Source organism: Lotus japonicus, chromosome 1 (assembly GCF_012489685.1).
Source record: "Lotus japonicus ecotype B-129 chromosome 1, LjGifu_v1.2".
NCBI lineage: Eukaryota > Viridiplantae > Streptophyta > Magnoliopsida > Fabales > Fabaceae > Lotus > Lotus japonicus.
In genome coordinates, this window is record NC_080041.1 from 1,515,177 (window position 1) to 1,585,941 (window position 70,765).

Sequence of the window (70,765 nt, forward strand, 5' to 3'; positions counted from 1 at the left end):
TAACATCATCTGCATAGTATCTATCTTACCCGCTGAATTCGACAGGATCTCGGAGGTCACCGAGAATGAAGAAGACTACTACGACGAGGAGGAGCCAGATGACAATCCCTTGTGCTACTACGTGATGCAAAAAGGATCCGTCGAAGACGAAAGAGCTATTTTCCAGAGGCCAACAGAGCAGATGAAAAGCCACTTGAAGCCGTTATTCGTTTGGGCCAAAGTCGATGAAAAAGGAGTCAACAAAGTTCTTGTCGACGGAGGGGCCACAATTAATTTAATGCCTAAGTTTATGCTCAAGAAGTTAGGCAAAACTGAAGCAGACTTAATCCCTCACGACATGGTCCTTTCTGACTACGAAGGGAAGACAGGTTCTTCTTTAGGAGCAATTATGATGAACATAACCGTAGGAACGGTGGCCCGTTCCACATTGTTCATCGTGGTGCCCTCAAAAGCCAACTACAACCTGCTATTGGGGAGAGAATGGATCCACGGCGTGGGGGCAGTGCCCTCAACCCTGCACCAACGTATTTCCATTTGGAAAGCAGATGGAGTCGTCGAGAACGTGCAAGCAGATCAGAGCTACTACTTAGCGGAGACAGGTTACGTCAGCAAGAAGAATTTCAAAAAGAGTTTAGCCACAATTGCTCCTCTAGACACAGTGGCCTCTCAATATTTCAACCCGTATTCGGAGTACTCGGTGACGTTGGATCCCATCAGGGGTTTAAACCTTAATGAAGCATACAAACCTGATGCCATGAGTGGATGGCACAGCGATGAAGAAAAGGATGCCACAACTGAGTGGCAAAACGAGGTTAAAGATGATTAATTCGAGCCTAGCTCGAATTTCGGCTTACGCAGCCGAAAACAGAATAAGGACGGCCCTGGAGGCCGCAAGGATAGCCAAAGAAATGGCTACTGACGAAGCCAATGCCTCAATTCTGCCTGTCGAAATGACATCTCAGGAGGAGGCGAAAACACATAAGGATAACACGTGCATAAAGAAAAACGAGCAGAGCGTCGATGAATGCGAATTCGAGGACCTTTGCAATTTGAGGCTAGATTGCATCTACGATGACGGCCCATTAGGCTTCGAAAAGCCAGTGGTCGACGTGTCCAAGAAAATGGAAGCACAAGACCCTTTGGAAGAAGTGGACCTGGGTGATGGCTCAGATAAGAGGCCCACATACATCAGTGCTCTTATTGACCCAGAATTAAAGGATAAGATGGTGAAATTACTCAAGGAATTCAAAGACTGTTTCGCTTGGGATTACGATGAAATGCCTGGCCTCAGTCGCGAATTGGTGGAATTGAAGTTACCCATCAAAGAAGACAAGAAACCAGTCAAGCAATTACCCAGGAGGTTCCATCCAGATGTGTTGGTAAAAATCAAGGAAGAAATCGAAAGACTCCTTAGGTGTAAATTTATCAGAACGGCTCGATACGTGGACTGGTTAGCCAACGTGGTTCCAGTGATCAAAAAGAACGGCAAGATGAGAGTTTGCATTGATTTTCGAGATCTTAACGCTGCCACTCCAAAAGACGAGTATCACATGCCTATTGCTGAAATGATGGTGGATTCAGCTGCTGGTCATGAATACTTAAGCTTGTTGGATGGTTACTCAGGCTACAATCAAATCTTCATAGCAGAAGAGGATGTGTCGAAAACAGCTTTTCGATGTCCTGGTGCCTTGGGAACATACGAGTGGGTGGTCATGCCATTTGGGTTGAAAAACGCTGGCGCGACCTACCAAAGGGTAATGAATACCATTTTTCATGATTTTATTGAAACTTTCATGCAGGTTTACATTGATGACATTGTGGTGAAATCCCCATCAAGGGATGACCATTTGTTGCATCTAAGGAAATCCTTTGAGAGGATGAGAAAATATGGCTTGAAGATGAATCCCCTTAAATGTGCCTTTGGTGTTATTGCAGGTGACTTTTTGGGTTTTGTGGTGCATAAAAAGGGCATCGAGGTCAACAAGAACAAAGCCAAAGCCATTCTCGACACAAGTCCACCAACCAGCAAAAAACAGCTGCAATCATTGTTAGGAAAGATTAACTTCCTAAGGAGATTTATTGCCAACCTCAGCGAGAAGACCAAATCATTTTCCCCACTTCTTCGACTCAAGAAAGAAGACACGTTTCGTTGGGAAGCAGAGCACCAGAAAGCATTCGATGAACTCAAAGCGTACTTGTCCAGTCCACCTGTAATGGCACCACCTATAGGGGGAAAGCCAATGAAGCTGTATATCTCTGCCACAGATGGAACCATTGGAAGCATGTTGGCTCAAGAAGATGAAGATAGCAAGGAGAGAGCCATATTTTACTTAAGTAGGGTGTTGAATGATGCAGAAACTCGATACACCACGATCGAGAAATTGTGCTTATGCTTGTACTTCTCTTGTGTAAAGCTGAAATATTATATAAAGCCAATTGATGTAATGGTTTTTTCTCACTATGATATAATAAAGCACATGTTATCTAAACCTATCTTGCATAGTCGAGTTGGTAAATGGGCTCTGGCCCTAACCGAATATTCACTCACTTACGCCCCACTAAAGGCAGTTAAGGGGCAGGCAATTGCTGATTTCCTAGTAGATCACACTTTGCCTAAAGAAATTGTAACTTATGTGGGCATCCAACCTTGGAAGCTGTTTTTCGACGGTTCCAGCCATAAAAATGGCACTGGAATTGGGATGTTCATAGTATCCCCAGGGGGCATCCCCACAAAATTCAAGTTTAGGATTAAGAAGAATTGCTCGAACTATGAGGCCGAGTATGAGGCATTGATATCAGGCCTCGAAATCCTGATAGCTCTTGGGGCAAAGAATGTTATCGTAAAAGGAGACTCTGAGTTGGTAATAAAGCAACTCACCAAGGAATACAAATGCATCAGTGAAAATCTAGCTAAGTACTACACGAAAGCTAATAATCTGTTGGCCAAATTCGACGACGCTAGGCTAGGCCATGTTTCCAGAGTAGACAATCAAGAGGCCAATGAATTGGCACAAATCGCGTCAGGATATATGGTCGATAAATATAGGCTAAAAGAGCTTATCGAAGTCAAAGAAAAACTAAACCCCTCTGACCTCAACGTCCTAGTCATTAACAACATGGCACCTAATGATTGGAGAAAGCCAATTGTCGATTACTTGCAAAATCCTGTGAGTACCACAGACAGAAAGACGAAATACAGGGCAATGAGCTATGTCATCATGGGAAACGAGCTATTCAAGAAAAACGTCGACGGAACACTACTGAAGTGTTTAAGTGAAGACGACGCGTTCGTAGCAGTCTCGGCCGTTCACGATGGGTTATGTGGTGCCCACCAGGCAGGAATCAAGATGAAATGGATTCTATTTCGACAAGGGATGTATTGGCCTACTATTATGAAAGATTGTCTGGAGTATGCCAAGGGGTGCCAAGATTGCCAGAGACACGCAGGGATACAACATGTGCCGGCAAGTGAATTACACTCAATCATTAAACCTTGGCCATTTAGGGGATGGGCTTTAGACCTAATTGGCGAAATTAACCCATGTTCTTCTAGGCAACACAAGTACATAATAGTGGCTATAGATTACTTTACCAAGTGGGTAGAGGCAATTCCTCTACAAAATGTTACCCAGGACACGGTGATCGATTTCATTCAGAATCACATCGTGTATCGTTTTGGGTTACCTGAGTCACTCACTACAGACCAAGGCACAGTATTTGTAGGCCAAAAAGTGGCATCATTCGCGGAATCTTGGGGCATAAAACTCCTAACCTCAACTCCCTATTACGCTCAAGCGAATGGTCAAGTAGAAGCGGCCAACAAAACATTGATCTCCTTGATTAAAAAACATGTTGGTCGAAAACCTAGAAGATGGCATCAAACATTGGACCAAGTGCTTTGGGCTTACAGGAATTCACCTAAAGAAGCTACCGGGGCAACACCATTTCGACTAGCGTACGGCCAAGAAGCGGTATTACCAGCAGAGATGTATTTGCAGTCATGTAGAATCCAAAGGCAAGAGGAAATTCCAAGTGAAGATTATTGGAATATGATGCTTGATGAATTAGTCAATCTCGATGAGGAAATACTATTGGCGTTGGATATCTTAACCAGGCAAAAGGATCGCGTTGCTAAAGCTTACAATAAAAAGGTTAGAGCTAAATCTTTTATGCCCGGTGATTACGTATGGAAGGTTGTCTTACCAGTCGATAAAAGGGATAAACGCTACGGAAAGTGGGCCCCAAACTGGGAAGGCCCTTTCACAGTCGAGAAAGTACTTTTAAACAACGCTTATTCGATTAAAGAATTAGGAGGTCGAAATCGACAAATAACGGTAAATGGCAAATACTTAAAAATGTATAAGCCAACGTTGCATGAAATAAACATCGAATAAAGAAGCAAGAATAAGAAAATAAATAAAGTAAATTGCCAAACTCGAATGTTTAATTAATTGGAATAGAGCATTTACAACTATGGCAAAGAAACTTTAAAAAGGGGGATTGGCCCTATAACTATCGTATTTAGCCCTAAGAGGCTCCATGCGCCTCAAGACATCCTCTTGTTGGGATTCTAGTCTCGATTTCTCCTGTCGAAGATCCAGCTCCTCACGGGCAGCGGAAGAGAGCTTGTCCACCAAGGCTTTCAGAGCTCCCACACTCCCCTCAGGGTCCGCTTGGTTCAGAGCAGCCTTCAACTCTTCAAATTCTTCCATCTTCTCCTCAATTTGGTGTTCAGCAAAGAACACTCTTGCAGTAAGCTCCCGGTGTTCTTCATACAGGGGTACAGCTTCATGCAGGAGGCCCAGGAACTCCAGGATAGGGGTTTTTACAGAGGCAATAATATTCCTCTGTAAAAGCTGGTTAATGAGCCTGGTAAGCTCTTCAGCCAGAGAAAGGGAGGAATGCAATTCCCAAAACAGGTCTTCGTCAAAGGCCAAGCTCCGGATCTGGTTAAGAACACGACGGCTAGCCATGGTTGAAAGGGTGTGTAAAGGCAGGAAAAGAATTCTGGAAAAAAGGCAAGGAAGAGCTTGAAGAAGTTGCTAAAGAGAAGTAACCAAGAATGCTCTATTTATAGTATAACAACAAAGGAATGCATTAATTAATGGCAATCAGTTGCCAACTCTTCATCTTATGGTCATAAACCATGTAGATTACCACTACCATCGTGAATAGCTTTGGCCTTTAATGAACAAAGACTTACATTGAATCAAGAAAACGTGGTATAAGATTGCAATAAATGGGTTCATTCCCCAGAAACCAAGCAACGACTACGTAAGGGGATGCAAGGGAGTTTGAACGGTGCAACAATGAGTGAATAGCCGTCAGAATAAATGCGTAGTGGAAACTGAAAAGACTTGGCAAATTAAACGTCAAATTATATGGCCTACGTGCCAAAACCATTGTCGAAATATTACATACAAATTGGCATCGAAAGCCATGGTTAAAATAACGCCATCATTACATACTGATAAGAGAGAATCCTAAAGCAGGGATTTAAAAGAGTTCAAACGATCAGCGAAGGTAGCAATCTTGGCATCAAGATCCTTCTTCACGGCCTGGTCAACCTCCAACTCCTTGATAACATCTTTTGTCGAGATGATAAGAGCCTTGGAGTCCTTAGTAAGCACATCCAACTGAGCCTTCACAGCAGGGCCTTCCTCGACCAAATCAGCTCGCTTTTTCTCCAACTTGGCAACCTCTCGATGCAGCTCCTCAAGTTTAGTGTCGACTTCAGAGATTTCATCTGCAATTAAAACCTTCCTAGCAGTGAATTTCTTGAAGTCCTCTTTCATTGCTGCAACTTGAGCTTTACCAGAAGAGACTTTTGCTTCCTTAAGGCTGACAGCTTGACCAACGTCCTTAACTTGATGAAACGTGGCTGAAGCATCCGCTAAGAAGGATTGAAGGTTGGCCAAAGCAGCAGCCTGATGAGAATCAAGTCTTTGGCCAAGAAGGAAGACGAGCAGTTCCTTAGCAGTATGGCCCGCTTGAGGATCAACTTGGATCTGGTCGAGAAACCCACTGGCGAAAACAATAGCCTTCAGCCGACCCATACTCTCCTTGATTTGCTGAAAATTGGCCACCCCACTAGATTGAGCAGTCTCAGCAGTGGCATCAGCTTGATGGGGTGGAGAATCCCATTCCAAGGTGCCATCGAGAAAGCCATCCAAAGCTGCCAGCGGGTCCTCCTCAAATAAAGTGTCGAGCTTTTCACTAGACACATGAGATGAAGAGCCACCCTTGGCTTGAGGCGAAGGTTGCACAGTGGCAGTCGATTTTGGAGGAGGCATAGGGTTATCATCCTTGCCTGGAAGAGGTTCTGCTTCGTGAATGGGAGAGGTTGCACCTTGAGTTTCCTACAAGGAAAACCTCTTTAATGCCCTTTTCGATAAAGTAAAATGCATATTAGAGGAGCCAACAAAACATGAAAAATATAAAGATACCTGGCAAGCAGATTCCTTAGAAGGGCTCGAGTTGGTAGAGCTTCTGGAACGACGGGGAGACTTATGACCAGATTTGCTCCTGACCTTCCTCCTTCCCTCGGATGTTGAAGTCTTTTTAGCCGAGGATGCGGCTTTGGGAGGTTTCTCGACACCTTCAGCTTTGGATTTTGCAGGATTGGGAGCTGGAGAAGTCTCACGGGATGGAGAATTGGAAGTGGAATGCTCATGGACGCTAGCCTAAAAGAAACAAAACAAACAAGAAATGACTCAGATTAGGAAACCACAGGTTAAAAATGTCACAAGGTACCCTCGAGAATGGAAAACATACCTGAATGGCGGCGTCGCCACCACCCTCTTTGTCATCGACTTCTGGTTGAGCATCAGATGCCAACTTAGAAACCCCACTAGGGGTGGAAACACCAGCCCCCTTGGCCCTCTTCTGACTGACCGAAGCAACAGGCTTGGGTTTCCTTTTTCGACTCTGTCGAAGAATATGTTAGTTCATAATCCAAAGAAATCGAAAAGAAAAAGGGAAAAGCATGAGGAAAGTACCTTGAGCTTGTCAGCAAGACTGACATCATCATCCTCATCATCATCATCATCATCCTCAATCACGACTGGCTTGTCCTTGGAAGAATGAGCCACCGGGGAAATAACTTGAGGAGCCGGTCGAGTAATGACTTCGGCTGTAAACAAAAGAGAAATTAAGAAGTAAAACAAGGAAAACCAAGGCCAAGTCGAAGTATTACCTTGACCAATACGCATGTTCAGCGATATGTGGTTGAAGATTTCGACGGGCACATGATACGGAAAGTTCCATAGGTGGTACTTAGTCCAAGTCACTCGCTTTCGAGGAGGTAGAGCTTGATTGGCCAACACATTTATGTTTACATGGTCAACCCATTTAGGCAAGACCGGTGGAAAGGCCAATGCAAACCTACTCGTAGGCAAAGATGGGAACCTAAAGCCAGTTTTTCGAATAACAAAAGATAGACCCTCCTCACCAGGAGGAACAACTAACTTAGATTTCTTGGCTTTAATTTCCCATTTTTGCCTTAATACTTGAGCTGCTTTCGCAACCGTATCTCGAAGGCGAAGAGTTGGGTAATATACCACACCAAAGAATTCTTGAAAAGATCGAATTTCTGCCAGGTGCATACCTTTGGTCTTCTTCGGATCCTGCTTCTGCAAAAGAAAAGCATCTATCATGCATTGCAGACAATCGACGAGGGGCTTCAAAATTTGAGCCCAATACTCAGACCACCGGGCTTTGAAAGCATTAGTAGCATAATATGAAGGAGCGTAAGTGAAGGGGCTTAAGTTGAGGAGTTTCTTGTTATAAAACTGAACAGTCGTGTCGAAAGCAGAAGCCCTTTTAATAGCTCCGGGGTACAGGACTAGACTCTTGTCAAATAAAGTGTTGGGTAGAACTTGGCTAAGCCCAAACTGTCGAGAAACCAATTGAGGGTTGTAGCCACACAGAGTATAGTGACTGCTAGCAAAGCCCACAGTTAAAACCCTAGGAGATAAGAGGGTCCTCCAGAGTGTGATGTGGTGCTCCTTGGGCAATGCAGAATCAGAAGCATTAGGATAAGAATTCCTTAGCCAGAAAGGGCCACGAACAGCCTTGCTGTAAGGAGAGAAACTGGAACGATAGTGCTTCAGCTTGAGAAACATGGTAAAGTACTTTCTGAAATCAGCTTCAAAACTCGACGCATCATAAGCAGGGGTCAGGGTCTCGAGTCTGTGGGCATTAATCCTGGTGTTAGAAACAGTTGGAGGATTATCTTGTGCCGGCAGAAGAGATTCGAAAACTGCATTCAACCAAAGTTGAAACAACCAAAGAGGTCCAGCTGCATTCAGAGAGACGGTCTTGGTATTCCGGATATCCTCGACAGCTTCATTCAGCATCTGATAAAGGTTGCCAAGGACAAGCCTAGCCATAGCGAGTTGTCGACCCTCGTGAAGTAGATTGGCTAAGGGCAAAAGCTTGGCAGGAATGCGCAAAGACTTGGTGCAAAAAACATAAGCAGACAGCCAATACAGCAAGAAAGCGACATGTTCAGCATCAGACACCTCACCACTCTCGACATAATGGTCCTTAATGAATCGACTAAAAGAAATGTTGTCAGTAGGAATCGAGATGGGTTTGACAGTGGCAGGTGCAGAGTGATAATCATCACCAATGGGCCATAATCCGGTGATAGCAGCAACATCCAAGAGGGTGGGGGTGATCATGCCAAAGGGAACATGAAGGCAGTTGGTGGACCTCTCCCAGAAATAAAGTGCACTCAACAACATAGCAGGGTTATACGAGATTGGAGATCTCGACAGCTGAATCAAGTCGAGAATCCCGACATCCTTCCAGTGTTGCCTCTTATCTTCCTCAACCCTATCTAACCATTTCAGGTAGGCTTTGTCGTTAGCAGAGGGGTTAGGAGGAGCTGAACGAAAGGCTCGTTTTGGGTAGAAAGAAATGGCATACGGTAAGAAGGTTGAAATGCCAAAATAAGCTTCTCTCCCCTAACGCTAGGGTGAAATGATTCATGGTCTTCAGGGAGACTATTGGGCCTATCATGCTTTACTACTTTCAAAGGACCCAAAATGGCGCGTAAAGTACCATTAACAGAGAAAGGAATGAGTACCTGGGATTTCCAGATAGCTCTCTTCTCTGCTTCGTTGGGGGGTTCCGGGATTGCCACGCGCTTGGATTCATCCAGCTTAAGCTCAGTGGCCAGCGGAATGGTCTGCTCAGGATTGGAAGCCATCGAAGAAAACGGTAGATATTCCAGAGAGAACGGAAGAAGATGAAGTGAGAACGCTGGGGGAAGAAGCTGAAGGTTTGAGAAAAGTGTAAAGCTTGAACGAGGAATACCAAGAGGGTATTTATAAACAGAAGGGCAAACGGAACCCAGGCCGCATTGAGCGGTAATTTATAAAAATTTGGGGTCCAAGCGATTATTTTATTAGTTAACTCATGTCACTTCTCAGCTTTTTGGCATAGGCGAAATCATGGCCCTAAAAAGGCTATAACTGTCAGCTAGTGGAGAAGTCATCAGACGTTATGGCTGCTGATTGGACTTGAAGATCGAATGGTCAAGAGCACAAAGTATTTGAATCGTTGGAATCGAACGGCTGCGATCAAAAATGCTTGGTGTCTTCAAGCCAGAGCAGTCGACAACCAACATTCTTGGGGGGCAACTGTTAAGCTAAAATTACGAGCACCACGACTCTCGACACCATGGTGCAAAGGTGAGTTCTCGACAACAAGGGTTATGGCGAAACCGGCAACTCAGCATACGGTGTCCCTCAAAGTCAAGTTAGTGAGAGCTATATCTCGACAAACTCAACAGATGAAGAAATCTCGACCATCTTAATGGAAGAGGCAGTTACCGAGTAACAAGCAACTACAAGCACGTGCATATACCCACGATGCCACGAATAGCAACGGTTGCCCACGACTCAGAACCATCCACGCGGTAATAAAGTCACGTGCGCGAAGACCACCGGCTAAACGTGGGGCATGGCGCCAAAATTCAAAACCCACGAAGCCATCATGCATCCAAGAGAAACCGCCAAGAACGTGGGCAGGAACAACACTATAAATAGAAGAAGCAGCAGCAGAAAGAAAGGTTCCCAACTCAAAACTCTGAAAGTTCACCAAAAGCTCTAAACGTCCGCATCAATGAGACTCAGAGAGCAAAACGTGATGATGGAGGAGTATGTTGCAGAACCAACACTTTAGTTTTCTTGCATTTAAGCTTGTTAATTCCCCAGTTCTTTTATGCATTTCCCTGTCGAGATCCTTATCTCTTGTAGTTTTTATGTTATTTTGATATATGTGATTCCTTTGTAATTGACCCGTGTTTAATGAAATTCAGTTCTGTTTAAACCAACTTGGTGTTGTCGAAAAAGCATTTACACACACATTACTTTGGCAAAGCGTTTTCTCAAAAGGACCCCGAATCTAAACTTCCTTTAGTCGAACTAAGAGGATATTTGTTTACCAAAAAACAACGTAAACAGTGCCTAAAGTGAGGGAAGAACGTAATTTCTATATGGGTATAATCCTTGCTTCATTCATTTGTTTACAAGCTTCACCTACTCCCTCCTTGTGTCCACTAGCGCTCCTTGAAACACACGATCTAATAATAAGGAAAAGTGATTCATCTTACTAATTAACTCAATATATGCTGATATGCTCCCTTTTTTTTTTTAATTTCGGGTGATACACCTCGAACAAATATGAGTATATTTTTCCTTTCATTTGATTGGTGATATTGTTTGTGCGTAATTTTCTAATTGAAATTGGAGGATATCGGATCTTTATTATCTCAAATTGTATTTTATTTTCTATTTCAATCAATTTTATTAGTGATGAATAATTATTTGAAGATGAAAGATAATGATCCGAATTTGGAATGTACTCATTTATATATACACATCCATTGACGTGTTAGAAAAGTATATATCAATATATGACATATGTTGACAAGTATTTCTGGCTTAATTGTGCACCAAGTCCAAATAACAAAGGCCACATTGTTGGCTCCAATTTTCCAAAATTTGTTCACACTCACAGCTGGTGTTTTATGACAACAAGGAGTTTCCAGTCTTGTGACAGACTTTTTAGCAAAAAGTGATTTTAATCATCATACGGGCCTGAAAGAAAGGCTTCATGAGATTCATTGGTTTTGCTTTTATACGGGAAGTTGTAAAATTGGTTCATCAAGCAGGACTTTAATATTTTAATTCACGTGATTAAATAGATCTAATTGAATATTTGTATAAAACTTATGAATTTTTTTTGAAAGTAACTTATGAATGTTATTTGAGTAAATAAGACTTTGCATTACTTGTCAAAAAAAAAAAAAAAACTTCTGCATTTGATCCGAAAGTCACTCTAACTTAAGTTAATGCTAAATAGGTCGAAATATTTTGTATACAAAACGTAAGAATGACATGGCATATGATGTGTTTGTACCCACCTTCAATTTCTGAAAAGAACAATGGCGCAGTGTTTTACCAGTTGCTCGTAGATCTGGTCTTTCTCCGCTCTCCGCTTCTCTTCGTTCTCTATCATTTTATCGCTAGCTCATATATTAGTACCAGTTCTAGATCTCCGATTTAGTGGCGGAGGAACCTGCCATAGAAAACTATACCAGTTCTCATAGATCACTACTGGTTCTCCGATTTAGTTCCACTAACTATATCTCGTAAGATATAGCACTTCTCATAAAATGACATAAGAGATTATTTATGGAGGTGTGAGTTCTATTTTGTATCGTAGTACGATTTCTTCAAATAAATGGAAAAACTGAACATATGTATTTTCTCATAAATAAAGATAATAATATCTCCAAATAAGAGAAAAAAGGTGGCGTTGTCGAAGGTAATTGTTTTCAATAAATAAGTACAAAATATAATTGAAAATAAAATTACTAGCAAAGATCAAGAAGAATCCTTCAATAAAGGATCATTTGCAATTTACTCTAGAAAACACATTGAGCTAGAAGTATCAACTGATGTGAATTTATCAGTATTGTTTTCAAGATCTTGAATACTTTCAGTTGGGTATAGAGAAGGTTTTGGAGGCATTATAATGCTTTCAACTTCTCCTTCGAGCATCTCCAATACTTTGTTCATTGATGGACGATCATTGGGCCTTAGTTGTATACACCATAGAGCAACTATGAACATCTTTTTCACATTATCCTTTTCCTCATAGGTAACTTCTCCAATTTCTATCTCTCTTTCCTCAATCAATTGATTATAAATCCAAAGAGGAAGGAAAATTTGGCTTGAGTTATCTGCATATGGATTCAAATTTCTTCTCCTGTTTGCCATTTCCATCAAAAGCATTCCAAAACTATAGACATCAGCCTTATATGACACTCCTCCAACATTTTGATAAAATAATTCTGGAGCCATATAGCCAATTGTTCCTCTTGCTGCAGCCAAAGTGACAATGCTATTGTCAATTGGGTAGAGTCTTGCCAGACCAAAGTCTGAAACCTTAGGAATAAAGTTCTCATCAAGAAGGATGTTGTGAGGCTTGATATCAAAATGTAAAATTTGCATGTCACAACCTTGATGTAAATATGCAATACCTCGAGCAACTCCAAGAGATATTTTGTACATTTGACTACAAGTTAGAGAAATTTCATCTTCTTTGGAGGAAATATATCTATCAAGAGAACCTTTGGGCATGAATTCATAAACAAGAGCACGTTTGGATGCCTCAACGCAAAATCCAATAAGGTGAACCACATTGCCATGATGTATTCTTCCTATGGTTGCGACTTCACTAATGAATTCTTGCCCATTAGCCTTAGGTTTTCCCAGCATCTTTACCGCTACAAAAAGTCCGCTACGGAGCTTTCCTTTATAAACCAATCCATAGCCTCCTTCACCCAACTTGTCTTTAAAACCTCTAGTCATCTGCTTTATATCTTTGTATGAATACCTTATTGGCATGAGGGAGCTCCCTTGAAGAAAATCTTCAAGATTTTCATAAACTGATGTATGACTCCTCCGATATATATGTATTAATTTTCCAAAGAAAATTACAAGACCAAATATAAATTTCATTACAATATATGATGCCAAGACATATCCTGTGACTTTTCCCATCTTAAAATCGAGTTTAGAAGCTGTATAATCCCCATCGTAGTTATCATATATACTTATCTCTTCACCCGTTATCATATATATATATATATATAGTGTTAAATAAAATTGTGAAAAATAGAATGCACAATGAATTGAAGTAAAATATTACCTTGTCCAATCCCGACTATAATTTCTGCAAATAAAAATAGTTTACACATTATACACAACAAATGGAAGCAATAGCATACAAAAGACTACAATATTTAACCAGAAAGAATAAGTAGTAACCATTGGTACTTATGTTGACCAAATGAAAATAAATTTATGCCACTATGCGACGGATATAATATAACAGGACAAAGCCAGCTGCCAAAATATTTGTAGCATACATGGGGAAAGAAAAGAAGAGACAGTTGCTCCTTACCTTCGAGAAATATTCGCCCCTTGGAGAAAATTCCTAATTTATGTAGTCGTCCTGTGTATATGTCACAATTTAGTTGCTTCAGAAAATTTGTTGAATAAATACTGTATCATATGCATGCAATTTATATATCCATCCTATATCTCATTGAAATTTAAGACATGGGTTTCTTGTTTGTAAAAAACTTCTTTGACTTTTCTATATATATTTTTTTTAATATTCATGAATTTCTCTTTTTAAGTTAACAACTTTTTAAAATTACACTATCTATTTCATATGCTTATCAAAAAAAAAAAAACTATCTATTTCATATTAAATGAGAGTAAACATGAAAAAAATTAATTAATATTTCATAGATATTAAAAACTGAATTATATTTTGAGAAAATGTGATTTGTAATATGGAATGAGGGAGTATTGAATTTTTAAAACAATAAATTTTGTAAGAAAAAAGGCAAAAACAAACAGAATTTTATCTAAATGACCCATGAGAAAAATTTCAATTTTGTCTAAAAAGTGACTTATATTTTAAGAAAATATAATTTATAGAAGTTGTCTAAATGACCCATAAGAAAATTTAGGTTAAATAACCAACCCATCATTTTGAATTTTTAAATCAAAAATATTTGTATGAAAAAGGGTAAAACTAAACAAACAGTAATTTCAACTTCAAGTGTTTCTTAGTTCTTACCAGTACCACAAGTGATTGGAAATCCCAGTGGACTTCTACAGTAATCAACGAACTTCTTGCATTGAAGACTCTGGGTGTTTACAATCAAAAAGCAATCAGGCTTTCCACAAAGATGTTGACAAGGATGTCCCATCCATGAAACCTCAAATCCAGAGACCAGCATCCTATGAATTTCATCGTATGAAAATGTTTGGTCGGGTATCACCCAATTCTCTTCACTGTAATTGTAACCAAAAACGGACATGAGTGTAACAAGCTTCACGTTGCAGCCAACTTTGAAATTCCCAACCAACAAGTCCCCAACGATGGCATAAACATGGCCTTGTGAATCATGGGAATTGACGCTGCTGCTGCTGCATGGAGCTGAATCCACGTACAGTGGATCATCCCTCACTGGATTGCTGCAGTTCATGAAAACCACGTGCTGGAACATTCGTGTGTTAACTAATCTAGATTGACTGACATATCCAGTGCCTTCATCATCAACTAATCTATATTGACTGGCATCATAAGGACCTGCGTTGTAGTTGTTTTCATCTAACAACAGAGAAGAAGGAGGGAAATTGCGTGCCGATAAAAAATAGCGAGGAAAGGAGGAGCAATCTTCTTCACCCTCTTGAATGGCGGGATCGACGAGCCGGATGGTGAAGTTGTTGTAATTGATTGCCTTCACATGGTAGTTTTGGCCAGGAAACAAAGGTAACAACAGTGTGCTGTTGTTTACACAAGCTAACTCGTACTTCGGATCCCCGCAATTTGCAGGGTCACCCTTCAGCCGAAATGGGTACATAATGTTTGTGAATTTGCCGCAATGAGAAGGAGGACACGTTGTCTTTTTAGCTGTTGCAGTTTCTTGATGCAGCTGCAGGAGTAGCAGCACAAGTATAATTTGGAGGAGGAAGCATGAGGGTGAGGAGAAGAAGGATTTCAATTTCATGATTTATTGTTAATTTCACTTCAAGTTCTAGTTCTAGCGGGGATCGATAGAACAAACATGTTTCATTCATTCATTCATATACTGATATACTCAGCTTTCTAAGGACATACTCAATTGATTGTCTTTCTCTAAGTCAAAGTCTTTCTTTCAGCCAGCCAGCCCTATCAAATCATGATGGACTTGGAAGTCTTTGTGTGCCACTTACGCGCATTCTTCCATTAATTGGTTTGTGGTTTGCATTATCACATTCAGATTTCTTCAATGTTGCATTTTTCTCTCAATCAAAATCATGACATTATTACATTGACTTGGAAGTCTTGTGTGGGACTGTACTGGGACGACTTACGCGCATGGGTTTGTTTGAATTTTCACATTCCACACAATTTCTTCTTTACCTTATTTCTTCAAGAAAAACAATTACTCTATGCTATAGTTAGAGAGGTTAACAGATCAGACATGAAAACTAGCATGATGTCAATGCTAGCGCTGCTAATAATTCTGCAGCTGCTCTTCATGACTAGTGTTGGAAATGCTCACAATAATCAATCCTGTCCCTTCCATCTATCTTATGCAGATAACAGCAATGATCAGCAGATGATGATTGAATTTCCAGCACTTCCAGTTCCAGTGAGACTCCTCGTCAACTACATAGACTGCGAAAGACGAGAAATACTTCTATCTGATCCCGACCACTGTCTTCCTAGACTCTTTCTAAGACACAACTTCTCATTGTTTTACCCTTTAAGACCCTCCTCGTCGCAGTCAAGCTACAATACTAGTTTCTTCGATTGTTCTTCAGTTGGACAACACCATCTGAGAAGCTGGGTTCAAAATTCCTCCAATGCCCAAGATATGCTGTCTTGCCCAATTTATGTCGCTGACCCCGGAGAAAGTGTCGTTGATTTGGACCTTTTTCAGTGCACCAAAATGTTTGATCAAGTTTTGCCATTATTTTCAGATGATGTACGGCAGAACTCACTCCAATTGGAATGGCCGGAAACAAATTTTGATAGAGGGTGCTTAAGATGTGAACACAAATTAAAGAACAAATCAAAGAGGAGGATGAAGATGAGTGAGCACAAATCAAAGCACAAAATTCATCAATCCGCAATTTTTATCGCTGCAGGTAATTTGATCAAACAAAATCTTCTGTCTCATCCTATTTATTTGACCAATTGAATTATATGATTCCATTAAGAAAACGATATGAGTGAGTCCATTACAAACATTCATGTGTCTTTTTAACTGATATAACAAAACAGAAAAATGATACACCATTTGGGGCACATAAAAGCTTATTCCTCTTTGCTCACGTTTGTTTGATCCATTTTGTTTTCATTTGAACATGCTTTTGTTTCAAGTTTATATTTTTGAAATTTGCAGGTGTAGTTATTGGTTTACCTTTCCTGGTGTTTTTGCTCAGTGTCACCTTTCGAATATATCGCAATTATAGGATGAAAGGGGAGGATCATGCAAGAGTTGAGAAATTTTTGAAGGATTACAGGGCTCTGAAGCCAACCAGATTCTCTTATGCTGATATCAAGAGAATCACAAACAAACTCAAAGAGAAGCTAGGTGAAGGAGCTCATGGAGCAGTCTACAAAGGTAAATTATCCACACAAATTCTGGTTGCTGTGAAGATCCTCAACAACTCAGAGGGAGATGATGGGACAAAGTTCATCAATGAGGTGGGAACCATGGGCAAAATACACCATGTCAATGTCGTTCGCTTGCTTGGCTATTGTGCTGATGGGTTTCATAGAGCTCTAGTTTATGACTATTTCCCAAACGGGTCACTACAGAATTTCATCGTCTCTTCACCCAACAACAAGGATAAGAAAACCTTCCTTGGATGGGAAAAGTTGCAAGAGATTGCTCTTGGCATAGCCAAAGGAATTGATTATCTTCACCAAGGTTGTGATCAGAGGATTCTTCACTTTGACATCAATCCTCATAACGTCTTGCTTGATGACACCTTCACTCCAAAGATTACTGACTTTGGTTTGGCTAAGCTGTGTTCCAAGAATCGAAGCACGGTGTCCATGACTGCAGCCAGAGGAACACTAGGCTACATGGCACCTGAAGTTTTTTCTAGAAACTTCGGCAATGTGTCTTACAAGTCTGATATCTACAGTTATGGGATGCTATTGCTAGAGATGGTTGGAGGGAGAAAGAATATTGTAAACAACACTACAGGTCAAGAAAATAATAATGTTCAAGTTCTGTATCCAGATTGGATACATGGTTTGGTTGAAGGAAGAGACATGCATGTCCGTATTGATGATGATGAAGAGGGAGATTTTGAAATTGCAAAGAAACTAGCTATTGTGGGACTTTGGTGCATTCAGTGGCATCCTATGCATCGTCCATCCATGAAGACTGTGATGCAGATGCTCCATGGAGAGGGAGACAAGTTAAAAGTTCCCACCAACCCTTTCCAGCCAAAAACTTCAGCTAGTACAAGCAGTACTAGTGGTACTATTGTTGCAAAACGTCTGAATTTGGAGCTGGAAGTGATTCAAGAGTTAGATTAGCTTAACTATAGATTTCTATTAATTAGTTGGTTGTTCATTGTCGATGACTTATTACTTCTTAGCAATGTACTTAGTGTGTGAGTTTATCGACATATATAATATTTAAACTTATAATGTAACCTGAAAACTTCTGCATGAGAGTTACTCTTTCACAATGGAGATTGATCGAATCTCTTTGTTTTTGATGATGGTGTGCGGTCTTGAAAAGCTTCTCGGGCTCAAAGGAGCTGCATTGACACGATGAGGGTGTACTGTATTTTTAAAATGCACTTCGATGCTCAAGTTAATGAGAGCAAAGAGAGAGCCTCACTGTCTTAAGAAGAACTCAAAGTTTGCATAATAATTAATGAGTAATATTTAAGTTAATGAACAACTAAGTCTGCATTCATAGGTTTGCAGATTGTCGTATTAGTGACTTGGATTCTTTAGGAAGTTTCATAGAAGGCCCTTTTACTACCTCTGAACAACATGTCCGGCCGTCACTAGGTTAAGATATTCCTTAACTATATCACCTCGTCCTCCTCTATATACTTGCTTGGTTGCAAGACTTCTGGTTGACTGAGAAGCTATGGGCTTCATGGCCTTTTGGGCTTTTTTTTCTAGTCGAATTTGATCTTTATCTCCTTACAACATGCTTTAATTGTGGTTTTACAATGACGTATCATTTATCCGTAATTGAGGTTATATAGTTGAATATCATAACTCCATTTATTTTTACAGTTTTTTCTAGTAGGCTTATCAAATTTTTCAATAATATAGTGTCTTTTTTATGGAAGTAGGAACACACACTAGACGTGTATTTTTATAATCCACTAGAACTAGAAGAAGTTTTTAAATAAACACGCATTCTCCGCATTGGAATGCTCACCCAAATAGGCTAGTAATCTTGTAGATAAAAGTGAGGGGTTTTTCCTCTGTGGTTTTCAAAGAAAACATATTTCAAGGTAAAAAAAAAATACCAGTCAAAATATAATTTAACGAATCATGCTATTATTGATTAAATGGAATGGGATATTTGGTGTTTAAATATATGTTTTTTGACGTTAGGTATTTAAATTTTAAATGTGGCTTTTTCATAAACAAGTAACTTTTTTTAATGACAAAGCCACATATAAAATAGATGTGCTCGGCCAAAAAATTCCTCTATACATGACTTTTTCTCCACTATAATGTGGCTTTTTCTCAAGTTTTTGTTATGTCATATTGACTTTTGATGTCTCATAATTGCTTTCGATTTCATAAGGCCCGGTGGGCCTGCCTCAGTCTCACTATACAAGACTTTGGCTTCCTTGGTTTTAATTCTTGACTTGATAGGCTATCATTGGATGACAAGCTCGAATTGCTACTTTTGTTTAGAGAATAATTATATCTTCACACCTAAAAAATGAGGTGTGGAGAGGTGGAGGAAGGGAGAGATAGAAAGAAATGAGAGAGAAAGTAAAAATATGATAGGTGATTTGATTGATAGAGAAAAAAGAAATTGATAGAAATAAAGATGGAAAAGAAGTGGAGAGGTGTGTATATATCATGACTCTTTAAAATAATGACAATTGTACTTGCTATTGAATGAGTCTGAGCCAGTCAACTAAATGCACCAAGACTTCAAACAAATGATATGGTTCAGACTTCAGAGTTCACCCATGAAATGAAATAACCGGAAAAAGTGGCTTTAAATTTTCATTCAGTCACGTTCATACATTGATGATATTTGGAATTTGAAAATTTCCTTTTATATCTATTTAGGAAGGAATGATATAAGATTGGTTCACGCGCGCACAAACGAGCACTAACCGCCTAGAAGATAATATATTTTTTTTAAGATAATCTCTTTATCTCTTTCCTTTCCCTAAGGTAAACCGAGTCATCAAAGCCTTTCTGACTAGGCCTAGCCCGACCGCTCTACGGAGTGACACTGTTGGGTGTTTTTGTTATTTGATCGGGAGGTGGGAGGATTGGGTGGTGTTTCACGACATCGGCCCGCGCGTGACCAGTTCTTTCATTAAGAGGTACTTGGGTCCAATTACAAGTCTGAAGTGGAGAGTGCCTAAAGTGAAGGTATAAGTTCATTACTATCCGGGTACGATCATAACTTCATTCATTTGTTGACACACTTCGTCTGCTCCCTCCCTGTGTCCACTAACACTCCTTTGAACACACAAATCTTATAATAAGAAAAAGTGATTAATTCTTACTAACTAAGTCAGCATATGCTGATATTTTCCCTCCCATTTTTTGGTAATACACCCCGAGAAAATGAGTATATTTTTCCTTTTATTTGATTGGTGATATTGTTTGTGTGTTTAATTTTTTTGGTGAATTCTGTGGTGCCTCTGGGGAAATGTGGGTGTGGTGCCTCCATGTGGTATGTCAAATAACAAAGAGACATTTGGCAATTATTATACCTGATTTTTTATTTTCCATCAATTTCCGTTTTTTCTATAATATCAAAATAATTTGTGATATTTATTTTGGGAAGGGTTTTTTAGCAATTTGTTAGAAAGTTGCCTCTGGTGAATATGAGTTTTTACCATGAGTGAGATTTAGTTTGAAGATTGAAACAGACATTGCTGGTTCATATTCTATTGATGTTGGTTTATCCTCAACACACCAGTAAACCCTAATCTCATACTTCTTCATCTTTGATTCTTCAGTTTGTTGTTTCTGCCTCTGTCTCTGCTAGCTACCAGAACCAAACCACCATGCAATAACTTAATGCGAGGAGGAAGTTGCAGAAATCCTCGTTGATCTGCCAGATTTGATTTTGAAATTCAAGATTCTCTTTCACCTGGCTACAAGAGGAGGAGATCTGCGATTGTCGTCTCTCCATATCCTCCTCGTCATCAACGTCACCCTCTTCCTCCGCCGCCGCCGTGCAAAGGAGAGGTTTCAAACCCTGCAACCCCTTTATCCTTCTCGCCGTGAATCTGACGACAACATCAACAACAACAACCCCTCATTAGAGGAGACCCATAATCGCACAACACATGATATGAAGATGAACGAAACTAGATCAAAAATGCGTTAAAAAATCAAAATTTATGAACATAAACCCAGTAATTTCTGAACATTGTTCGAGAAATTCAATCAAAACTCAAAACTTCAAGATCATGATGCCATAACAAAAGGGGAAATTCTGTTGTTTCTGCCTCTGTCCTCCAATGGCGATTTTCACAAACCCTAATCCCATTCTAAGACATAAATTGTGGGCAACCAAGAGCAAAGAGCAACAATTGACTCATGAACATGATTCTCTCCCTCAGCAACAGCCCCATGGCATCGGTTTCCGCGCCTCTCATGGTCGTGGTCATCGTCTGGGTGAAGACATCTGAAAAGTGCATCTGGGTTTCTGAGATTCTGACTCAAAGTCTGCGTTTCTAGAGTGTTTTGGTGACGCGGTGAGGAGAGTGAGGTTGTTCGATGACATGGTGAAGGGGAAGGGGGTTTAGGGTTGAATCAGGAAGTGGGAAAAGGGTGCGAATGCGTGAGGGAGGGGGAGAAGGAGAGAAGGTAAGCGAAGATGAAAGGTGTGAAGGAGAGGTTGTGAGCAACCATGGTTGTGGTTCTCGAAGTGCAGGCGTTGAAGCTGGTGAGGGAGAAGAGGAAGATGCAGAGACGAGAGAGGAGAAGATCATCCACGAGAGAGGAGAGAAGAGAACTGAAGATGAAAGGTGTAAAAAATTACTTTGACTGTGGTAACTGATTTATTTAGGGACAAGTTAGCAAATATATAAACTTTTTTTTCTAAAACAATATTATTTAAAAATCATTTCAGGATAAATGGAAAAGACGTCTCATTTAATACATGTTTTGTTGCTACTGGTCTAACTAGGCAGAAGTACCATACCTGCATCTGGGAAGAGGAACCACAACAGACACCAATTTTTTTATTGAATTTGGAGGATATCGTACCTCTGTCTCAAATTGTATTTTATTTTCTATTTCAATCAATTATATATTATATAATGTTAATTAAAAACATATAGATATAATACTAACATGTTTACATGAGTGATATAATACAATTTTATTGGTGAAGAAGCATTATTTGAAGATGGAAGATAATGATCCGAATTTGGAATGTAATCATTTATACATGCATTGACGTGTTGGAAAAGTATATGTTGACAAGTATTTCTAGCTCTTTTTTATTTTTTTTTTTTAAAAAACTTAGGTATATCTAGCATAATTGTGCACCACGTCCACATAACAAGGCCCCCATTGTTGGCTCCAATTTTCCAATATTTGTTCACTTTCACATCTGGTTTTTATTTTGTTGTTACATCAGAAAAATAAATTCACCCTTTAGGAATCAATTCTTAACATCCCAACTTACATGTTCTTTAACTCTTGAATTGTGTGATAGCTGGTTTTTGTTTGGTACACAGTTTGCATCAAATCAGCTAATAAAATAGTAAAAAAACGGAAAGAACCATGATATTATTTTGCTGAGGCCCCTACAAGTTTTTATGAGAAACCACATACCCCCAATAATTTTCCACAGCATCAGCATCAGCATCGTAAGCTAACTGCTACTTTCACTGTCAATTTTGGTGCCATATCAATTTCCAAAGACTTGTGTAAGACTATCAGCAATGGTGTTTAAATGTGTATGTTGAATGTTGAAATTGGTATGTAATGGTGTTTAATGGGTATGTTGAAAGTTGAAAAGAGGAGAGAGGTGTTGAAAAAATTCAACACTTGTTAAACCTGCCCTCGGTGACACGTGGCACGGCCTGGTTGGTGAATGCCAGGCGCGTGCCACACACGCGCAGACAAGGCGCGTTAGAAGCAGAATTGGCAGGCTGTGGGTCCCAGGGCGTCCGGTGGTGGGACGCGTGGCACGCGTCGGTTGGGCACCGACAGGCGCGTGCGTGCCACGCGTCAGAGGAGAGAGATGGCTGCAGCTGGGACGCGTGTCAGGCGTTGATTGGTCCGGGCGATTTTATTTTATCCTAATCTTTTAAAAAAAAAATTTAAAAAATTTAAAAAATTTACCAAAATTCATGATTTTTTTCTCTATAAATAGAGACTTGGTTCGTTTGATTTGGACACAGAAAAAAAAATCAAGTTTTCCATCATCTTATTATCTTTCTACTATCCCCTTAGTTTTGAAATGGATCCCAACAAGTACCATTTCAACACCCAGAATTCTTCTAACCAAATTCCCAACAATTATCAACATCCAAATCAGTTTCCCAACAACCAAATTCCCAACAATTATCAACATCCAAATCAGTTTCCCAACTACCAAAATCCCAACATTTATCAACATCCAAATCAAATTTCCAACTACCAAAATTCCAACAATTATCAAGATTCAAATCAATCCAACTACCAAAATCACAACAATTATCAAGATCCAAATCAATCCAACTACCAAAATCACAATAATTTTCAAGATCCAAATCAATTTCTCAACCAACGTCCTCATCCCCATCATGGATCTATGTTCAGATATCCATCTCCAACACCGCCGTTTAATGATGGTGCACCTGAATTTCTCGAATTTTCAACACAAATGACTCTTGGTGGCATGACAGCTGGTAATGAAGCCACTCCAAATGAAGAGGATTCAACTCCTACGAGCAGGAGAAGTCACTTACCAGCATGGAACACTGATCAAAATAAGGTGTTAATTAGTGGGTGGCTTAAATATGGAACAAACAGTGTTGTCGGGAGACACAAAAAGGAGAAACATTTTGGGGTCAAATTGCTGAGTATTGTAATTAGCATTGCTCATTCGATCCTCCGCGAGATGGAAATGCATGCCGAAACCGTTATAATTATATGAGCAAGCAAATAAATAAATGGATTGGCGCTTATGAAGGCGCTAAGCGTATGCAACGAAGCGGTTGGTCGGAGAATGATATTTTGACCCAAGCGCAAGAATTATACGCAGATGGGAAGAAGGGTCAATTTAATTTGATGGCAGAATGGCAGGCTCTCCGTGATCAACCACGTTACTGTAGTCAAGCAGGAGGAAGTGTTGGCTCAGGAAGTAGTGGATCTAAGAGATCTCGCGAGAGTGATGCATGTGGCTCAAACTCTATAAGATCGATTCCCCGTCCAATGGGTAGGGATTGTTGAAAGATTTTTTACCACTCTACGTTTGAATCTCTCAAGACTCAATTGTAGTATAGTAAAGGGTTTTGTCGTATCCACAGGGAGGTGTAACACTATGCCGTTCAATAGTTGACAAACTTAAATGATGGATTCATAAGAGATTGATTGGTTATACATGAGACTAAATGAAAAGAAAATAAACTAATTGAGAAACAACAGGTATGAGGAATTGTTGGGATTAGATTTCATTGAATGACCTTTGTGCGTTCTAGTGATTCAAATACAAACCAAGCCTAAGAATATGATTCATCTACACCAGTTCAACCTACTTCATCGATGTCTCGCATGAGTGGATAACAATAACTATCTAATCCTAAACATTGATGTCTCACATGATTAGGAAAGATAGTTATCATGAAGTTTAGGTGTTTAAGTGACTAACAAACCTAACTCTATGTTTAGCAATTAGGATTATTAGGTGATTAACACTAGTTCGGACTCGAAATGTTGTAGCTTTCGCTCACAAGTCGAATCAAACAAAATACCCTAGGTGATCAATCTAAGATATAGCATGAAGATCAAGAGAAAATCACTAAATCAACAACTAAAAACATGCTTTATATTGAAAAGAATCACATAGAGAGCATAAGTATCATACAACTACATCAAATCCCAACAAAAGAGAGATTAACTATCCATTTTCATGGATAGCTTTACAAATAGAGAAGAAGAATGAGAAGAACCGAAACCGTCGCGATGTCTCGCCGCCGAATCCGATACCAAAGCCTCTTCTCTAGCCTCCTAAGCCTCTCTCCTTGTCTCTCAAGTGTTTCCCTCTGTTAGGGTTCTATTCTCCTCAAGTTCTCTATCAAAAATCTGAAAATGACATTTTTATAGTGTAAAACGCAGTACAGGGCGCTGAGCGGCCTGTTTTGGGCGCTGGGCGGCCAGATTCCTTCAAGGTTGGGTTTCTGGAATCGCCATGGGCGCTGGGCAGCCTCTGCAGGCCGCTGGACGCCCAGTACATCTTCAAAATTCATTTTTCTTGCCAAAACATGCCCTCTTCCTTGAATCTTCAATCCTACAATACAAGTTGAGATTAAAATCATACTTAAGCACATCTTAGCCTAAAGTTCACCTATCAATAAGTTCTAATCAAAAGAAGTAGGATTTGATCAAGATTTATCATGAATTCATAAGGATAAATGCCTAAGTTACTCATCGAAATTAGGTAAAATTGGCACTTATCAACTCCCCCCAACTTAGCACTTTGTTTGTCCTCAAACAAAAGGTAAAGATCGTAATCAAACAAGCATGACTGAAACTTTTTTCTAAGCTCAATTTGCAAGATCTCACAGAGGTTTAGTCAATGATCCAAAACATAAACATGATGCCCACAAGAGAATGCATGACTATGATACAACTACTTATTCAACCAGAAACTCAATAGACATACAAGCAATTACTCTTGATCAAGGAACCACTCAATCAAGCCAAGATATAACATGTAAATCAGGAAAGGTCAGTGTTTCACTCATATGCATCACTAAATCACAGAAGTCAAGATTGTTACCTGTCTCCACAATCATTAAAGCTACATGTTCAATCAAGGATCACTAAGGTCTTTATAGGGTTGTAATGAGGCTAGGCTTCAAAGAGTTTGGTTTTTCAGGATATGCAAAGAAACTCAACAAGGCAAGAGAGCAATCACACATTACTTTCCTGATATTCACTCCCCTTAACTTGTTTTAAAGCAACTCTCATTCACCATTTTCAATTTAACTCAACCCTTTGTTTTTCATCAATATCATCTTTATTCCTTTTTTGTCCTTTTTTTCTTTTTTTCTTTTTTCTTTTCCTTTTTGATTTTGAAGCATATTCACATTTGACAATATTTACAAAGAGATTGGATTCACATCACATAGAAACTTTAGCACAAAAGCCTTCTCCCCCCAACTTGCAAACAACCCACACTAAGAATGCTCTCTTTGCCTATTAAGCTTAGGAGAAGTCATTGTTTTTCTTTTAGGCTTAGGGTCATAATCAAGAAAAAAACAAAAAAATTAACTTTCAGGCTCAAAGGGGTAGCAAATGGATTTTAATTGGCATAAGTAGGTTATTTGGCTAAGTAGCTATATATACATAACAAAATATGCCTTGATCCTTTCCTATCAATTCCATGCAACCAATGATATCAGAGACTCAAACAAAATCAACCATGTATAGTAGTGATGTTCTCTCAACTCACAGTGTATAGGAACACTCCCTCACAGGCTAAAAAGTTTCAAATTTCCCTGATTTTCGAGTAATTTTCATGTATGCTTCAAGAATTCCAATTAAATCATGCAATCATATCAAGTCATGGAATCCATGAGTGCAAGCACAATTTCAATCATGGAATCATTCATTTTTATAGCAGATATCAAGCAATTCTCACAATAGTCATGCAAGTATTGAAACAGTCAGAGAATCATGGAAATCGGGACACAAGTGCTATATATAAACTATACTATCAAAAAGAAACTAAAAACAAAGTGAAAATGACTCCCTCATGATGTGAATGCTTTGAACCCAAGCTCTTTACTAAGATCTTTGATCTCTCTCCCCCTTCATGAGAATTGGACTGTCCTCAAGCCAAATTGTATGACTCTCTTGTCAATCTGCCTTACAGTCACTAACAAACTTGTTAGATTACAAGGGGTAAAGGAGAATATAAAATTACTGAAGCTATATAAAATCTATTCCATATGAAAATTCACTTCAAGAGCTTTCCATAGAGTGGTCATTTGCTCAAATCCGAGAGAAAATGAAGAAGTTACGCTCATTTGAATAAAAGAGTGGATTGCTGAGAAGGGGGTGGCGCTGAGCGGCCTCTGCATAGCGCTGAGCGGTCAACATCAGAGTTTGAGGCCACTGAGCCCTATCAGATGAGCGCTGGGCGCCCTGTGCAGTGTAAAAACTTAAGAAAACTCAAAAAACCACAACTCGATCGATCCAATTTTGAGCTTTACACTTCCCGATCATGCCAATTGATTTATTCATTCATATATCATTTAAAACTTGTTCAAGCCCTAAAATTTAACAATCAAGCATAATTCATCAAAGATTCACAATCCAAGTTTTCCAAAGACAAGTTTCATGAATTTTCACAACTCAATAGACCAAATTTTGATATTATCACTTCTAGCACATACAATTTGGTCCATACACATTCAAATACCCTATGAAACTTGTGCATACCTAAAAGTTAGCAATTGAAGCACATTTAGCACAAAAGTCATTCTAGGTTCCATTAAGGGTCAAATTTCATGATTTCTCAACTAAACACCTTATATTTTTCATTTCTCAAATTTCATGCATTTTAGGCCTCATAATCACTCATTCATGTCATTTAAAACTTGTGGAGAGCCTTAGAGCACACAATTGAAGCACATCTTCTCATGACACACTCTATAAACCATACAAGAGCAAATTCACCTTCATTTTTGAAATTTCATCACATCATCAAAGGGTTCACTACAAAACTATTTTTAAACTTAAAAAAAACAACATTGATTCACACATGAGATAGTTCATAAGCATTTGGAAGCACGTTTTCACAGTTTATGCAGAAAATGGCTAGGAGAGACTAATTTTTCATCCGAAACTCACAACCACGTACCCCAAATTTTGAAAAACACTCAAGCCATACACACCAACCGGATATAGGCATACTAAATCAAAATTTGGACTTGTTACAAGTCTCAATTGCAGATTTTGAAAAGAAATTTCACATGATCCAAATTTCAGGTAGTTTTCATGCATTTTCACAAGTCAATCCCTTAAATTCCAAATTCATCACTTTCATTGCTTCCAAAACCTTTAAACTCACTCAATATATCTATCAAAACTTGTGAAACACCTTAAAGCACAAATTTAATCAAAGCTTCACAAAATCACTAACCTACTTCTAAAAACACACAAAACACATAAGTATAACAAAAACAATAAAAACACTGGGTTGCCTCCCAGAAAGCGCTCGTTTAACGTCATTAGCTTGACTCAAACACAATCAAGGTGACCACAAATAAGGGTTATAATATAACCCCTTCCGCTTCTTAGGTCGTTTGACTTGGACTTCATCTAATTTTGTACCAAAAGCCTTCCAAGCCATCAAAAATTCATTCTTTTTCTTTCTTTTCACGGTCCAACTCAAATCACATGCCAAGCTATTTACATGCATATGAATGACTGCAAATTTACAATTCTTTAATGAATTTGATGCAATATGCTCATCAAACCTATCACCGAACACAAAGCCTATATGCTCAACATTAAGGATTTCATCATTGCATTGGTGATGTGATACACTATCAAAATCTTCAAAGCTTACCTCATCCACTTCATGTTTTACCTTTGGAGGGCTTGAAGAAGTCGGTAAGTGGTGAAGGGTCGGACCATTTTCTTCCTTTTTTGATTTTTTCTCTTCTTCCTCACTTTCTTCCTCATTTTCTTTTGTTTCCACAACCACCTTATCATATTCAGCTAGTTGTGTTGCAAGCTGCCCCACTTGTTTTTCTAGGTTCTTGATGGAAGCCTCGGTATTCTTTTGGTTAACTATTGAAATCTGCATGAATTGGACCAAGGTATCCTCAAGCTTAGCAATCCTATCCTGTTCTGGGGAACAATATGATTGATATGGTGGTGGTGATACCTGTACTTCCTGAAAAGGACAATAACCCACACAGTGAGTGTTAAAACAAATATCACACCATATTACCTGATCTCTTATAGATGGTTGCTGCATTTTTGGAAGTTAGCGACTCAGAAGCTTCTTGTTGCTCTTTTCTCTTTGACCAGCCGATTGAATGAAAACGAAAGCACAAGCTAACACAAGAGATTAGTAACAATAAGAAAAATTAAACTGAAAACAAAAACTATACACTATATTCACAATCATTCAAGAATGAAAACTATCGCAATGCAATTAGTATTGGCACACCTCCCCGGCAACGACGCCAATTTTGTTGAAAGATTTTTTACCACTCTACGTTTGAATCTCTCAAGACTCAATTGTAGTATAGTAAAGGGTTTTGTCGTATCCACAGGGAGGTGTAACACTATGCCGTTCAATAGTTGACAAACTTAAATGATGGATTCATAAGAGATTGATTGGTTATACATGAGACTAAATGAAAAGAAAATAAACTAATTGAGAAACAACAGGTATGCGGAATTGTTGGGATTAGATTTCATTGAATGACCTTTGTGCGTTCTAGTGATTCAAATACAAACCAAGCCTAAGTATATGATTCATCTACACCAGTTCAACCTACTTCATCGATGTCTCGCATGAGTGGATAACAATAACTATCTAATCCTAAACATTGATGTCTCACATGATTAGGAAAGATAGTTATCATGAAGTTTAGGTGTTTAAGTGACTAACAAACCTAACTCTATGTTTAGCAATTAGGATTATTAGGTGATTAACACTAGTTCGGACTCGAAATGTTGTAGCTTTCGCTCACAAGTCGAATCAAACAAAATACCCTAGGTGATCAATCTAAGATATAGCATGAAGATCAAGAGAAAATCACTAAATCAACAACTAAAAACATGCTTTATATTGAAAAGAATCACATAGAGAGCATAAGTATCATACAACTACATCAAATCCCAACAAAAGAGAGATTAACTATCCATTTTCATGGATAGCTTTACAAATAGAGAAGAAGAATGAGAAGAACCGAAACCGTCGCGATGTCTCGCCGCCGAATCCGATACCAAAGCCTCTTCTCTAGCCTCCTAAGCCTCTCTCCTTGTCTCTCAAGTGTTTCCCTCTGTTAGGGTTCTATTCTCCTCAAGTTCTCTATCAAAAATCTGAAAATGACATTTTTATAGTGTAAAACGCAGTACAGGGCGCTGAGCGGCCTGTTTTGGGCGCTGGGCGGCCAGATTCCTTCAAGGTTGGGTTTCTGGAACCGCCACGGGCGCTGGGCGGCCTCTGCAGGCCGCTGGGCGCCCAGTACATCTTCAAAATTCATTTTTCTTGCCAAAACATGCCCTCTTCCTTGAATCTTCAATCCTACAATACAAGTTGAGATTAAAATCAAACTTAAGCACATCTTAGCCTAAAGTTCACCTATCAATAAGTTCTAATCAAAAGAAGTAGGATTTGATCAAGATTTATCATGAATTCATAAGGATAAATGCCTAAGTTACTCATCGAAATTAGGTAAAATTGGCACTTATCAGGGATGCAGCTAAAAAAAAGGGTAAAAAGAAGAGCACAACAGCTGCCTTGGAGGCGATGGAGAAAGATTGGGCTGAATACAAACAAGTCAAGGAGATATAGGTTGAACAATTGAAGCAGATGGCGGCGATGCAACAAGAGACTAATAAATTGAGGAAAGAGGAGACTGAAGCTAAGAAAATGGAATTATTTCTAAAGTTAAGTGAAGAGGAGCATCTCAGTGACCACAAGAAAGAGCTGTTGAAACGGTTGTCCCAAGAGCTCTTTGGAAATTAATTGTCTGTAGTGTTTGCTTTATTAATTTTCAAGTGGTGTCAAGTCTGTAGTGTTTGCTTTATTAATTTTCAAGTGGTGTCAAGTCTGTAGTGTTTGCTTTAATAATTTGTCAGTGTTGTCAAGTCTGTAGTGTTTGCTTTAATAATTTGTCAGTGTTGTCAAGTCTGTAGTGTTTGCTTTAATAATTTGTCAGTGTTTTGTCAAGTCTGTACTGTTTACTTTAATAATTTGTCAGTGTTGTCAGTGGCTTTAATGTATGGGTTACCGAGTTTGAATATGCATCACTCAATTCGAATCTAGTCCCTATCCGATAATTAACTATAGTTCATATTATTTCGAATCCGTCAATGTCCATCATTCAATTTATCTATATATATGGACTCATAGAGCCACCATTGAATGTATCTCTTCCCATCTACTTCAAATTTCACAAAAAATGGATCCACCAGAGTTTGATCTCGAAGCTTACCTTGAAAAAAGTAAGAGAGAAGACACTTATATACTCAACCACTTTAGGGAGCGTCGAAATCTAATATTGGAGGATAGCGTACCTCGTGGTAGAAAACATCTCAGTAGAGATCATGCAGGGGCAAACCAAAGGCTAATTGCCGACTACTTTGCCAATGAGCCTACATACGACGATGGAATATTCCGTCGCCGGTACCGGATGCGAAAACATGTTTTCCTTCGAATCGTTGCGGACCTTTCAAGTAGTGATAACTACTTCACCCAGCGAGTTGATGCAGCGAAGAAAGAAGGTATATCGCCCTTAGCAAAATGCACCACAGCAATGCGAATGTTAGCATATGGTGTGTCAGCAGATGCAGTCGATGAGTACATCAAAATAGGAGAGACTACAACATTGGAGTGTTTACGTAGATTCTGTAAAGGAATCATACGATTGTATGAGCAAGAGTACCTGAGAGCACCAACCCAAGAGGACCTGCAAAGAATACTACAGGTTAGTGAAATGCGGGGGTTCCCAGGCATGATCGGGAGTATTGACTGCATGCACTGGGAGTGGAAAAATTGTCCTAAAGCATGGGAAGGTCAATTTGCTAGAGGGGATAAGGGAACCACCACAGTTATTCTTGAAGCAGTTGCATCTCCTGATCTTTGGATCTGGCATGCCTTTTTTGGATGTCTGGGAACGTTTAACGATATAAACGTTCTAGACCGGTCACCAATGTTTGATGAATTGGAACAGGGAAACGCTCTAAGTGTGAATTTCATCGTGAACCAACGTCCCTATAATATGACATACTATCTAGCTGATGGTATCTACCCTTCTTATCCAACTTTCGTCAAATCTATTAGACTTCCTCAAACTGAACCCGATAAGTGCTTTGCAAAACATCAGGAGGGATGTCGGAAGGACATCGAACGTGCATTTGGAGTGCTTCAAGCTCGTTTTAAAATCATTCGTGAACCAGCTCGCTTCTGGGACATAACTGATTTGGGTATCATCATGAGGTCATGCATCATATTACATAATATGATTGTTGAGGATGAACGAGATTCATATGCCCAACGCTGGACCGATTTTGAGCAAGCTGAGGGAAGTGGATCTAGTACACCGCAACCATACTCGACCGAGGTGTTACCCACTTTTGCGGATCATGTGCGTGCTAGATCCGAGTTCCGTGATCCAAATGTCCATCACCAACTGCAAGCAGATCTAGTGAAGCACATATGGGCAAAGTTTGGAATGTATCATGATTAAATATGCTTTGTATCGTACTAATTACGTTATTTGTGTGTTGTGTGTTTAGTTTGTTGTCTTGCATTTTAAGTTAAGCAAATAAAATGTATTATTGTGTGCTTAGTTTCTTTTCTTCCATTTGAAGTTAATAAAATAAAATAAATTATTGTGTATATTTTTTTAAAAAAATATTAAATCGTTAAGTGTTTTAATTTAATTTACGTTAAAAAAATATTACGTTAATTTAATTTAATTTAAATAAATAAAAAAACATTAAATTAAATTAAATCGATAATAGTTTATTTAATTTAATTTTTATCGAAAATTTTAATTTTATGAAATCATAAAAAGAAAAACATAAAATTAAATCAAAATTTGAAATAAAAGTGGTGGGGTAGGGGGTAGGGTGTTGAATGGAAAACCATTGGAGTGGGTAAAAGTTGAATGAAGTGTTGAACTGGAGAGAGAAGGTGATGTGAAATGTTGGGAAGAGAAAAAGTGGAGTGTTGAGGGTGTTGAATGTTGAAACCATTGGAGATAGTCTAAGTCTTCAAGGAAAATTTTACAAATATAGACATAGACTATTCAATGTGACATGTTAACACATTTCAAGGAAAATTACACCATTCTTTTTTGAAATTTTACACCGATTAGTTTAACATGTTATAACAGGTTAACACATTTTTAAAAAGAAAATTAACATATAACAAAATTTTAATGATATTTTTTTTCAAAAAAATGTGTTAACCTACTATAACTGGTTTAAATAAGTGGTGTAAAATTGCACCACTTTAAAAGTGGTGAATGTTAGGGAGAACCTTCAATTAAAGCTTAATTACACTTTAGGGTTTTAGTAGTTTTAAGGCTAAAAAGCACTTTTGGCCCCTGATGTTTCAAGTTTGTGCAAATTCTGCCCCTACTCTATTTTTGTCGATGTTTCTACCCCTCATGTTTTCAAACAGTGCATCGTCTACCCCTCATGTTTTCAAACAGTGCACCGTCTACCCCTCACGGGGTAGACGGTGCACTGTTTGAAAACATGAGGGGTAGAAACATCGACAAAATAGATAGGGGCAGAATTTGCACAAACTTAAAACATCAGGGGCCAAAAATGCTTTTTAGCCTAGTTTTAAATATGTGTCGTTTTAGTCTCTCAACAATTTTTTAAGCAAATTTAGTACTTGTCTTTATTAAGTATTACAATCAACTCCTCCAATAGCTATAATTCATTTATTCAAATTATTCTACTCTAGACTTTCAAATTCTAATTTTATTTTAAATCTTCACAATTTCAATAAATTTAATCATTATCGACATTCTTTCCACTAAAACTCACTAACCACTTTAGACCCTAATTTTTCATATCCTACAAAATCCTTTAAAGTTTATCAAAACTTCACTATTTTTTTACTTTTAAACTTTAAATTGTATCACATATGCGGATTTTTTAGCTAATATGGGAGCTAGGCAGGAGTTAAATTTCCTTGTTCAGGGTTTCCACCTAACTTGGAGCCTTTGTTGTTAGCCGACTCTCTAGGTACAACATTTGTAAGGTTGTACGGGGTCTTTTCTTTCTCTTCTGCTTTTCTGTTTTTGTTTTGTTTGTTGTTAAGCATAAAAAAAACATATATAGCATGTATTTTAAAAGTAAATGAAGATTTAATAAATTTATGCATATGAATATTTAAAAAAACATCTAGGCCGCTGGATTGTGGGCTGTTTCTCAAGAGGAACGGGAGGGTAATGCTTTTCAGGCCGAAGCTTTGGCGCTGTTGAACGTGCTCTCACTAGCTTGGGACAAAGGTTTCCGCAAAGTTCTTTGTGATGTTGATTGTGAGGTTTTGGCTTCCGTGTTGGAGGATGCATCCGCTGTGCATTTACACTCAGAGTTTCAGGTCCTATCTCAACTGGTTTCCATCCTGCAGCAAGCTTGGGTTGTAAAGATCTCCTGTGTCCACAGAGATAGCAATTCAGTAGCTGATCTTTTGGCCAAGCGTGGTACGAATATGGATTCGTGTGGGCTTTGAGTTATTGAAAATCCGGACCATGACGTGGAGTACCTTCTGTTGAAGGATTCTCTGTCCGTTCCTTAGGGAGCGTTTGTTTCACGGATTGGAAAAGGATACCCGAGAATGTTGTTCCCGGGAAAATTATGATGGGAATGCTATTCCCAGGCATCTTTAAAAAATCTGTTTGGTTCACAAAATCAATTCTCGGGAATCTTTTCCAATATTCCTGGGTATAATTACAATATATGTTTGGTTCAAAATGTATATACCTAGGAATAGATAGTAAAATTCTTAAAATACCCTTCGCGGTAAAAGACATGGGTAGTGGGTAGTTGGTAGTGGGTAGTGGGTAGTGGCAATTCAGAGATTTCACACCAAAAATCTCATTTCCTCCTATTCAGGATTCAACTTACCCACCTCTCCATCATGAGAATGAGAAATGCTTCTTGATGGGCATATGACTTACCCAGGAATGAAAGATACCCGGGAATATTTTTTTCAAATCTGCTACCAAACACTGGAATGTAGATTCCAGCCCAAACATTCCCGGGAATCCTTTTCCAATCCGTGAAACAAACGCCCCCTTAGTTTTATTTTCTTTGTAATTTTCCGATGCATAAAAAAAAAGAGAATGATTAAATTTGCTTAATTTCAAAAGTGTGGTGAGACTTATTAACTCAAAAGATAATAAGGAAACAAAAATCACATATGATTCAAATTAAGGGGATTAAAAGTGTATGTAAGTCTTCAATTAATTACACATTGCTTATCCTCAAACTACAATTAATTTTATCAGGGAGGAGCTTATTTATTTTATTTTGTCAAAATAAAGGAGTTTATTTAAATAAAAGAAGAATGTATATGCACCCACGTTGTAAATTTTAGCTCTTCTAAAGTGGAAAAGTCACTTTAAGAGATGAAAAAAGTTGCCACTACTGTTGATTAAGAAATTAATAGTTGTGATTATAATTATATATTTACACATCTATAACAAATTATTAGGTTCTTTATGCGTCATACAAGGGCCAAATGCGAGCTGGAGTGGGAACAATGGCCCAAAGATCATGATGGGCAAGTGCTTGCAGCTGCTGTAGACTTCTCGATAGCGGTTTCCTTGGAAATTATGGCGGAGGGCCGGAGGCTTTGGCCTTTAGGTGAGTGGTTGGTTTGGGTATTTTGCTTGGTTTCCAAACTGTTTGCTTCGAGACTAGGGATGTCAAAATTGCCCACACTCACGGATACCCGTGGATAAAAATTCGTTATGGATAAAATTATACGCACTCACGGGTATCCATGGATTTATTTAATGAATATTTTCACTATCTATTTATTAATTGGGTGAGTACGGATAGTGATGTATCCATACCCATGGATACCCACTTGATATATAAAATACTAAAATACCATACATATATAATATATATATATATATTATATATAATCTAGCAAGAGATGTATATTAAGTATAACCTCTGATGACTTTTAGTCATCCTCAAAGTAAGCTTGTACACTGGTATTGGTAAAAAGAAGCTCTTAGAGCCAAAAAAGAGGTAAGAAAAGAAGTATATGCTTTCACGCATGGACTGTGAAGTCTAATATTGAATTTAATTTTTAATATTATTTTCCTTTGAACAAATATATGTCCATGGGTGCCTATGTATATTCACGGATATTTTAAAATCCGTTTAAAACCCACTTAAGGGATATCCATGTGGGTATGGAACATGGTATGAGTATAAACTTTTACCTGCGGAGTGGGTGGTGGATATGTACTACCCATGCTCACCCGTACCCATTGACATCCTTATTCGAGATAGATTGTCTCTAACTGTTCCAACGGTGAAAGAAATTTTCGGATGAAGGTTCTTATTTATCCACTATTTTTAGAGAATAGGTTGTGCTTTGTCATTCTTTTATTTCCATTAACTTTACTGTTAGGCGTTCCGGTAATATGGTTGCTGAATTTTTTGGCTAGGAATGCCTCATATTTCGCCGATTTAGTGTGAATTGAGGAGGTTCCTCCTGACGCCATTTCTCTTGTAACCGCTGATATTTTGGCCATGGCATCAGCTCCAATTTAATAATATGCAGGCAGGCATCTTTCAAAAAAAAAAGACTCAATTGTTAATTTCTCAATTAACAATTGTGATATATTACTCTACCTACCTTTTAAAGTGACTTTCCTCACAAATTATTGAGCTTATTGAGATGCTATATATTTTTCGTTTTTTTTTTGTGTTTTCCATTCGACAGTTTCGGCCATTAGACTTCGAAAAGGTGCTCGAAGTCCACACAGATGCTTAAAACCTTTCCATAGGAGGTGTGCTTGTGAAGGAGGGGCATCCCATCGCCTTCGAAATTAAAGCCGCAAAATCAATGATACAAAGCGAGGATACAGAGTGCAAGATAAGGAGATAGAAATAGTTTGACCAAGAGGCATCGATCTGGAGTGGGTCTTGCATTGCCGGATGACACGAGCCCTTCATCCAGCATGGGCTACATGGGCCCCCAGAAGTTTACCAGATAAATTGATGAGTCGGGCATTCCCAACCCACCAAGCAAAATCGGTAGTTTCTTGATCACGATCAGTTAAAACTAAAGTTCCATTAATGAACGTTTCCACGTGGTAGAACCTCCTCATTTTAGTTTGCATGGGCTAATTTGGTCTTATTACAGTAGTATATGTTTGGGGGTACTTTATCGAGTTTGGTTAGTTTCTTTTTTCTGGTCTTGTGGCCCGTGGGTTTCACTCTATAGGCCTGGTCCTCGGTACTTCTTGATATATATGGGTCTACCTTATACTTCTCCTTTAACAATACAAGACTAATTAAATGGGGCCGAGATATGTCTTAGAATTGGTGCATACTTGGGTACCCATAAATTTAAATGAGTGTAGACTACAGGAGTGAGGTGTACCAATAATCCTTATTTATACTATTCATGTTATGACCTCAGTTGAATTATAGCTTACTAAACATGACCTCACACTTTTTAATAATTATGTATGTGTACTGTTAAAATTATGCCACCCACATACAAAGTCAAAATAAACATTACAAACATCAAAACAGTGAGAACAAACAGGAAAAAAACGAGGAGAAAAAAACAGAGGGGAACGAAGACCCAGTACAAACAGAACACAGCAAGGGAAAATATAAGAACACTAAACGATTTTGCAAACCCCAGAAAATGCAAAAGCAAAAACCAATCTCACTGCAAAACAGCCATGTCAAGCTTCTCGCCTTCGATCTCCTCTCCCTCACTCCAAACCCTTATTCTTTAGATCCATCCCTCACTTTCAACCGCAGAGGCATCCCTCTCACGCGAGCGGAAACCGTCGGCACCGTCACGCTCCGCGACCACAAGCCTAACCGGTTCCTCAGGTTCGCAATCGACGACGGCACCGGTTGTATCCCCTGCATCCTCTGGCTCAACCACGTCTCCTCCCCGCATCTCGCACGCCACCGGAGCCCGCAGGAGCTCCGCCGCGCTGGTGAAGGTGGGGGTGAGGGGGCGGATCACGGCGTTTGGGGGTTCGGTGCAGATCCCGGTTTCAGATGTTGTGTTGGAGAGGGACCCGAATAAACAATAAACACAGCATAATGCGATCAGAATGAACGGCCAAGAAAAGGACACAATCAGTAGAAGATATAGAACCCTAAAACCACAGGAAAACGAAAGTGAAAGAAGGGGGGAAAAGTGAAACGAGATGAACATGGGTGAAACGAGGAGAAAGAAGGTGAAAAAATTAATCTCATTAACATCAAATTTTTTCATCTAACATAAGGATTGAATTCAAAAAATAGAAGTATTGGGTTAGTTTATAATTACAATAAACTTACAGGGTTGATTTAGAATTTTAAGAAGTCCACAATATTATTAACAAATAATTCAAGTGTAATTTTCTTATTGGGCCATGTCACTCCTGTATTTGACCCATGATTTTTTTCTTGTACCAGAAGGAAATGCCCTTAGAATTAGCTTGCAGGATATTTATTAGATGAAATGATATGCACTCATGCACCAGCACACGCATGGCCATACCATAATGTTACCGTATCATGTGACTGTAGTTTACAAAAGATAAGTGTTGAAAAGTTAGGAAAAATCATGATGCTAAATGGAATAAGATCTTATTATAAGAAAACGCAATTACGCAAGTATGCAGCCACGCATATGGGCATATGGCTATAATGAATTGAGGGGGAATTGAATTTGATGGAGCCGAGATGTATTGGTTAGCTGTAATTTTTGTTGTGAACATTGATGTGGAAAGTGGAATCAATTCTGAGGTTATTTGTCGATGTTCAACTATGACACTTTCTTTATCATTAATTCTTAATTCATGCATTGTGCACTGCACATGGTTTTTTTGTTTGCTGTTGTTGAATTTAAAATGGTCAATGCAAGTATCCTTACCCCATGCTGGAAATAATTTATTTTGAATATAGATCTTGTTATAGAATATTTCTTCTTTCACAAGCAAACATGCCCCATAGTCAAGATTGTGCTACTGTCCATAGTCAAATTTGTTCACGTATCACGTGACAAAAGAGAAAACATAAGGTTCATTGATTTACACACACAAAGAAAGCACGCAGTTAAGTGATGAAATTGTCAGATTTGAGTCATAAGCATTTAATCTATCAATGTTATGATCAGATTTGAGTCATAAGCATTTGTCCATGGTTCATATCCGGACAAAAAGGTGTATAAAACTAGTATATTTCTTAAAAAACAACTGAAATTACGTTACCCATAAATTCATGGTCTTTGTCGTCTAAACTACATTGCTAAAAAGTGCCAACTAATTAATAAAAACCTGTGTTAAATCTAATCTTGTTCTTGAATCACTTCCAGCTCCAAATTCAGACGTTTTGCAGCAACAATAGTACTACTAGTGCTTGTGTTAGCTGAAGCTTTTGGCTCGAAAGGGTTGGTGGGAACTTTTAACTTATCTCCCTCTCCATGGAGCATCTGCATCACAGTCTTCATGGATGGACGATGCATAGGATGCCACTGAATGCACCAAAGTCCCACAATCGCTAGTTTCTTTGCAATTTCAAAATTTCCCTCTTCATGATCATCATCAATAGGGACATGCATGTCTCTTCCTTCAACCAAACCATGTATCCAATCTGGATACAGAACTTGAACATTATTATTTTCTTGACCTGTAGTGTTGTTTACAATATTCTTTCTCCCTCCAACCATCTCTAGCAATAGCATCCCATAACTGTAGATATCAGACTTGTAAGACACGTTGCCGAAGTTTCTAGAAAAAACTTCAGGTGCCATGTAGCCTAGTGTTCCTCTGGCTGCAGTCATGGACACAGTGCTTCTATTTTTGGAGCACAGCTTGGCCAAACCAAAGTCAGTAATCTTCGGAGTGAGAGTGTCATCAAGCAAGATGTTATGAGGATTGATATCAAAGTGAAGAATTCTCTGATCACAGCCTTGGTGAAGATAATCAATTCCTGTGGCTATGCCTATAGCAATCTCTTGCAACTTTTCCCATCCAAGGAAGTTGTTATTATCCTTGTTGTTTGGTGCAGAGATGAAATTTTGCAGTGACCCATTTGGGAAAAAGTCATAAACTAAAGCTCTGTGAAACCCATCAGCACAGTAGCCAAGCAAGCGAACAACATTGACATGGTGGATTTTTCCCATGGTTCCTACTTCATTGATGAACTCTGTCCCATCATCTACCTCAGTGTTGTTGAGGATCTTCACAGCAACCAGAATTTTTGTGGATAATTTACCTTTGTAGACAGCTCCATGAGCTCCTTCACCTAGCTTTTCTTTGAACAGGTTTGTGATTCTCTTGATATCAGCATAGGAGAATCTGGTTGGCTTCAAAGCCCTGTAATCCTTCAAAAAGTTTTCGACTCTTGTATCGTCTTCTCCTTTCGCCCTATAATACCGATATATTCGAAAGAGGGCACCGAGCAGAAACGCCAGCAAAGTTGAACCAACAACTACACCTGCAAATTTTCGAAAAGAAAATGTCATCTACATAATGAAATAAAATCATGATTGAACGATCAAACAAAATTATGTCTGTTCAGTCACCTGCAGCGGCCAAAATTGCGGACACTGGCATCTTCTTTTTTGACTTGTGCTTACATTCTAAGCATCCACTATCAAAATCTGTTTCCGACCATTCCAATGGGATTAAGTTTTGCTGTAAATAAAATGTTGATAGTGGCAAAACTTGATCAAACATTTTGGTGCAGTACTGAAGGTTCAAATCAAGGACACTTTGGCTAGACTCAACAACAAAAACTGGGCAAGACAACATGTCTCCAAGTGAAGAGCAATTGAAGAAAGTAATATTCTGGATTAAGGACGAATCGTATTGTAAAGGGTAAAATAATGAGAAGTTGTATCTTACAAATAACATAGGAAGACAGTTCTCGGGATAAGATAGAAGCATCATTCGTAATTCGCAATCTAATTCGGTGACGAGGAACCTTACTGGGACTGGAAGTGCTGGAAATTCAATCATCGGATCAGTGCTGTTATCTGCATAAGATAGACGGAAGGGACATTGGATGGAGGTGTCATTGTGACCATTTCCCACACTCATGAGTAGCAACAGCATTAGCAGTGCTAGCATTGTCATCATCAAGGTGAACGAGCTGGGATATAGCTAGCAAATCACTTTGACACTTTTTGTCTAATTTATATCATGTGCTTTCCATCTAATCTCTCCCTGAAGGAAAGAGGCGAGAAACAAGACGATATACAATATTGTATTTAAAATTCAACAGAATGCTATGCTAGCTGTAAAAATATTGATGCTATGTATTTTAATATGCTGTAAAGTGTGTTCACATGCCTCGTGAAACTCAAGGCTGTAACGTTCTGTTTTTTTTTTCTATTTTACAAAATATAATAATAGAAAAAAAATAGATAACCTAGTAATTAAAAATAGGAGATAACCACTAGATCCTAACTCCAAATTGTAGTTCTCTCTCTCACGCTGAGTTTACACTATGGATGAAAACCCTAAACACCCTACGCACGTTAATCTCCTCCACGCACGTCGCGAACTCCCTGCACCCTTCATCTTCTTCACCAAGTGAAGCCAAAACGTTTCCTTTTTCCTTGACCTGCTCCACGCTCTATCCTTCTTCAGTTCCATCGCCAACACATTGAAGAGCGAGTGCAACCGAAGTGCCGAAACATGGCAGAGATGTTGAAGTTCTTTGCCGCAAAGGAGAGGGGCAGTGCCTATAACGTTGAATGAAGCCAGTGAACTGCAAAACCTCATTCGTTTGTCGCCACAGAAGCAGAGTAATCAAGTTGGCTTGAAGTGGAGCATGTAATGGACAATGAGAAGGTAATTGCTTGTCATAAGAGGAAGATTATGGTTTGTCATTGTCCCATTATGTGGATCACATAAATATAAGTCTAGATCTCTTATTGCTTTTATTTTTCCCACTAACTCAGTAAGCAATTGAACGAGAATGGAGTTTTCGGTGACAGAGTGAGAAATCATGGCCCTTGAAAGGTTTATTTGGCAGCCTGAGTATAGTGCTCCCCAAGTCGTGTTGTGTCAGCACAAGGAAAGGTACCAAGTCAAGTGAATTCTAGAGTTGTGCATTGTCTTTTAGTGATTATGGGGTCATGATGCTTTTTCATGCTATATTGCTCTAGCTCACAAACTGAAAGTGAAATCTATGTTTGGTTATGTTTAGCTATAGATGACACACAAGAAAGATGCAAATGCCTTGAGTTGGATTTGATCATGCAAAGAATTGTTAGCTATTGGCTCATTTGAGTATACTGGAGGTGTTGGCAGCAAGCAATCGTATTGATTCTTCATTGTTGTGAGTGGTTTTCAATCATTATGACGTATTTTTAATTATTCTATCACTGATGAATTAATTGTTTTACCTCATTGCCTATTTATTTAAATTGGGGAAACATGTTTTTTTTATCATTCTTGAGTTTCTTCAAAGCTGAGTTTTATTAAATTGATTCGAGCATGTTTTATGTTTTGATATGAGAAGGAAATTTACAGTGACTTGAGTTTGGAATTATTTGATATTGAGAATATTATAAAAAGGTGTTATTGAGTATAATATTTTGAAAGCTTTGAAGAGTGTTGGAAAACTGATGTTGAGATTATTGATAACAATTGAATTGGTTTGAAAGGACTTGATGAATACTGAAATATTATATTTTAGACTATCGATATGGATTTACTATGGTTTTGAAAGACTGTTTTGGGAATCCTTGTTAGAACCCCGTAGCCGTTAGCGGGGGTAACGGCCTAAGTGCACTTAGCTATTTGATTCCGGGAGGAGAGGACTATCCGTTAGATGGAGCCGCCAGTGCACGGAGAGGGCTATCAACGAGATGTAGCTTCCCCCGATGACACGATACGACATAATATATTAGAGAGGAAAGGGCTATCCGTTAGATGGAGCCGCCCCTATCGGATAGGCCATCCCATAGGAGGAGAGGGCTATCAACGAGATGGAGCCGCCTCATGGTTCTACATGCGTGACCCTACTACTATATTAAATTTCAGATTTTACTGCTTCATAAATTGCCATGATTTTATTTAATTTCTTTGAAGTGATTATTTGCAAATCTTACAATTGGAAATTAACTTTGTTGGTGCTATAAATGGTTTCTGTTGATTTGAGAGCGAAAAACTCGTGCCTGATATGTTTCCCCTTTTTGTTCATGGTGGTTGCTAAATCCTCACTAAGTCTGTGTGACTTACCCCCTCATTATTTCCCTCCACAGATTCTCAGGCAGCTGAGTAGCAGGTTGTTTTCAGATTCAGATCATTCGGTTTCTTTGTTGGAGTTTGGTCATTCTGCAGCTATAGGGAGTCTTAGGTTGAGTTTTTTATGATTTTTAACTTGTATTTTATTGTAAGAATTTGCACTTTGTGCTGTACTTTGAAGATCACATCAATGAAATTCTGCTTATGAAGAATTACATATTTGACAGATTCTGTTTTTATGAAAATTATTTGGAAAATATTGTTATGAGAAATAGGCTTGCCAGACTAAGGTGATAGTCTGTGCACCGGTTGCGACTTAGGATTTTGGGTCGTGACAAAGGCCAACCGCACTAACATGTATATATATAAGAAAGGGCTGAAAAACTTTGACTCAGAGAAAGAAAGTTTTGTCTTTTGGAAGGGTATATGAAACATGTATTTTATATAAGAGTAATGAATTTTCTGCACATTTCTGTTGATAACATGTGCATAGTGCCTAATATATATAAGAAAGGGTTGGATTTTTTTGACTCATGCATATATAAAAAGAAAAGGGTGGAAAGACTTTGACTAAGAGAAAGACAATTGAGTCCTTACTCCTTACAATGAGGGTATATGAATCAAGTTCCACTCCAATCACTGAACTTGAAGTGAAACTATCAATCAATCATGAAATCCTTCTTTTCTTGCTTCCTCCTCCAAATTATAGTTTTGCTACTGATCCTGCAGCTGCATGAAGAAACTTGTTTTGCTGCAACAACTAATAAGTCAGCAACATGTCCTCCTTCTCATTGTGGCAATATCACTAACATAATGTACCCATTTCGGCTGAAGGGTGACCCTGCAACCTGCGGGGATCCGGAGTTCGAGTTAGAATGTGTAAACAACAACAGCACATTGTTGTTACATCTGTTTCCAGGCAAAAACTACCATGTGAAGGCAATCAACTACAACAATTTCACACTCCGGCTCGTCGATCCCGGCGTTCAAGAGGCTAATAATTGCTCCTCCATTCCTCGCTATTCCTTATCCAAACTCAATTTCTATCTTAACAACGAAGGCCCTTATGAATACATGCGTCAATATAGTTTATTTGATGAAGATCCTTATGAAAGCTCGCCATTGTTTCAGCACGTGATTTACATGAACTGTAGCAATCCAGTGAAGGATGATCCACTGTATGTGGATACATCTCCCTGCATCATCAATTGGCATGAGCATGATGACTCACATGTTTATGCCATCGTTGGAGACTTGACGGCTGGGAATTTGAAACCTCAGTGCCGACAAGTGAAGCTTGTTGCTCCCATATCCTCGGTTTCTGGTTACTTCAATTCTAGTAGTCATACGTTTTCGTACGATGAAGTTCATAGGATGCTTGTGCATGGATTTGAGGTTTCATGGATGAAGCGTCCGTGTGAAGATCATTGTGGAAAACCAGAATATTGCTATTTGAGTGAAAATACAGAGACTCTTCAATGCGACTTAACGCATAATCAATGTAGAACTCCATTGGGATTTCTCGCCAGATGCGGTAAGTAGTAATTTGCATCCATGTTATAACATGTGTCGGGCTGGTCGCAGTGGTTAAAAATGATTGTTTTGAATCTTTGAGTTCGGAAATTCGAACTTTTTGAAATACACAACACACTCTTGAGAAAATCTTTTTATCATGTTCGGAACAAATAGGTTCACTTTAATAGAAGATAGACTCATCAAACTTTAACTTTGTTATCCTCACTAAATTTTGAGTTTTTTTTTTTCTTTTAGGAAATTTGTCAAAGGGGCGCATATTTGTCGATGGTATTATATTCGGTGTTGCTCAAGGTAATATTTTACTTCAAATTACATTTTTTCACAAAATCATTTGGATACTAATTATAAGCTTTTAATTTATCCAATTTAGTATTAAATTTGTAGAAAAAGAGGTAATAAGTATTTTCCTTTAAATTTTATTGGTAATCACTAATTTGTCCTAGTTTTAAATCCTATGGAACAATATCTTATGTTTACTTTCTTGCCATGGTATATTCTTACACAGGACTACTACAAGTATTTGGCATAATGAAATATGATAAATCTTTTGGCATTTCGGATTCTCAACCTGGTCTTGAGATAGGAAGAGTTACAGGAAAATATGTCTTGTCATCATATATTATTATGAGATTTATGTTAGGTCTCATAGTTTTCTTTGGAAAACTGACACATATGTATCGGACAAGGCATACATCAGATTATGAAAATATTGAAGATTTTCTTCAAGAGAACTCTCTCATGCCATTAAGGTATTCATACAAAGAGATAAAGAAGATGACTAGAGGTTTTAAAGAAAAGTTGGGTGAAGGAGGCTATGGCTCTGTTTATAAAGGAAAACTACGTAGCGGACCTTTGGTTGCCGTAAAGATGTTGAGCAAGCCTAAGGCTAATGGACAAGAATTCATTAGTGAAGTCGCAACCATAGGAAGAATACATCATGTCAATGTGGTGAAACTTGTTGGATTTTGTGTTGAGTCATCCAAACGTGCTCTTGTTTATGAATTCATGCCCAATGGCTCTCTTGATAGATATATTTCCCCTAAAGGGGATGCTACCTCTCTAACATGTTGTCAAATGTACTCAATATCTCTTGGAGTGGCACGAGGTATTGCATATTTACATCAAGGTTGTGACGTGCAAATTTTACATTTTGACATCAAGCCTCATAACATCCTTCTTGATGAGAACTTTATCGCTAAGGTTTCAGACTTTGGTCTTGCAAGACTTTACCCAATTGACAATAACATTATCACTTTGACCACAGCAAGAGGAACAATTGGTTATATGGCTCCAGAACTATTTTATAAAAATATTGGCGGAGTGTCCAACAAGGCTGATGTCTATAGCTTTGGAATGCTTTTGATGGAAATGGCAAACAGGAGAAGAAATTTGAATCCATATGCAGATCATTCAAGCCAACTTTTCTTTCCCTATTGGATTTACGATCAATTAATTGAAGAAAGGGAAATAGAAATGGGAGAAGTTACCACTGAAGACAAGAATAAGGTGAAAAAGATGTTCCTAGTTGCTATATGGTGTATACAAATGAGACCTGATGATCGTCCTTCAATGAACAAAGTAATAGAGATGCTTGAAGGAGATGTTGAAAGCATTATAATGCCTCCAAAGCCTTCTCAATATCCAGATGAAATTGAACTCAATTACGATGAATTTGTATCATGTGATGCTTCTAGCTCAATATGTTTTCTCGAGGAAACTATAGAAGATCCTTTATTGAAGGATTGTTCTTAATGTTTGCTAATGATTTGTTTTTTAAATTATATTTCTTAGTTATTTATTAAAAATATTGTTCAAGTTCTAAAATCCAATGCAAAATCTACCATGTCAATGCAATCAACTACAACAACCTCACACTCCGGCTAGTAGATACCGACGTTGAAGCCACCAATTGCTCTTCTCTTCCTCGCCATTTCTTATCCGCACCCAATTTCACCAGCTCTTACGATTCTCTCTACTTGGAGGATCTGTATGAAACCCCTATCTCTCGATTCCAGTACGTGATTTACTTCAATTGTAGCGATCCAGTGAGGGGTGATCATCGATATGTGGACCCATCTCCCTGCCTCCGCCTCAACAACGGCCATGTTTATGCTGTCGCCGGAGACCTCTCGGCGCCAGAGTTTAAAGCTGACTGCCACATCATGCTGGTTGCTCCGACGTCGCTGTACAGTGACAGTGACATTGACATGCAGTTTCGGAGATTTTCATACGAGCAAATTCATAGGATGCTTGTCTATGGATTTGAAGTTTCGTGGATAAGCAGCCACCTTTGTAGAAATCATTGTGGAAAAACTGATTGCCTTCTAAATTACAACAACCCGGAGGAGACACTTCAATGCAAAGATCGTTACTGCACTTCTCCATTGGGATATTATGTCAGATGTGGTAAGAATCAAAAGAGCTTATTTGAGCTTATCTGATGACATAAACTCTTATGTCAGTGTTTCGGAGAGATTATGCAAATAGCTTATGACACACCATAAGCTGTTTTGAGCTTATTTAGCTTATGAAAAAAAATTTATGCTTATATATAACTTATTTTTTATTTATTTCAATAAAAAATTTAAAATACCTTATGAATAAGCGCTTATGATCATAAGCGCTTAATTAAGTTGTGTTTCCAAACGAGTTAGGGTTTCTGATTTTGTAAGTTTTTTTTTTTGAAGGTCCTGATTTTGTAAGTTAATTTGGTTTTAGTTTATCGGCATGAAGTCAAAAACGGCCGATAATTATAAAAATGATTGTCACTAGCTACGGTCATTTTTCTGTCGAAAGACTAAAATAAAACTCGCTTACAAAATTAGAGATTAATTTATCCATTGATCATATATATATATATATTTCCAACGATTACATCATTTTTCAATTCTATTTGTTTTCATTTGAAATATTCTACGAGTATGTATGAACAAGTATAAATAACAACTCATTCCTTTTTTCTTCTTCTTTTTATAGAAAAACTGTCAAAGAGCCGCATATTTGCTGAAGGTAAGGAGGAACTTGTCCCTTTTTTCATATTCTTTAACTCTTTAAGGCACCATCTAACTCTATCCTTTTCTATAAACTTAAACATCTAAATGTAGAAACTTATTTTCATATGATCAAAATAACCAATTGTTAGTACTTATTTGTAGTCTTTTATACTCTTCCTGTTGACTACACTAATTTATTTTTTATTTTGCAGATATTACACTCGGGATTGCTCAAGGTATTATACATCACTTTATGAATTAAAGAAGTAAAAAGGTATTTTCTCCTAGTTTTGAATGCAACAATCTTATATGATTGCTTTCCTGACATGTACACAGGAGTACTGCGAGCAATGAGGTTTGTGGTATATGATAGATCTGAGGGTATTTCGAATTACAAACTCGGTTTTCAAATAGGAAGATTAATCACAGGAAAGTATGTCTTGTTACCATACATTATATTGAGATTTATGATTGGTCTCATCGTTTTCTTTGGAAAGTGGATACATATATATTGGGCTAGACATTCATCACTTTATAAAAATATCGAAGATTTTCTTCAAGGAAACCCTCTTGCCAATAAGGTATTCATACAAACAGATAATGAAGATGACTGGAGATTTTAAGGACAAGCTGGGTGAAGGAGGTTATGGCATTGTTTATAAAGGAAAGCTACGTAGTGGACCTTTGGTTGCCATAAAGATGTTGAACAAATCTAAGGCTAATGGGCTAGAGTTCATGAGTGAAATTGCAACCATAGGAAGAATACATCATTCCAATGTGGTGAGACTTGTTGGATTTTGTGTTGAGGCCTCAAAACGTGCTCTTATTTATGAATTTATGCCCAATGGTTCTCTCGATAGATATATTTCCTACAAAGAGGGTTCTATCTCTCTAGCTTATCATCAAATGTACACAATATCTCTTGGAGTGGCTCGTGGTATTGCATATCTGCATCAAGGTTGTGACGTGCAAATTTTACATTTTGATATCAAGCCCCACAACATCCTTCTTGATGAGAACTTTATTCCCAAAGTTTCAGACTTTGGTCTTGCAAGACTTTATCCAATTAATGGTAGTAGTGTCACTTTGACTGGAGCAAGAGGAACAATTGGTTATATGGCTCCAGAGTTGTTCTATAAAAATATTGGAGGAGTGTCCTACAAGGCTGATGTTTATAGCTTTGGAATGCTTCTAATGGAAATGGCAAATAGAAGAAGAAATTTGAATCCGTATGCAGATCATTCAAACGAGCTTTCCTTCCCTTATTGGATTTATGATCAATTGGTTGAAGAAAGAGAAATAGAAATGAGAGGAGCTACCGATGAGGAAAAGAATAGTGTTAAAAAGATGTTCATAGCTGCTCTATGGTGTATATAATTGAGACCCAATGATCGCCCTTCAATGACGAGAGTAATAGCGATGTTGGAAGGAGATGTAAAAAGCATTACAATGCCTCCAAAGCCTTCTCAATATCCAGATGAAATTGAAATCAATTCTGATGAATATGTATCATGTGATGCTTCTACCTCAATGTGTTTTCTCGAGGAAACTATACAACATCCTCTATTGAAGGATTGTTCTTAATGTTTGCTAATGATTTTTTTAAATTATATTTCTTAGTTATTTATTAAAAATATTGTTCAAGTTCTAAAATCCAATTTTTTCACAACTCGGTTTTAAGTTTTTTTTTTGGTACATCGGAAAGATAAATTGCATCCGTTAAGAATCGATCATTGGATCTCCTCCTACCCAACCATATGTCCTCCAACTCCTATCATTTAAACTATCTTACGGGACGGGGACAACTCAGTTTTAAGTTTTAACACTTTAATTGAATGAAAGAGTTAATATTATATAAATAGTTGAGTCATTGATTTGAAGAAATCTTTTCTCTAACTAATACGCATTTTCCCTATGTGTAGCCCCATTTATATTACCACACTTCGTTTATTGCTTTCTTAACAATAAAATCCAAATCATCTATATTTCAATCCGCTCAAATAATATTTGGTTAATTAGTTGAACTAGTACTTAGCAGTAGCACACTAATATGTTGTAAAAAAATAAATGAAAGTCGCACACACATATATAAATGTATTTTATAAGAATGACCTTTTATATTAGAATATATAAATAAATCATGATATGTTTAAATCTTGAAGGTATGTTTCAAAAATAAAAATCTTGAAGGTAAATTATATATGGTTATGTAATTTTAATGACATTCATTTTTCAGCAGTCATCAAACAATCGCCACTAAATGATACAACTTTACACACATAACTAGATTAATAAAATTGAAAACTAGTTTTGTTTTTTTAAATTTTAAAATATATATCTCGACTTCATGCGCATTCAATAAATTTTTGCTTTTTAAAAAAAAAAAATTTAAAATATAAAACCAAAAACCACAGGAGCGAGACGCTAATTAGCAAAAATTACTTAATTATTCTTTTATATTAACGGTTCGGACAGCCTCTGTGCTCACTTAATACAATTTTTTGGCCTATAAAAAAAACTAGTAAAAATTACAACTCTATTGCTGGCCAACAAGACTGCACTCTGCAAAAGCAAGAAGAGCTACCATGCATCTATCTTCTCCTCATGAAAAACTCCCACCAATTCCTGTTTTCTCCTTCCCAAAGTAAAACTTGAAAGAGAATTCCTTTTCAAAAAATCACATGACTGTCACAGCCTCACATGATAAGATTACGACAAACCTCAACACAAATCACATGCGACTTATGATCAATAAATAATGCTCATTTTTCTATTGTAATATTGCCACTTTCCAACATCATAAAAAAAAATGAGGGCCAGAACCAATAAAAAAGTAATATTAAAAAATAAATCACGGGTTGCAGGCTCTAATTACGTCTCTATAAATAAATCACACGGGCCAATATGCATGATTGATAAGTAGTAGTATTTTATTGCATGCTTGTAATATGTATATACTAGGATTTTAGCCCGTCTCCGTGCGATGCACGGACGAGCAGATCTAAAATTTATCATATTTATTCAATCAATTTATTTCACTCAAATTAATTAACTATCATACCATTTATTGTAACATTTATGAATCATAAACTCAAATATGACTTAACCGAAACGTATGGCTCAATTGACAAATTATAAATATTCATATGCATAACAAAGCTATATTTCAATTTATCTTTGTCAAAATAACTTGAACAAAATTACAGTGTATTTTCCATCAATAATCAATTGTAGATTTTTTGAAAAACCTCCTTATAAACAATGTTTTTCGTTACATCTCGTTCCCTAACATCCTCGTTGCATATTAGGATCTTCAAACTAGATCTCGTCTTCACACGAGAAACAGCAACATACAACTGCCCATGTGAAAAAACAGGACTTGGCAAATAAACACCAACATCTGATAGTGTTTGACCTTGGCTCTTATTAATAGTCATGGCAAATGAGACAAGAAGAGGAAATTGCATTCTTTGAAACCTAATAGGCATACTCTGATCACTTGGAATCATGTCCATCCTACCAATGAAAGTCTGCCTACCAGCATGTGTGCCAGAAATGACAATGCCTCCAACAACATTTGGACGAAGATGGTTAACAATAAGCCTAGTTCCATTGCATAATCCAGTAGATATATCTAGATTTCGCATGAGCATCACAGGAGTTCCTATCTTCAACACCAACTCATGATCTGGAATACCATAACACTTGATATCATTAAGAAATTCAGTTGTCAACCAATCAGCTTCAATGCCAAGCTCTTCATCAATGCCCCATCTGAATCAGAGCTTAAATAGGTCGTCCCCTCATCAGGAAATAGAGACAACACATATTTATTAACCATATCAACTGCACCCAATGTCGGAGCAAGTATAGCCTTGTCTTGATAATACTCAGCACATCCAATATTTTGAAGAATATTGGGAAACATAGTTTGTACAATATCAAGTATAGGATTTGATGATTGTTGGATCAATGTTTCCCCAGGCACTTTTATAAAAGATTCACCATCATTGTAGTCTCCTAAATTACCATCTCCAACATCAAGAACCCATTTAGCAAAATACTTAACCTCTTCAACCTCAAGATTGTTCAAGTTACCAAGCAAACGCATGTTTTCTGTCAATGTGAGAACCTTGCAGAATCTCCACAAGCGAGATGAATTGATGGTAGCCATAACAACCTCAGCTCTACTGCCCTTAGGAATAACTGGTAAAATTTGCCTAAAATCGCCACCTAGGACAACAACTTTGCCCTCAAATGGTAGATCAAAGTTTTCGGGATCAAAGTTTTCGGGATCAATGACTCTCATGATATCTCTCAATGACTTGTCCAATGCTTCAAACGCATATCTACTAACCATTGGTGCTTCATCCCAAATAATCAAACTGGTTAACTGAAGTAACTCAGCTTTTGGACTACCTTGAACAATCCCACAACATGAATCCTCATTAACATTAAGCGGAATGCAAAAAAGCGAATGTGCGGTTCGACCACCAGGCAGTAACAAAGAAGCTATGCCACTTGAAGCAACATTCAATATAATTTTTTTCTCTGATCTGAGTCTGTAAGTCAATGTTTTCCATAAAAATGTTTTTCCAGTTCCACCATGACCATTAACAAAGAAAAAACCACCATTATCCTTATTCACCGCTGAAATGATCTCATCGTATACCTTAGCTTGCCCACTATTCATCTTATTGAAAAAATCAAGGTGCAATTTCTTCATCTCAATAATATCAAAGTTTAGCTCATTGAATAGTAGAACATTACCATACCGGTTCAGAATATTAGGATCGACTTGTGGCATGTTAGAGTAATCTTTCAAGGATCTTCCATTTACCATCAACACTTTCTCTATCTCCATTAAGCACAAATCCTTCAATTCTTCCTTATCAATATTCAGTTCTGCAAAGAAATTACAACAATCATACATAGCAAAATAATAACAAAATAAAATTTATTAAATATCAACAAATGTGGAAAAATACCTTTATTATTATGTTTCTTTCGTAAATCATAAAGGATCCCATCAACCAATACATGCCAAGTTTCATTCCATACCTTGAGCGGATTAGACATGGAATTTGCTAATAGGAATGATACAAATAAGCCTCTACAGTAAAATCCCGAAGATATGATTCTCACATCCAATATACTATTAATATACTCACCATCATCCTTCAACAATCCCAATGAAACACATGCATCACGGAAACTATCATGTACATTACCCTTCACTGATCTCAAATCTTCAAAGCTTGTACAACCTCTTTGCACATTCAACAACAACCTCAAGTAATACAATTCACCTGAACCAGGGGGCACAAAATTTATTCGCCCAATAGTCAAACCTTGCTTCCTCGGATGCCATGATCTGCTACTCGGATCATAAACAAATGATCCTGGAAACTGAACATATGTTAGCTCTCTACCCTCCAAATACTTGGAATTGGCCGCCATCCACGCTAGGAACATGTTGTTCTTAACTTTGTTCTTCTTAAGTACCTTTTCGATTGATTGATTTTCCTTAAACAAAACAACTTGCTTCCTAGGTAAATGGTATGTGAGTTTCTGAACATGTGGCCATTTGTGGTGGATTTCAAATTTGAAAATTCTTCATGCAGCTTCACAAGGAGACAAGTATCTGCAATCAAAATATTGTTTGATTTCATCCACTTCAGCTTTCTGATCATGATTATTTTTACCAGCAGACATAGACATTGTTACTCTATCAACTCCTTTGTTTATATATTTGAACAGATATTTTATAGAGTTTGACTTATTGCAGTACTCAATGTTGATATGAGCTTGATATTTCATAAGCAGTTTGGGATTGTATGGCACAACAAAACCATTGTCTAAATCAACTCCCCTTCTGTTGGTTGAAATCCCAGTGTTCCTCCTCCTATAAAGAGGATACCCATCATTGTCAAATGATGTAGCATCTACATATTTTTTCGGGAAAAATTTGGAACAACGCTCATTCTTCATGCAAGGAGATTCCTTTCTACTTAGTCCACAAGGTCCATGAACCATATAAGTCGACACACAATCAAACAATTCAGGGTAGAGATCAGGATCTGGTAACTCAGCACATATAACTGAGTCTATCATTTCAGTAGTTTTAAGCTTGTCCCCAGGACTAAGCCACAACAAAATGTGAGCATGTGGTAAACCTCTCTTCTGAAATTCAATGCTATACATACCTGAGTATTATTAAATATTATTACTGATTCATAATAACTAATATTTACTATAATAACATGAACAAATAAATATATCTTACCTGCAATGACCTTCCCAAAAAACTCTCCTTTCTTGAGATCTGTCATTAGTTGCGCCAATTTCATACGAAAGACTCGACATGATATATCTGGACGATCATATGCGGACAAAAAATACTTTGAAACATGCCGATCAATCTCAGGCCACTTAGGATTGTATGTCATTGTAAGAAACAAATCAGGATACCCGTAAGTTCCACAAATAGCCATAGCATCTTGGCAATTGTCAAACATATAACGCCTACCCCCAGTAAAAGACGAAGGAAGGAATATTCTAGAGCCAACCATTGAGGCATCAGTATCACCACGAGTAATAGCATCCTCAATCCCTGATAAAAAATCTCTACGAATAGTGTCTTGATTGTACCTTATGTAATGCAACCTATTGGATTCAATCATTGAGTAACAATCAACAACAAATTGTTGCAGCAAACGCCGAGACAATGTTATTCTCTTGCACTCAAATTGTCTTTCCTGAAGTCTAAATGAAACCCATTCACGCATTGACATGTTCTCTCGTTTGTAGATTGCACTATTGAAGTTAACGCCACCAAACTCCATTTCATTTGAAAATCCTCCCTCCCCATATGGGTGAAGGTATGAAAAACGGTAGAAAGGGGGGGGTTTGAATAACGTTTTCAGTACAAAACTACCACCTTAAAGATTTTAACAAATCTTTTCGAGAACTAAGTGCAAAAGATAGAGATAGAAAAGCACACAAAGATTTTATCCTGGTTCACTTGATAAATCACTCAAGCTACTCCAGTCCACCCGTTAAGGTGATTTCTTCCTTCTTAGAATGAAGGCAATCCACTAATCAGGTAAGAGTTACAACTGCACTTGAAACCTACAAGTGACTAACAATTACACTGACTTAGCTCACACTAAGATTCACTCTCTTAGTCTTCTCTAGGATCCGATCAACCTTGATCTCCTAAAGGAAAATCAAACAACTGTTTGAGGTTGGTGTTTACAAGGGTTTGCTTCTGAATAAGCTGAGTGTAAACTAAATAAATTACAAGATGAAAGAAAGCTTAGAATATATCTTGCGCGTGTGTATTGCTTCTTGTATATATTTTTCTTCTAGCCGCTTCTTTCAATCTTCAGCCTCTATATATACTCCAAGGATTAGGGTTGAGCGTTGCATGGGAAATGCTACCGTTGGAGGGCAGTTCTGGAAAATCCAGCTTCTGCTGTGGCTGAGAACGTTAGGTAGGTCGTCAGGAAGGTACACTTGCTTTTGTACTTGGATAGCGACTTGACCTTTTAACCTAGGAGACTTCTGATCAGAGGAATGCTTCGTATTGGAACTTGTGAAGCCGGTTGATCAGAGTCAGAGGGATAGCACAGATCCTCTGACCATTGTATCTTCTGATTCTGAACTCAGAGGGAAGAACATGGCCTTCAGAGTTTCTTGCTTCTGGACTTCAGAGTTTCCACTATTCAGCTTCTGGATCTTCAGAGTCTTCTACACCATCAGAACATCTGAACCTTCAGTGTTTCTTGGTTGTCAGAACTTCTGGATCTTCAGAGCTTCTAGCGACTGAGTCCACATCAGAGTTTGTATAACTTCAGAACTTCTGAAGCTTTTCCACTGTTCATACTGAACATGGTGAATGCGAAAGCGTTGCTTGGGTTACCCTTTATACATAGTGCTTCTGATTTGTGTGAGATTGAGTTGAGGTCAGAGCCTGTAAATAGCACACTCAGAAAAACACGTTAGAGTACCACAATTGTTCATATCAAAAGGTTAACTTGTAATCATCAAAACATAGAGTTGTACTACTAGATCAAAACTTGATCTTACAATCTCCCCCTTTTTGATGATGACAAAACTAAGATTTTTGATGAACAATTCTTAACCATTAAACTGAATTCACTCAGAGTTTAGAGATATAGAATAAGACTTATCCTGATGTGAATAGTTTATCTTGCTCATTCTGAATTCAAGTCACTGCTTGATTCTGAGCTTAGCTCCCCCTGAATCTAATACTTGATGAAAACGTTAGTAAAGTCTAGATTCTGAGCTAAATCATATAAGAGTTCAGAGTGAAAAGCTTATGACATAGATGAAAAACGAATAATCAGAGCGCATAAGTGATCAGAGTCATGGACAAGGTATCAGAGTCTTGGGTATCAGAGTCAACTTAGAATCACTTCAGAAGAAGTGAAATGTATTCCTTGTATTTGCCCAGTGACACATCTATGGTCATGAAGGTGGAACTCTTAAAATCTCCAAAAGAAAAATAAGTCACACTAACACATCTTACACATCAAAAACTACTGTAAGAGCATTAACTTTCAGAGAGAAAGTGAAGCCTATAAAAACGTTGGAGAGAAAGGTAAGCTTCACACCTCGAATAATATTCAGAAAAAAAATGGCATCATACAGAATGGCATTAGAAGAGCTCAGAAGGAAGGCGTTTGAGGAAGATATGTTCCTCAATATTAGGCATCCCGATGGTACAAAGACCATACAAGAGCTGACGAAGACACTGCTGGAAGAAGATCTTGGTCCAGAGATGGAGAAAGATCTGAAGGAGTTCCTCTGCTTCGTGGAAGAGATTCAGAGGCTTTGCCAGTGGGAGCTGAATCTGCTGGAAGAGAAAGAGACTGTGGAAAAGAGACTTAAGACGACAGAAGATAGTCTAGAAAAAGATGATCTGAGCATCAAACTCGGCAACATAGAGTATGCATTGGATCGTCTGGAGAAGGGAAGAGTGGAGCAGCGCCAAGAATGCAGAAGAATGAGGAAGGATCCTCCATTCTAGATATAGGGAGTAATGTATGATGGAAAGAATTATGATGTAAACATAGAACAATTATGAATAAAACAGGTTTTGCAAACATATGTGACACAAATATATATAGATATATGCATATAGAATCACAAATGAACAAATTAAAGGAAGTAAATAAGCAGAGTGTAAATAAAACAACGTTAAATAAAAAGGAAAAGGAAGAAAAAGAAGAGATCCTAAAAAACTAAGATTTGTCAGTACGGCGCAGAAGTTCCATCATCATGTGCTTCATCTCAATCAGCATGGATTCATGAGTGTCAAGACGTTGTTCCATGATGTCGAGTCTGGAGGAGCTTGTCGGAGTAGAGCTGGAAGGAACGTTCTGAGCAGCTTGAGGTTCTGGAATGGAAGCAGAAGCAGCAGGAGTAAACAGAACTGGTGCAAGTCGCTCTGCCTCAGCCTCAGCTTCAAGACGTTCTGCCTCAAGTCTGGCTTGTTCAGCCTGAGCTGCTGCTTGACGGGCAGCTTCTTCTTCTTGTTCTTTCTGTCTCTTGGCTTCTTCAATGGCTTCAAGAAGCTTGGTTCTCTGTTCGAGTTCATGAAGAGCCACCCTCCTAGCAAACCTTTGCTTTGCAGCCTCAATGCTCTGACTTCCCTCTGCATGCAGGAGCTGCAGCATAACGGGAAACTGAGCCACCAGCCAAGTGCTCAAATTGTTCCACTCATCAGCCACATTTTCAGCATTCTCACTTAGGTCAGTCTGACCGTGCACATTGCGGAGCCTCAAGGAGGCTTCATGATTGAAAATATTGATGCACTCAGAGAGAGATGTGGGTTGAAGGTGAGTATAGGGAATGATGGAGAGGTTGGGTGCAGGAGAGGCTGGGTGATTGCTGCTATGAGCTTCAGAGGCACCTTGTGGAGAACCAATGTTAATTATGGGAGCATTGGGTTCAGAGGTTCCACGGTGAGGGTCTGAAGTTTCAACCAGAGGGTGAGGTGATCTAACCGAGGATTGGTTAGATACTGATTGTTCAGGTTCAGGGTCTGGTTGAATTGGCTCTTGTTGGTCAGGGACAGGGTGAGCCTGTTGGACTAAGGGGTCTGCCTCTTGGATAGGATTGGCCAAGATAGGTTCATCTGGGTCAACTAGACGTTCAGGTCTAGGGCCAGGATATTGCCTAGGGCTTGGACAGGTAAGGTAATATTCTTCCAAGGCAGATACCTTCTCTTTCCTAACCTCCATGAATTTTCTAAGTGATTCAGAGGTATTGGAGGGAGGAGAGTCAATGACATTGATGGGGAAGGATACAGGTGTGAAGGCTGATGAAGAGTCTGTATCCGTGGTTCTGACAGCAGGACGTGCTGATGCTCTGGGAGCAGAGTGATCAGACGTTCTGGGTTGTGGTTCTGTTGGTTTGGGTTCTGGTTGGTTGTGGATGATGGGTTCAGAAGGTAATGGGTCGTATGGAATGGTAAGGAGAGAGGTTGGATCTTCTGACCTAGAGGGTTGGTTCTGAAGCAAATTCCAGAGTGGTGCTTCAGTAGGAGAAGGTTGAAAGAATGAAGATCTTGGGGAATGTGGTGGAGAGGTGGTTTGTGCAGCTGGCTGGGATTCATGAATAGGAGTGAGGGGATTTGAAGAGTGTTGGAGTAAGGCAGAAATTGGGAGTGCATCAAATAAATTCAAATCATCATCAGAGGTAAGTGCAGGCTTACTTGTATGTGCTGATGATCGAGTCACTCTGGCAGGAGGTTCAGTCCTTCTGACCTCTGCAGCAGCTGGTTCCACCCGAGTAGGCTTCACCACAATTCTGACTTTCTTCTGCTTCTTCTTTGGAGGACCATCCTCACTATCATCACCATCATCATCAGCAGGCTTGCTCTTCGGTTTCTTGACCAGAGGGACATCAGATTCCTCTGAGGATTCTTCCAAAACCATCTTCCTCTTGGTGTTCTTCTTGGGAGGAGAAGAATACTCTGGAGGTGGTGGAAGTCTGCTGACAAAATCATCAAGATCAATCTCGAATCCTTGAGCCCTGAGGTCTTCAACATAGCATCTGATGGCTTCAGGATGGTCTGCTTGAGTCCACAGAGGGTAGTCATTCAGAGGCATTCTTCTTCCTCTGATCTCAGAAGATGTGTCCTCATGAGCAGGAGCAATCTTCTTCTGGACTAAGCCCATCTTCTTCAGAGAGTTGGCAGTGAAGACATCGCTAACAATTGTGCTCAAGTCCTCTGTGCAACCAGCATTGATCAAATCTTGCACCAAGTTGCTTTCAATGAGAAAGTCTGAGAGCAGCCTCCCAAAAGGGATATATTTGATTGCAGACTTGATGGAGGCGGTGGTGCGAGACTTCCGGATGCATTCCTTCAAATAGGAGAACAGGAAGTAGGGAAGGCAGATCTTCTCCTTGTCTTGAATGAAGAACAGCATCGCCTTCTGGTTGAAGTTGATGTAGTCTGGAGAACTGCCCTTTGGTCGTTGATTGATGCAGTTGAGCAGGATCTTGTGCCAGATTCTCAGTTTGGGGTGAAGGTCCATCACCTTGTAACTCGTCTTGCCCGGTTTGAAGGTGGTGTACAGGGCCTTGTTGACTATGTCCTTGGTTCTGGGTTTCAGCTTCGATTCCGTCAGTGAGAACCGATACCCATGAGCAGTTTCTGCACCTAGCAGATTCACGAATGACTTCTCCGTGATGATGATCTTCCTACCCAGTATGTAAGAAACCACCTGAGTGTCATCACAGTCGGCGTGCTTCCAGAATTCCTTTACCAGCTTCTCATACACCGGTCCTCGAAGTCGATTGAAGTAGTTTCCCCAACCTTGAGCTTGGACTTCAGGACGGAGATCAAACCCATTTGCAGCCAAGTTGTCGAGGTTGAATCTCCATTCTGCCAGGACTTGGAGTTCCTCAGGAGGAAATACACAGTGAACGGCACAGCCCCGTTCTGCAATAGGAACAATCTCCTCTTGAGCTTGAGCTTGTTCTTGTGCTGGGTTCTCAGAGCCCCGTTGACCCGTTGCCAAACCGACTACCATGTGAGGGAACTGAGGTGCATCTGCAGTAGATCTTCTGGTTTGTCTCACCATTTTGAAGAGGTTGAAGGTTTGAGGTAGAAGATGAAGTTTGAAGGATGAAGAGAGATCGAGAGAGAAATCACGAAGGAGGCGGTTTTGAAAAGCAGGGAGTGCGAGAGTGAAAACCGGAAGTGAGAGAGAACGTGTGTGTATAGTGGGTTTTATCAAATAACCGTTGTTAATTCAAAAAGCACTTTAAGATCAACGGTTGAAAATTAAAGATAGATAGTAACAGTAAAATACACAATCACACACAGGAGATAAGCATATCTACACGCAATCATAACAGACTGTCACACGGGCACAAGGAACTATGCATCAGAAATTCTGACGCACGTGTTGTTGTCTCAGCTTCAGAGTCAGTACCAGTGGGCACACACACTCTGATTGAGTTACCTTCTGGACTAGACATCTTCTGATCAAGAAGTATCATAGTCAGAGGTTCTGATCTATCTTCACTCTGGACAAAAGTCCATGTTTAGATTTTTCAGAATAAAATTAAATCTATCTTCAGCTAAGGGCTTTGTAAAGATATCTGCCCATTGATGGTCAGTATCAACAAACTTCAGAAGAAGTACGCCCTTCTGCACATAATCTCTAATGAAGTGATACTTTACCTCAATGTGCTTTGCCCTTGAGTGCAAGATAGGATTCTTGCTCAACGAAATTGCAGCAGTGTTATCACAATAGATTGGGATATTGCTCTCAAGGATCTGATAATCCTCCAGCTGATGTTTCATCCAGAGCATCTGAGTGCTGCATATTGCTGCTGAGATATATTCTGCCTCTGCAGTTGATAGAGCAATGGTTGATTGCCTCTTGCTTGCCCATGAGACTAGATTGCTTCCCAGAAATTGACAATTTCCAGAAGTACTTTTTCTCTCTGTTCTATCTCCAGCATAATCAGCATCACAATAACCTGAAAGCTTATACTCTGATGTTTTCTTATACATCAAGCCAAGGTTAGTGGTGCCTTTCAGATACCTTAGGATCCTCTTAACAGCAGTTAAGTGGGTTTCCCTTGGATCTGATTGGAAACGAGCACATAAATGAACACTAAATAATATGTCTGGCCTAGATGCAGTTAAGTACAGAAGTGAACCTATCATGCCACGATAGAGCTTCTGACATACTTTACCACTTATATCTTCTTTTTCCAGAATGCATGTTGGATGCATTGGAGTCTTGGCCACTGTAGATTCCAGCATATTGAACTTCTTCAGAAGTTCTTTAGTGTACTTGCTCTGATGGATATATGTTCCTTCTGGTGTTTGATCAACTTGTATTCCCAGAAAGTACTTTAATTCTCCCATCATACTCATCTCAAATTCAGCCTGCATCATCTCAGAAAATTCTTTGCATAGAGATTGATTAGCAGAACCAAATATAATATCATCAACATAAATTTGCACAATTAAGATATCATCTTTATAAGTCTTGCAAAAGAGAGTTGTATCTACTTTACCCCTTACAAACTCATTCTCCAGAAGGAATGAGCTAAGTCTCTCATACCATGCTCTGGGAGCTTGCTTCAGACCGTAGAGTGATTTCTTCAATTTGAACACATGGTCTGGTTTCTTTTCATCTTCAAAACCTGGGGGTTGATGAACATAGACTTCCTCTGAGATATAACCATTTAGGAAGGCACTCTTTACGTCCATCTGATGTAGAACTATGTTGTGATTTACTGAGAAAGAAATCAATAGTCTGATTGCCTCCAGTCTTGCTACTGGAGCAAATGTTTCAGTGTAGTCTATTCCTTCCTGCTGGCTGTAGCCTTGAGCAACTAGCCTTGCCTTGTTTCTGACTACATCTCCTTTCTCATTTAGCTTGTTTCTGAATACCCATTTCGTTCCAATAACATGGACATTCTCAGGCTTCTTCACTAAGCTCCAAACATCGTTCTTGGAGAATTGATTCAATTCTTCTTCCATGGCCAGAATCCAATCCTTGTCCTGAAGAGCTTCATCTATGGACTTGGGTTCAATTAAGGACACCAATCCTTTCAGACTCAGCAAGGTCTCTTCAGAGGGTCTGAAGGCAGATCTGGTTCTGACTGGTTCATCTTTGTTGCCCAGAATCAATTCCTTAGGATGAGCTGCAGTGATTCTGCTCTTCTTCAGAGTTTGTGAGTTAGAGGGACCAGCTTCTTCCTCTGGTTCATCTTCCTCTGGCTCAACTTCCTCTGGAGCTTTGCCTTTGTCAGAAACATTAATGCTTAAATCTGCAAACTTTTCAACTAGCTTTGACTGGTCAGAGTCAAGCTTATCATCAAATCTAACATGAATAGATTCTTCAATAGTCTTAGCATCAGTATTATAAAATCTAAAACCTTTAGATCTATCAGAATAACCAAGTAATAGACACTTAGAAGATTTAGCATCAAATTTATGCAATCTATCCTTAGTATTGAGAACATAACAAACACAGCCAAAAGGATGAAAATAAGAAATGTTGGGTTTTATGTTCTTCCACAATTCATAAGGAGTCTTATTCAGAATTGGTCTCACAGAGATTCTGTTCTGAATGTAACATGCTGTATTTACTGCCTCTGCCCAAAAGTGCTTAGCCATGCCAGTTTCTTGGAGCATGGTTCTAGCCATCTCCTGAAGAGTTCTGTTCTTCCTCTCAACAACACCATTTTGTTGAGGAGTTCTGGGACAAGAGAAATCATGTGCAATTCCATAGGAATCAAACAGACTCTCAAACTTGTCATTCTCAAACTCTCCACCATGGTCACTTCTGACACGCACAATTCTACAAGCCTTCTCGTTTTGCACTTGAGCAATGAAGGTAGAGAACACAGCATGAGACTCATCCTTGCGGGTTAGAAACTTTACCCATGTCCAGCGGCTATAGTCATCAACGATAACCATCCCATATCTCTTGCCACCTATAGACTCAGTTTTCACTGGTCCAAACAGGTCGATATGCAGAAGTTCTAACGGCCTTGAGGTTGAGACAACATTCTTTGCCTTGAAAGGGACTTTTGTGAATTTGCCTTTCTGACATGCTTCACAAAGAGCGTCTGAAGCGAACTTCAGATTGGGTAAGCCCCTGACAAGGTTTAGCTTGCTCAGCTGAGAAATCTTTCTCATACTGGCATGCCCTAACCGTCTATGCCATACCCACTGCTCTTCATTAACAGACAGAAGGCACTTCACATTCTGAGCCTCCAACTCAGATAATCTGATCTTATAGATGTTGTTCTTCCTCTTGCTGTTAAACAGAACAGAGCCATCGATCTGACTTACAGCCCGGCAGGACTTTTGATTGAATATAACATCATAACCCTTGTCAGCTAATTGACTTATAGACAATAAGTTATGTGTTAAGCCGTCTACCAATAAAACATTATCAATGCATGGACTACTATCTACACAAATAGTACCAGTGCCAATAATTTTACCCTTTTCATTTCCTCCAAAGCCAACTTCGCCTCCAGGCTTAAGTTTCAGCTCTCGGAACATACGCTTTTCTCCCGTCATGTGACGCGAGCATCCACTGTCCAGATACCATGATTGGTGTTTCAGTGGAGCTATCAAGGATATCTGCAACATAGATAATCTTGTCCTTAGGTACCCACTTTCTGGGTCCTCTTTTGTTAGTTACCCCAAAGGTTCTGATCACCTTGGGTGTCTCAACATGATATTTTAAAGGAATATTTGCATGATATTTAGTCATAGAGAAAGATCCCTTTTTAAGAGGGTTTTTAGCAACTTCAGCAGGTACAGGATCAGGCAATATGGTACCAGAGGGAACAAAGCATTCATACAAGGATTTAGCTTTAGACACAGAGGGCTCATTTCTAATTGGTTTAGAATAGCCAATGCCATGCATTCCATTTCTGCTTACACCATAGATCATTGAAGCCATTAAGCTTCTATCTACGCTTTTAGCCAGGAATCTTTGAAAAGATTTTTCATACTTAGATTCATGCTTACTATCAGAGGCATCGCAGGCAATAACTTCTTCTAACTTTGCAATTTGATTCTTAAGCACAGAGTTAGAATTAACTAAAGCATGGTTATCATTTTTCAAATCAGATATGATTTTCTCATGTTCAGAAGGAGTTTTAGAAACAGCAGATAAGTTCTTTTTCAGCTTCTTATGCTTAGACAACAAGGAGTTATACTTATCCATGATATCAGACAAAGCATGTTTCAGTTCAGAGGTAGAGAAGGAAGCAAATACCTCATTTTCATCGTCAGAGTCTGGATCTCCTTCTGATTCTGAGTCAGAGTCAACAGCTTCCTTTGACTCTGTTCCTTTGTCTTTGACAATAGCCATGAGTCCTTGGACTTCACCATCAGAGTCAACATCCTCTGACTCTGATTCATCGAATGTCACCATCAGACTCTTCTTGGTCTTGAAGTGCTTCTTTGGCTTCTTGTCCTTCTTCAATTTTGGACAGTCACTTTTGTAGTGCCCTGATTCTTTGCACTCAAAGCAAGTGACTTCCTTGATTGATGACTTCTTCTGACCTGAGGATTCAGACTTTCCTCTTGCCTTTCCAGAGCCTTTGAACTTGCTCTGCCTGTGCTTCCAGATGCGGTTGAGTCTCTTGGAGATCAGAGTCAGCTCATTTTCATCAGAATCTTCTGATGCTTCTTCAGATTCTTCTTCTTCAGCTTGAAGAGCCTTTGACTTCTCAACCTTAGCCTTTTCAGATTTGGATTTCAAGGCTATGGACTTTTTCCTCAGATCTTGCATCTCTGAGCGCTTCAGCTCATGGCATTTCAAAATGCTGATGAGTTCTTCTAAACTCATATTCTCAACATCTCTCGTGAGCTCTATTGAAGTCACCAAAGGCATCCAACTTTCAGGAAGACACCTGATGACCCTTATGACGTGATCTTTTGTTGTGTAGCTCTTGTTGAGAGGACGTATGCCAGCTACAAGCAGTTGAAATCTGGAGAACATTTCTTCAATGGACTCATTTGGCTCCATGATGAAGGATTCATACTTTTGGATCAAAGACAATGCCTTTGATTCTTTGACTTTCTTGTTTCCTTCATGAGACATCTTCAGAGAATCAAAAATGCCTTTAGCAAACTCACGATCTGTAATCTTCTGGTACTCCTCATAGGAGATAGCACTTAGAAGAATTGCTCTTGCTTTATGATGTTGTGAGTACAGCTTCTTTTGATCTGCAGACATCTCTGACCTTGGGATCTTTTTGCCATCTGCATCAACTGGACGCTCATAGCCATCCACAATAATATCCCAGAGATCTGCATCGAAACCCAGAAAGAAACTTTCCAGTCTATCTTTCCAATATTCGAACCTTTGACCATCGAACATAGGAGGCTTTGCGTTGTAACCATCTCTTTGAGTTTCACTGGTGGTGGCAGCCATTGTTTTTCACACCGGCCCGGATCACTGAACACTGTTAGGTGTGGTAATCAGAACTTGCGCTCTGATACCAATTGAAGGTATGAAAAACGGTAGAAAGGGGGGGGTTTGAATAACGTTTTCAGTACAAAACTACCACCTTAAAGATTTTAACAAATCTTTTCGAGAACTAAGTGCAAAAGATAGAGATAGAAAAGCACACAAAGATTTTATCCTGGTTCACTTGATAAATCACTCAAGCTACTCCAGTCCACCCGTTAAGGTGATTTCTTCCTTCTTAGAATGAAGGCAATCCACTAATCAGGTAAGAGTTACAACTGCACTTGAAACCTACAAGTGACTAACAATTACACTGACTTAGCTCACACTAAGATTCACTCTCTTAGTCTTCTCTAGGATCCGATCAACCTTGATCTCCTAAAGGAAAATCAAACAACTGTTTGAGGTTGGTGTTTACAAGGGTTTGCTTCTGAATAAGCTGAGTGTAAACTAAATAAATTACAAGATGAAAGAAAGCTTAGAATATATCTTGCGCGTGTGTATTGCTTCTTGTATATATTTTTCTTCTAGCCGCTTCTTTCAATCTTCAGCCTCTATATATACTCCAAGGATTAGGGTTGAGCGTTGCATGGGAAATGCTACCGTTGGAGGGCAGTTCTGGAAAATCCAGCTTCTGCTGTGGCTGAGAACGTTAGGTAGGTCGTCAGGAAGGTACACTTGCTTTTGTACTTGGATAGCGACTTGACCTTTTAACCTAGGAGACTTCTGATCAGAGGAATGCTTCGTATTGGAACTTGTGAAGCCGGTTGATCAGAGTCAGAGGGATAGCACAGATCCTCTGACCATTGTATCTTCTGATTCTGAACTCAGAGGGAAGAACATGGCCTTCAGAGTTTCTTGCTTCTGGACTTCAGAGTTTCCACTATTCAGCTTCTGGATCTTCAGAGTCTTCTACACCATCAGAACATCTGAACCTTCAGTGTTTCTTGGTTGTCAGAACTTCTGGATCTTCAGAGCTTCTAGCGACTGAGTCCACATCAGAGTTTGTATAACTTCAGAACTTCTGAAGCTTTTCCACTGTTCATACTGAACATGGTGAATGCGAAAGCGTTGCTTGGGTTACCCTTTATACATAGTGCTTCTGATTTGTGTGAGATTGAGTTGAGGTCAGAGCCTGTAAATAGCACACTCAGAAAAACACGTTAGAGTACCACAATTGTTCATATCAAAAGGTTAACTTGTAATCATCAAAACATAGAGTTGTACTACTAGATCAAAACTTGATCTTACAATGGGAACAACAATGGATATTGTAAGGGCAAAAATGATGAATGAGTCTCAAAGATTCTTTCTAACTTACCACTTGTTGAGCGTAGAATAACATCACGACCACAGTCAGAACTATCAAAATCACCAACAATTAAAGCAGCAACTTCATCAACGCTTGGAAGATTGTATGTCTTGGAATCATTAACACGATTCCTAAATAACCTTAAAGCAACCTCATCGGAATCAAAGTTTTCAACATGATCTCTTACACTTCTAAATGACTTGGCTAAAACATTGTGCTCATCAACCATCTTAAGCAAGTCCCCCACTAAACCAGACTCAAGATTGCATTTTCCATCATAATCACTGTAACCAAAAGATATAATAAAACCATAAGCAACAAATATACTAATACAAAACTAAACGATCATTAGTAAAAATAAGGCAACATACCTAAAATGTTTCATTCTGTTATGGATCTCATTCCTCGTATCATATATGTACAATTGAGCAAATTTTGGATTATCACCTTTGGATGGAAGTAAACTGCCAATTCGATGATAATTATGGCCACTAATAACAAATTGAGGAGGTCCACGACCATCATTCAAACCACAATCAATTTTACCACCAATTGAGGTAAAGGCAAACATGCTATTGTAAGATCTAATGTTCTCCAAAAAATGACGACTCCTAGAATCAATATTTGTGAGCAAGTTGTACAATAATAATGGGGAGTCCGCCAAATAAGGTAGCATAATTTTCCCTTTCATACAACATATAGAGAAATCCGGAGAAGTAGAATCTCTTGTCTTTTCAGATCTCTCTTGATACCAAAGAACAACTCCACAATACTTACATGGCATGTTCATTTCCCCAAGATCAATATATGCTACAAAAGTATATACTACAAATATAAAATTTATTTCTAATATAAATTAGAACAATCAACACAATAAGGGTATATGAACATACATTGTGATTCAGCTACATCAAAAATTGCATTCCTGTTGAAACTGTTAGTATCATCTCTCTGAGTAATTTGTGAAGGCATCAAATCTTCTTCAAGGTGCACCACTAAAACAAAAACAACTTCAAAATAAATACTCAAAAAATAATACACGTGTAAATATACATAATAATAAAATGGGTAGTATCTTCCTTGCAGAATAAAACGACAAAATTTCCTACATATCTTTTTAACATGAACTATAAAAAAACCTTACCACCAAAATTAATTAGAAACACCAATGAAGTCTACATTAAGGTTTAAAAATATATCTATCTACTAATCATATTATCAAGTTTATAGAAACAAATAAAAAGGAGGAAAAAATGACTAACTCATATTGATCCTTTTCTTTGAACGTTGCAAATTAGGTCTTCTAATTGTACGTCCTCGATTTGACCTCTTTCCCAAAACTTCTGCAACACACAATTTCAAAAGAAATGTCACTATAGACGATCAATTATATATTGTTATCACATTTTATTTTACCTATAGTATATCTAAAAAGAATTTATATGATATACACAAAATGATATATGATACCTAAGATAACAAATGTCAATCTTACTACTTTTCCTTCACTTTTCTACTTCTTTTTTTTTTGTTACAGAGAAAATATACGTTTCTACTTCTTTAACTACAGCAAAAAGATCTTTAAGGTGCATTTTTTTTTCAATAATTTATCTCCATTCTCATCTAGTCTCTAACATCTTCTCTGATATACATTTTCATATGCACCAAAACAGATAAAAAAAATAGCAACGAATTCAATGTGTGTATATTTTCACTTAAATAAAGTCAACATATTGACAATTATAATTTCCACTCACTTCTATCTACTTCTTTAAGGGGAGTTGTTCCATTTGAATCCAAACAAATACGATTCCTTTTGCGCTTACTCTCATTTGAACCTATTCATAAATGAAAATTATGAACAACTCAAGATTTCTAAAAATTAGACAAAAAAAATTATAAGGCATATCATTAAAAACTGATGAAGAGATACTTAATTAAGAAAACAAATACCACAACTATTATCCCCTTGTACACAACTGGAGTGATGAATTTCATTGCTAATATCTGCAAAATTCAAAGAATACTAAAATTAAGTACAAAATCATGGGAAATATATAAACAGAACTACTACAAAAAAGCCACCTAAGATGTTACATACATAAACACTTGAATGGTCATTATTTTAAATAAAAATAATTGTAGTTTAATATAAAGAAATCATAATAAAAAATACAATAAACTTGAAGCTGTAATCTATATATGCTAGCTAAGGTAAATTATTAAAAAACCTATCAGCTATTGGAATAAGCTCCGATATAAAAAAATTTTCCAGAACTTTTAAGCTAGTCAAATTAGTTTTATGCTAGTAAGAAAAGCAATAAGTTAACTAAAATGACATACCAAATATAGTCATAAAAGTAAATTATAATTTTTTTACATATGATCAACATAAAAATGACAAAGAAGATTAATATGAAAGTAATTAATTGTAGCAAAATGAATTTATAAAAAATAACAAAGTTATGAACTAAATTCAAATATAAGAACATATAAAGAAAAAAAAAGGAGCAATTAATACTTAGATAAAAAAAATAAACAAATAGCACAAACCTCTAAATGGCGAGCCCATGTCGTTTAGAGATCCAAAATTTCCAAGCTTGAATCCTTCGAAATACTTGCACCAATTTAATGTTTAACGGTTGATCAAATTTCCTATCCCAATACCAGTAAGTAAAAAACATGATTTATTCTCATCAACACAACTAAGCTACACTTATACTTACTACTTTCAACTTGAACCAATCACGAATTTCTTGGGAAGTTTAAAGAACAAACATACTGGATGACCAAATAGAAAAGAAATATGCATACATCCAACTCTAAAAGACATTCACAAAGAGGATAAAATGTGGAGAAGTTTAGATCAAACCATTTTGCTTCACCTATAGTTTGTTTATATATAGATACATCTCCACCTAACATGTGCGTCAATCCATGTTTAAAATAATAATAAAAAACCATTTTCAACTAACATGTGATACATGAACATATATTAGAGCTAGATTTAGAGAGGTGCTATTGACAATAATACTTATCATCATATCAAATGAAGAAATTGACAACAACATTAGGTATAAAATTTTGGACAACATAGGTGATGTTTTTTTTTTAACGTTAGATGAGGTTAGTCGAACATGATTAATTAATTTTATAATCATATTTGACTATCTCTCAAAGTAGATGGATAATACCATCAAAGAAACTATCGACGGAAAAAAATTACCAATAACAAATATTGATCCACCGTTTTATAGTTTAAAGAATATTTATTCAAATTTAATTTAAAAATAATTTTACTTAATTTTTAAAATACTAAAAGCTGAAAAAGGGTGAGAAAGTAGGAAAACCGGTTAAAACTTTTAAAAACCAGCTCCAGCCGGTCAAAACCGGTCCAAAACGGCTAGATGACCTGCTTAAGCAGGTCACCCACTATATATAGCATATTCCTCTCTTCCTCACCCAAAAACCCTAGCCGCTCATTCTCATCCTCTCTGAAACTCTCGTCTTCTTCCTCCTCTCTTCCCTTCTTCTTCTTCTTCTTCCTCCCTTTCTTCTTCTCTCTTACTGCTACTCTTCCCGTTCTCCCCTTTCTTCCTCTGATTTTTTCCTCTTCTTCTGTTGTCCTTTAAACCCTATTCTTCTTCTTCCTCTTTTCTTCCTCTACTTTTTCCCCTCCACCATTTTCGCCCCCAACCGATCCAAAACCCTAATTTTCGCCCCCTAACAATCCAAAGCTCTCATTTTTCTCCAAATCCGAGTCAAGAAGCACCTGGATCGGAGTTTTTTACTAAGATTTGATACATGCAAGGCTCTGAGCTATCCAAGCAACGATTTTTTCACCAAAATCCGAGTCAAGAAGTACCTGGATCGGACATTTTAGGTCTGAGGTATGTAAAAATCAAATTTTTAGTTGATTTTGTTCGTTTAATATTTTTACTCACTAAATACCTTTCCTCTCCCTTCCAGATCTGTCAACCAAATTGGAGATGCAAGCCTCTGAAGAGATTTTTTTTTAATGTAAATATCAATATGCAGTGTAAAAGAACGATTTTTTTATTGTAAAGTTTGATTTTTTATGTAAAGATGTATTGCTATAAGATCATCAGTTGTTATATGTATTGCTATAAGATGTATGCTAACCTCTTTGATGCTCCCTTTCCTTCTCCTTCTGCTTTTATCCTTTTGTTGATGCAATTTTGCCTCTAGTTCTATTGGAGTATTAATCTGATTCTAGATTAGTTAGTTTGTTAAGTTAACTGATAATTAGTTTTACTTAATTTGTTATAGTCAGTTAGATACAGCTGGCATGAGCTGTTAGGTAGTTAGTCAGTTAGATACAGCTGGCATGAGCTGTTAGGTTCAGTTTTGATAGTTACTTTATCTGAACACTATATAAATAGCATAGTTGTACATTGAATAAGATAAGAAATTCATTCTACAATTCTCTGATTCAATATGGTATCAAGAGCACTCTGAATTTTCTTCCGCTTCGTCTCTGTTTTCATCGCTCTTTTTGAGCGTTTTTCTTCATCTTCTTCGTGCTTGCCTCTGCAACACGAGCTTCAGGATCATGGAGAATTCCTCCAATCCGTTTTTTCTGCACCATTCTGATAACCCTGGCTTGATTCTTGTGTCTCAACCTCTCAATGGCGAGAATTACAATTCCTGGAATCGTTCTATGATGATCGCTCTCAGTGTGAAGAACAAGCTTGGTTTCATCAATGGTGATTTTCCACGACCTGCAGATGA

At 38.2% G+C, this 70,765-nt stretch overlaps 7 protein-coding genes and 1 long non-coding RNA gene across 11 annotated transcripts; 5 read left to right on the forward strand and 3 right to left on the reverse strand.

Moving 5' to 3' along the window:
- Positions 1-11,837: 11,837 nt before the first annotated feature.
- LOC130732518 (uncharacterized) lies at positions 11,838-15,106 on the reverse strand. Its single transcript, XM_057584548.1, has 4 exons — positions 14,170-15,106; positions 13,327-13,533; positions 13,228-13,251; positions 11,838-13,168 (listed from the first exon to the last, which is right to left on the reverse strand). Exons 1-4 carry the CDS (start codon positions 15,104-15,106, stop codon positions 11,934-11,936), a joined length of 2,403 nt encoding a protein of 800 aa, XP_057440531.1. The 3' UTR covers positions 11,838-11,933.
- Positions 14,938-17,823, forward strand: LOC130732950 (rust resistance kinase Lr10-like). Of its 2 annotated transcripts, XM_057584974.1 has the most exons (3): positions 14,938-15,078; positions 15,681-16,232; positions 16,490-17,823. In XM_057584974.1, the coding sequence occupies exons 2-3, from the start codon at positions 15,701-15,703 to the stop codon at positions 17,638-17,640; spliced, it is 1,683 nt and encodes a 560-aa protein (XP_057440957.1). In that variant the 5' UTR covers positions 14,938-15,078; positions 15,681-15,700; the 3' UTR covers positions 17,641-17,823. The 2 variants fall into 2 exon arrangements, with proteins under 2 accessions (XP_057440957.1, XP_057440956.1); XM_057584973.1 differs by lacking the exon at positions 14,938-15,078 and having other exon boundaries at positions 15,299-16,232.
- Positions 17,824-37,114: 19,291 nt separating this feature from the next.
- LOC130732544 (CST complex subunit STN1-like) lies at positions 37,115-37,510 on the forward strand. Its single transcript, XM_057584568.1, has one exon. The coding sequence runs from the start codon at positions 37,115-37,117 to the stop codon at positions 37,508-37,510; it is 396 nt and encodes a 131-aa protein (XP_057440551.1).
- A 1,124-nt stretch (positions 37,511-38,634) lies between these two features.
- On the reverse strand, positions 38,635-40,674 carry LOC130732951 (rust resistance kinase Lr10-like). 2 transcript variants are annotated; one of them, XM_057584976.1, is made up of 3 exons: positions 40,320-40,673; positions 39,998-40,109; positions 38,635-39,909 (listed from the first exon to the last, which is right to left on the reverse strand). In XM_057584976.1, exons 1-3 carry the CDS (start codon positions 40,551-40,553, stop codon positions 38,759-38,761), a joined length of 1,497 nt encoding a protein of 498 aa, XP_057440959.1. In that variant the 5' UTR covers positions 40,554-40,673; the 3' UTR covers positions 38,635-38,758. The 2 variants fall into 2 exon arrangements, with proteins under 2 accessions (XP_057440959.1, XP_057440958.1); XM_057584975.1 differs by having other exon boundaries at positions 39,998-40,674.
- A 209-nt stretch (positions 40,675-40,883) lies between these two features.
- Positions 40,884-42,917, forward strand: LOC130732954 (uncharacterized). The gene is made up of 4 exons (XR_009017216.1): positions 40,884-41,270; positions 41,381-41,501; positions 41,629-41,760; positions 42,689-42,917. It is a non-coding gene; the product is annotated as an uncharacterized LOC130732954 (long non-coding RNA).
- A 399-nt stretch (positions 42,918-43,316) lies between these two features.
- On the forward strand, positions 43,317-45,988 carry LOC130732948 (rust resistance kinase Lr10-like). Of its 2 annotated transcripts, XM_057584971.1 has the most exons (3): positions 43,317-44,205; positions 44,442-44,498; positions 44,713-45,988. In XM_057584971.1, the coding sequence occupies exons 1-3, from the start codon at positions 43,341-43,343 to the stop codon at positions 45,957-45,959; spliced, it is 2,169 nt and encodes a 722-aa protein (XP_057440954.1). In that variant the 5' UTR covers positions 43,317-43,340; the 3' UTR covers positions 45,960-45,988. The 2 variants fall into 2 exon arrangements, with proteins under 2 accessions (XP_057440954.1, XP_057440955.1); XM_057584972.1 differs by lacking the exon at positions 44,442-44,498.
- Positions 45,989-47,699: 1,711 nt separating this feature from the next.
- On the forward strand, positions 47,700-48,577 carry LOC130732572 (rust resistance kinase Lr10-like). Its single transcript, XM_057584589.1, has one exon. It carries the CDS (start codon positions 47,801-47,803, stop codon positions 48,575-48,577), a length of 777 nt encoding a protein of 258 aa, XP_057440572.1. The 5' UTR covers positions 47,700-47,800.
- Positions 48,578-50,424: 1,847 nt separating this feature from the next.
- Positions 50,425-52,660, reverse strand: LOC130732585 (uncharacterized). The gene is made up of 3 exons (XM_057584599.1): positions 52,189-52,660; positions 50,936-52,105; positions 50,425-50,888 (listed from the first exon to the last, which is right to left on the reverse strand). The coding sequence occupies exons 1-3, from the start codon at positions 52,658-52,660 to the stop codon at positions 50,425-50,427; spliced, it is 2,106 nt and encodes a 701-aa protein (XP_057440582.1).
- Between the last annotated feature and the right edge of the window lie 18,105 nt (positions 52,661-70,765).

Excerpts from the sequence above, each read along its gene's own strand:
- LOC130732518 (XM_057584548.1), bottom strand. The coding sequence starts at position 15,106 with ATGAAATTGAAATCCTTCTTCTCCTCACCCTCATGCTTCCTCCTCCAA. Across the intron at positions 13,252-13,326 it reads GTTACTACTTATTCTTTCTG|AAATTATAGTCGGGATTGGA; the intron begins GTTAAATATTGT and ends TTTTATTTGCAG. Across the intron at positions 13,169-13,227 it reads TATAGTCGGGATTGGACAAG|ATATATATATATATATGATA; the intron begins GTAATATTTTAC and ends ATTTAACACTAT.
- LOC130732950 (XM_057584973.1), top strand. The coding sequence starts at position 15,368 with ATGTTGCATTTTTCTCTCAATCAAAATCATGACATTATTACATTGACT. Across the intron at positions 16,233-16,489 it reads CGCAATTTTTATCGCTGCAG|GTGTAGTTATTGGTTTACCT; the intron begins GTAATTTGATCA and ends TGAAATTTGCAG.
- LOC130732544 (XM_057584568.1), top strand. The coding sequence starts at position 37,115 with ATGCAAAAGCAAAAACCAATCTCACTGCAAAACAGCCATGTCAAGCTT.
- LOC130732951 (XM_057584975.1), bottom strand. The coding sequence starts at position 40,553 with ATGATGACAATGCTAGCACTGCTAATGCTGTTGCTACTCATGAGTGTG. Across the intron at positions 39,910-39,997 it reads CGCAATTTTGGCCGCTGCAG|GTGTAGTTGTTGGTTCAACT; the intron begins GTGACTGAACAG and ends GAAAATTTGCAG.
- LOC130732948 (XM_057584971.1), top strand. The coding sequence starts at position 43,341 with ATGAAATCCTTCTTTTCTTGCTTCCTCCTCCAAATTATAGTTTTGCTA. Across the intron at positions 44,206-44,441 it reads GGGATTTCTCGCCAGATGCG|GAAATTTGTCAAAGGGGCGC; the intron begins GTAAGTAGTAAT and ends TTTTTCTTTTAG. Across the intron at positions 44,499-44,712 it reads TATATTCGGTGTTGCTCAAG|GACTACTACAAGTATTTGGC; the intron begins GTAATATTTTAC and ends ATTCTTACACAG.
- LOC130732572 (XM_057584589.1), top strand. The coding sequence starts at position 47,801 with ATGAAGATGACTGGAGATTTTAAGGACAAGCTGGGTGAAGGAGGTTAT.
- LOC130732585 (XM_057584599.1), bottom strand. The coding sequence starts at position 52,660 with ATGGCGGCCAATTCCAAGTATTTGGAGGGTAGAGAGCTAACATATGTT. Across the intron at positions 52,106-52,188 it reads AAAGAAACATAATAATAAAG|AACTGAATATTGATAAGGAA; the intron begins GTATTTTTCCAC and ends ATTTCTTTGCAG. Across the intron at positions 50,889-50,935 it reads CTTGGCATTGAAGCTGATTG|ATCATGAGTTGGTGTTGAAG; the intron begins GTTGACAACTGA and ends ATGGTATTCCAG.